Below are 72089 nucleotides of genomic sequence, written 5' to 3'. Positions count from 1 at the left end.
ACACTGGTTTTAACCAAGATGATTCTGTTTCCTTGGTGCAGGGTTCCTTTTTGGTCACATGATCGATGAGAATTTACGCAATTGGATGAGTGTCATGTGTTTTATCTATTTAAATGGGTAACTTTAATATGAAAATGGTCTTGATAAAGGTTTTACAAGGAGAACGAAAAGTTGGCCGGTCTTTAATGCATTAAATAAAAATATGGATTTTTAAATTTTTCAAAAAATCCCGGTTTGCACCAATTTCTTTGAAGACTATATGTATATTTTTTTTATTTATATTTTTTTATATATATATAATTTTTTTTGTGATGTGTACTGAGTCCTTTCCCTTTTCCATCTTTTTTGCCAGCACTTCATCTCAGACATGCACAGAGTGTTTTTCTGTGACTCAGAAAGGGACATATTGTTTACAAAGCTACACTGGAGATTCAAGAAAGATTCAGCTTTTCTTTACCTAAAATTCAAATGTGTTGCAGCAGTTGTGATTAGTTTGATATGATTCATGTTTCATAATAGTTTGGAGGCGAAAATTGGTTTCTTTTCATGTACAGAGGCATTGGTGAAGAATTTGCCTGATGCTTGACACACAAGATTCAGCTTCATTCTTATTGGGAAGACTGGGCATGAACCCTGCTTACTTAACGAGGATAATACAAAATATATTGGTTCACCATTCACGAAACCTAAAATCCAATGGCAATATGATTCTTTTGCATCCAGTGGTTCTCCATCTGAAATCCTCAGTGAGTGGTATGTTGGCCTGATCATTGAGTTCCTCATCTGAAAGCTATTTGACTTTTAAATGGAGTTTTCCAGCTTGCTGACCAAATTCAGGTTCATGCACTCTGCATTGTCATCTTATATTCTGGCACAGTAGTTTTTCACTGTTGTCTTGGTAAAGCTTGTTGCCTAAGAAATGTAAATCTTGTCATTCTTTAGAAAAATAGAGAAGCCTCTTTATTGTGTTTTCAGATTGTTGCCAACAAGCTGGACAAAATTTGAGTGTCATGGTCGTGAATAAATCAATTATGTGTCAATAAAATATATATTCGTATACAGGCATGACACCTGTTATTCAGAATGCTCAGAACGTGGGGTTTTCTGGATAACAGCTCTTTTTGTAATTTGGATCTTCATACCTTAAGTCTATTAGAATCATTTAATCATTTATAAACCAAATAGGCTGCTTTTGCTTCCAGTAAATATTAATTATATTTAGTTTGGATCAAGTACAAGATACTGTTTTATTATTACATTGAAAAAGTAAATAATTTTTAAAACTTTACATTATTTGGAGGTGGCCTGTCCGTAATTTGGATCTTTCTGGATAACGGGTTTCTGAATAATGGATCCCATACCTGCACTTTGAAATTCAGAGTCAAACAATTAATTGTACAAGTGCCATGAATTCATAATTTAGGGTGTTCAGTGATGTGACCTGTGTTTATGAACTGCAGTTGAGTTGCACTTAAACATTGGTGATCCAAATCTCTATTCCATGTCACTGTAATCCAATGAAGATTGCCCTAATTCTGAATTAGGGTAAATGAGGTCTAGAAACACTGTTTAAGTGGGGTATTAAAGGAAATGTAGACCTTTAAATGAACTGATGTAAAATTGTGTGGATTTCACATTGGGATGGGGTTGGTTATGTTAGTCATCAAACACAGGTTCAAGCTACTACTTTTATTTATCTATTTTAAATTAGGTTATTATTAAGATTATTTCTCTTATTCACTGCCTGTATGTGACACTGTGTCCTGCATCCCAATCTCTTTTTAACCTTTTGACTGTCAGCTTGCTATCAAGGCGTAGAATCTGCACAGCAGTATCAAGCCACAGCAAGTAATCCAATACTATTGTGTTTTAGAAAATTGTCAATAAGTAAGACTGAGGGTAATGAATGAATGCTGAATATGCTTCAGTTAGTAAGTTGGGAAATCAGCAATTAAACTACTGTCTAGGACTCAAGAGTAGGAGAAAGTTCACTGAACTTGAACGTGGCAGATTATGTATGATTAAGTATCACTGACAGCAGCAAAAATTAGCATTTTGCACATAAGATACTTTAAGAATTTGTCATAAGTGCGCCCAACAACGAAAGGATGATTGTTACAAATAACAATGTTCTCTCCACTGCAGAGGTTTCTGGTGCAATCAACCACCTCTACATTGTACAGACACCTTGATCATTCAGCTGGGAAAGAACTGATTGCATTGCATTTACTGGTGAGCTGGAATCACACAGTAACCTGAGAGCAGCTGGCCTAATAACAAGCATCAATATGGGACTGTTATATGTACAGTTTATATAAGTTGACAAAATATTAAAGTATGTTGAATGAATGCAAACAATTTCAGTTTATATTGTTTCAAGATGTTTTTTCAATGGAAAACTTGAAAAAAACTACATTTTGTTTTGAAGTTCTTGGAATAAAAACATTATAAATATTGCAACAAAATATCAGTGTAGGATTTGTTATTCAGTACAATGAGAGCCTAAATACATTTGTATTTGTATGTAAAAATATATATAATACACACACATGTGAATTTTTTTTTTCAATCTAAACTTACCACCCACCACCACTATAGAAAAGCAAGTACCATAGCATGAAATAAATTGCTCGTTTCAGGAGAGATACGTGTTACTGCTGGGAGTCTCACCTTTTTATCAATACATTTTTAATGCAACAAAATGCTGTGTTAATTAGCAGCATAAACTCTATTCTGATAATATGCTTGAAAATCAAAGCATTTCTATGAGGACAAATTGCTTTACGTTAGTGCAAGAGCCTTTTAAACTGCGCTGCCAAGAGAGAGCTCTCAGCTGCTACCAGGAGAAAAGTTTACTATATAATTAATTTCACTTCTCATTGTGCCTCCTAGTGACGCACGCAGCTTTTATGAAATGTACCTTGGATCACTGAAGTGATTCTTTGGTTGGAAACTAGAGAATTGGTTAATGTTGGAAGTGCATTCATTATTTTTTTTTCCTTTTGCTTACTTGGTTAATACATGACAGCTTCTGTTGTTTGGCATCTATGAAAGCGCATCTGATGATTGTCCATCTTGCAACTTTCCAAATAATTCAGCATATTATGTATTGACAATGTGGTACAATAGGTAGATAAATAAAGGGGAAATGCTATCCTTTTACATTCATGTATAACAATAGGGTTGGCCCCAGTGGGCCATGGTCCTGCTGCACATGGCTCTGCGGGTTAAGGGCTGGTGTTGGTATTGTGGTGGTGGGTAGGCGGGGAGGTATAGTGGTGGACGGAAGCATCAGTGACGTGTGACAGGAGGTCCTTGGTGATCAAGTTATTCAAAGTGCCTCTGGTAACCCTAGTCCAACACTATGGTGCAGATTTATTAAGGGTCAAATTGAAAATTAGAATTTTCGATTCGTTTTTTATGATCAAAACTCTCAAATTGTGAATTATCCAAACTCGATTCGAGTTTTAATTCAAATTTCGAGATTTATCATACTCTGGCCCTTTAAGAACTTGAATTTGACTATTCTCCACCTAAAACCAGCTGAGTTCATGTATAAGTCAATGGGAGAGGTCCAGGGACCAATTCGGACATGTTAGTAGCCTTCCTGACATTCGAGTTTTTTTTCAGAGAAAGAACTCGAATCGAGTTTGGTCGGATTTGTTTTTGGGTTGGGAAAATTCGTCCAAGTTTTTTTTTTTTTTTTATAAATAACCCCCCGGACAAATTCAAATATAATAGAGTTTTAAAAAAACTCATATGAATTCGAAATTCAACCTTTTATAAATGTGCTTCTATGAGGCTGTCTCAGGTACCCTAGTCCAAAACTATGGGACTAACTTATTAAGCCACAACTTTTCATATAGGCTTTTTTTGACACAAAAAAAACCAAAAATGGTGCAGGAAAAAAGTGTGACTTTTTTCTGGATTTATTATGCGACAAAACAGTGACAATTCTGAATATGAAAATACTTCAGCTGAAACCTGTAGACATCAATGACAAATATCCCTTTTACAACTGGAAGATCTTTCTTTTATTTGTAGTTTTAGGGGTTAATGGGAGTTTTTGAAGCTGACTTTTGTGCAGCAATATGAAAACGTCATAATTATTGCGCAACAACGCAAAAAAGTTGAGGTTTTCTCAACTTTTCCCGTTCCTACTTCTTCAGTTAGGATTTTTTTAAATAAATTTTATGACATTTGTCATTTTAGAGGAAGTTAGTTTAGTTGTGGCTTAAAAAACCTCTAAAACCACGAAAAGGAAAGTGTTGATAAATAGGTCTCCACGTAACAAACAGGGATAATTATAGTAATTTCCTAAACAATTGTGCCCTTGTGCCAATATTTTGTAGAATCAACCAAAATGAATATGCTACCATAGCACTACGAAGAAATGTAAGAATACTGGTGACAAAAAGACAAATTAGCTTAGTCATTATAAATAGCCTTGTGAGCGCTTTAATGTTCATCTGTACATGCTACAATCTGAAGCTCTGCTAGAGTTTTAGCCCCTTTCAGTAATATATAATAAATTGTGGGGTTTCACAAATAAAAAGCAGTAATCAAGTAATTCAAGGTGACTTACTGTGTTTTAAATAAAAGTGATTGGCAGTGATTGACTAGGCTGTTAATGAAGACTTGTAAACAGTGTTTGTTAGGTAGTATGTGCCTGAATTAGAATTTCAGTAAATTAGTTGATTGAAGTAACCATAGCAATGCCAATTAAGTTTGAATCTAAATCAAGTCTTAAGACTCTACATAAAGATAGTTTATTTTAGCTTATATGTCAAGAAATATACAATGGCTCATGCTGAGATGAATAAAAGAATAACGAATATTTAATATGCAACAAATTACAAATTAAAGGGGACATATACCCCCTCCCTTCTGACGTGAGCCAATGCTAAGTTATTTCACTTTTCTGTTAAAATTGTCATATGATGATGTTAGTCATAAATTAGGTTTTATTTTCCATCATCTAACAATTTTTTTTCTTTATTTTCCTAGGCAATTGAAGCTATTTATTGCTGGCTGTCCACGGGATATTGTGTCAATTGAAAACGAACCATAAAACATGTAGCATCCCTGTAGAATAGCTGCTGACGTGCCATTGGGCTTTTTACGTAAAAACAGTGACTATCACATTTCATTTCAGACAAATGTTTATTTATGATTATTTTTTCTTGAGGCTGGTTGCCAGGGAAGCAAGTGATAATTCTGTGCTTGCGAGTTTGTCGACTTTATGCATGACGATTATGTACAGCAGTGCATATAATGCCGTGGTTTCTATATAGTTTCAACTATAAAGCAACACTTAAAAGATGAAAATCTGTTCCGCATATGTTGACATGAAATTGGGAATTTTATTTCTAACGTGTTAATAATATTCTGAGTTTTCATCACTGTAAGATTAACCTTGAAAAAGAGTGAAACACATGTGTGCAGAAGTTGTGTGCATGTTTTTTCAGTGCAAATTCTGGTGAAAAAGTTGACATTTACTACCATGACACTTACGCTATGTTGGTGCAGCAACTTCCAGGTGTTGTTCCAAGCGTGTGCCATTTGCAAGCCCACTTTGTCATAAAATATACTGAGTTTTGTACCTACAAGTATGCAATAGTGGCTATAGGGTTTCACCATACTGTACTGAAGCATTTATTCAGTCATTAGTCAGTGCCTTATACAAATATTGGCATGTCACCACTTGCTGCATGGCTGACCAGTGTGGGGCATATAGTATTTTGCAGAAGAAGTAAGTAGATTGGTCATTTGGTCTGAATTAATATCAGCAGTACATATATAAATGCCCCGAAAGAGTTCCAAAAATTCTTTAAAATTGTGGTGTACAGTGAAAAGCATTTATGATGTTTTAAGGGGAGGGTATTTAACTAGTATTCATCTTATTGGCACAATTTATATCATTGGAGCTGTTGCATCTTTTATAGACTGGCTATGCTGAAATCTCTTCTATATACTGTGCATATATATATATATATATATATATATATATATATATATATATATACATACAGACCAATCAATAAACTTGATTACAGCAGCGATTCAGGGCCTGTTGCCGCCTGAGACAGCCTCTGCCTCTCCCACTCTGCACTTAAAAATTTGCATCAGAGTGCGTCTAAGGGGGGTAGCATCACTAGTGCATTAGGCGCAACAGCTCTGTGGAGCCGAATTTCCAGGTTAAAACCCGGACATTCAGCTCTTAAAGTTACAAGAGGCGGCTTTTTGCCGCCCCTTTGTAACTGGCTGCCGCATGAGGCAAGGTTCTCACCTTACCTCATTGCAGGAGAGGCCCTGCTTGATTATATAGAAAGAAACAAAGTACCACACTCAACAGGCTCAGTTAAGAATAATATCAATTTTAATAAACAAAAATAAGATTTAAATGACAACATTGTGATCTTCCTCTGGGAGAAGCAAATAGAGGGAAATATATATGCATGTATTTAACTAGATTGTGAGATTACTATATTATCCTTCTTCAAGAAATCATCCCAGGCATAAATGGAGACCACCAGGGTATATACCACAGATGGAACTGACATTATGTCATGCGTGGCAAAAAGTACAAGAATTCACACTGAAATTAATTTATCCCAGGAGCCCAATATAGGCAGTAGTAATTAATTTAAGATTAAAGGAGCCTTGCCTTTGCTCATTGACATGCTCGGTAATTATATACCGTAATGGTGGAGGAATATAATGTACTGCCTTTAATAGGGAACTCACAATAGATGATCTTTGGGTGGCATTTGCCAGAGCCAAAATTGACAAAGCTGAAGACTAAAAAGAGTAGATACCCTTCAGTCATTTATTACTGTACAGAATGCAACTCTATAATAAATATAATGTTTAACTGTTTCAACATTTAGGTTACTTTGATGGAATCAACATGTTTTATTTACTTAGTCGTCGTACTCCAGAGATGCTCTTCATGTTTAATAGACAACATTTTGATTAGTTACTCTTTTGAAGTTTGGCTGCCTAAAATCACAGGCAAAAACAACATCAATAAGAATAAAATATCAAATGCATTATCTAAATATTATCTATTGAAAAGTCGTGATGCTCATCCATGTTTATAGAAGTTCTTTTATTTTGCTGCCCACTATAATCACAGAGAGACGGCAAATAAAAGCAACAGGAAATTGGTAAGAATGAACTATATTTTTTGGAAAATAAACATAATAATGTAAAAAGCAGAGCAACATTAGAATGCTTCTCTGTTTTCCTATCTCTTTGACTGTCTTTGCCTGTACATTTTGTTAAAAAAGTTATTATATTGACAGTTAATAAAAACTTGGATTTTTAAAAATTATTTGCTTTTTCTTTGTAGTAATAAAATAGTAGCTTGTACTTGATCCCAACTGAGGTATAATAAATCCTTATTGGAGGCAAAACCAGCCTATTGGATTTATTTAATGTTTATGTGTTTTTCAACAAATATTGTATGTGCGGGAAAAGTCTCTACAAAATCTTGTGACAATTTTAATCATATGAGTTTTACACATTTTTTGGGTTTTTGAATAGTGATGGGCGAATTTATTCGGCAGGCGCGAATTCGCGGCGAATTTGCGCGATTCGCCGCCAGCGAATAAATTCGCGAAACTCCCGCGAAAATTCGCGGAAAAAACGGGCGCCGGCGTCGGAAAAAACGGACGCCGGCGTCAAAAACGAGACGCCGGCGCCGTTTCGCAAAATTTTCGCCGGCGCAAATTCGCCCATCACTATTTTTGAATGAAAATCAGCATCAAACAGAAAATTAAACTTGATGAAGGCAAAAAACATCTTACAATTGTAAAAGCGACATCTGCCAATGACTTTTACTTGACTTCAACAGGTTTTAGTTGGAGTTTTTTCGGATTTGGATTTTTAGCAGCTTTGGAGCATAATAGATCTCAAAAACGCTGAGGTTTTTTTCCTCTAAAAATTCAGATTTATTCCCTTAATAGACCCCTTAATGTTCTGTGCACCCCCAAAAATCTTCAATTTTGTTTTAGCTAAAAGACAAAATATGTGCAGTAAATATTGATATACAGATGTCCTACCTTAGCTAAAGATGCTGAAGACAATATACTGTATACTGTATGGGTGATAAAATACACCAGAGAGAGGATACAAATAATGGGATAGGATATTAGAGTTGAAGGAAGGCCTGTATGTAAAGTCTTCCTTAAACAGGAATTCAGTGCTCTTTTTGTTCTCTTTGCACCTTGACCAGTTTTTATAAATAAGCCCATCAAAATCAAACCATTGTGATATCTAATAACCGAGTTGACATGATACATGCTTGGTCGCAATAACCAAAACATAAAAGTCAAAGCTCACTCTATTGATTATAATTGATACTGATTTTTCATAGGATCCGTTATCTGGAAACCCTTTATCCAAAATTACAAAAGGCCATCTCCCATATACTCCATTTTACCCAAATAATCCACATTTTTAAAAATGATTTCCCTTTTCTTTGTAGTAATAAAACAGTAGTTTGTACTTGATCCCAACTAAGATATAATTAATCCTTATTGAAGGCAAAACCAGCCTATTGGGTCTATTTAATGTTTACATGATTTTCTAGTAGATTTAAGGTATAAAGATCCAAATTATGGAAAGAGCCCGTACACGAAAAACCCCAGGTCCCGAGCATTCTGGATAGCAGGTCCTATACCTGTAATACGGTTGGGCCCTTCCAAAACACACACACTTTTATAGCATTTAAAACCCTAACAGCAAAAAAACCTTCACCGGATTTTGTACCCTTTTCTGTTCTGTGCACCCCCAAATATCTCCATTTAAGAGATGAAAACAAATTTAACCTAAAAGAAAAAACAGGCACAGTCAATATTTATAAAAAGATTTTTTGGCTCAGCTAATCATACTGTTTGAAGACACTGAAACCTGTAAATCACGTGCCACTAATGGGAACACCAGCTAATTAACAAATTATATAATAGCAAATTAAATAATAAATAAAAGTAATTAGGGATAAAGTAACACCACTCTAGAATTGTTGTGTAAGCATGGGATCTTCTAGCTAAATCTGGGCAACCTCTTATCGATCACAATATACGGTACAGCATTATTCAGAATGCTCAGGAGTTTTCTAGATAATTTGTGTTCCCATACCTTTAGTCTACTAAAAAAGTATTTAAACATTAAATAATCCTAATAGAATTTTTTTGCCTTGAATAAGGAATCATTATTTATTATTTGAGATCAAGTACAAGGTACTGTTTTATTATTACATAGATAAAGGAAATCCGTTTTAAACATTTGAATTATTTAATTTAAATGGAGTCTATGGGAGATGGCCTTCCCTTAATTTGGGAGCTTTCTGGAGAAAAGGTTTCTGGATATGGATCCCATATCTGTACTTTTTTCTTGTTCATATGTACCCAAGTAGGCAGAGGTTAGCAATTCTATTCTAAGAAATGTTTGCCAGTTTTTCAACACAAAATTGCCCATTAATGAACAACTAGGCACATGTCTATGAGTTCTGAGAGCTTTAAAATTGCATCTCTCAGAGTCACATTCTCTAATCACTTTGCAATAATCCCTTCCATTGCTGATACAGGGCTCAACTACCCGCTATAAGGTTCAAGGAAGTACGTAAAGTCTGCCATAAACAGACAGCAAGGATTCTTTACTCTTTACACTTTGACCAGTTTTTATAAATGGGCCCTATATATATTATTGTTTCCAAAGATTGCAGGAGGCTATGTGCAAATTTGTTTCATGCGTCAGGAAACAATTCACAATTCTCTCTGATTTTAATCTGCTCAAAAATCTAATAAGTGAATTGTTTACATACAAAATAAAACAGATTTTTCGGTTTGAGGTTTTTGCTCATTTCTGATGGATATGCACAGCTGCCTCATCTCTTAAGTTAGCCTGAATATTGTGCCTCAACACCTGGTCCTCCTGTATTCGAAGAACAGACTGGAGAAGATGGAACCATGAGGCTTCTCCCTCAGGAAGTAGCAGATGTTATTCCAGCCTTTTTTATGGAATTGCAAATCTCAGAAGTTATTTTCAATTATAAATTAAATTTCAGAAATGTTTGAAATGTGTGTAGACTTGCATGCCTTTATTTAGCACATTGCTCGTCCAATTTCGTTTGGTATGTTGTTGTAGAGTTTTAAAAGTAATGTGCATTACTTAACAAAAGCATAATGAAACATATTTTTGGTTGCAGTTAGCAAGGGGAAGTCATTGAACTTTGCATTCATTTACCTATATTGCAATATATTTACAGATATATACAATGAAGGTATTAGCTATCAAATTCACACAGCTGCAATACCCAAGGTATACCTAGCTCTCAAATCCAATCCATGCTCAGGCTGAGGCTAATGGTACACTCAGGCCACAGAGTGAAAATAAAAGAGCCCACTGGGGTCAGCTCCAGTGTATTAAGGGAGAACTGAACCCTAAAAATTAATTTGGTTAAAAAACAAACTTGTCACAGAAAGTGTCTGTGACACTCACATGCTCAGTGGGCTCTGAGCAGCTGTTGAGAAGCTGAACTTAGGGGCCATCACAAATTATCAAGCAGAAAATTAGGTTGGCCTGTTAAATAAGCTGATGCTACAGGGCTGATTAATACATTCTGATGCTAGTTGCACTGGTTTCTGTGCTGCCATGTAGTAATTATCTGTATTATTATACTTAGTAAGTGACAGCAGCACAGAGCATGTGCAGTGAATCAGCAGAAAATAAGATGGGGAGCTACTGGGGCATCTTTGGAGACACATATCTTTACTGCTAAAGGGCTGTGGTTGCCTTGGGCTGGTACAGAAACACAAAACATAATGTACAACATTTCTAGCTACTTCTGTAGTTAAGCTTTAGTTCTCCTTTAAAGCCATGATTATTTCCCAGATCTAATGTGTCTGTTGGCATCCCTTCAAAGCCACATATTTTATTGTATTGTAATGATGCACCACCTTCACTACTCCACCAATGTGTTTTGGAAGATACTGAGACACCTGCTTATGAGTTTGAATTTGCTGTTATACTATATTTTATATTGCACAGATAGAAATCTGTATTTCTGAATTTTAATAGTTTATTGGATCAGTTTATTGTTCATCAATAGCTGGAAACCAAAATTTGCCATTTTGGATGGACATGCCTGGTGATCCTATTGGGCTTATTTATTCAAATTTGAATTTCCTACTTCTAATAAACATGATTTTTAAAATACAATTCAAATGTTTGTATATTTATTTTCAGTGAGTCAAAAATGGATCACTTTTTTTCTGTTGGGTGCACTACACTGTCTAGTATAAAGGGATCATTCAGACAGCCATAGGGAGAGGTTTGTCTGTTTGCCTAACTATAACAACAAAAAGACTAGGATAAGATAGTAGTGCTTTGTCTCTTCCAAATCTCCACTACTACTAACCTATTTTCTTTCAGGAGAGATTTTTTCAAGCTTACTTTATTATCTGCTACTAGTGCCATTATTATCACCTGTAACATTTTCTATTATTTTCTATTATTTTCTATTATTTTCTATGACAAATCCGTCAACTCATATCCAAATGTAATTATAACAAATCTGAATGTTACCATTTTAATATCAAAAGATATATTTCATTAAACCAATATGCCAGAACTGTCTGCAAATACCTTTTGTATAACTTTACTGTTATTTTCAGTCATTTAGTAGCACACTTGAACTGACAGATGATATTTGTTTAATAATATGCAGTTGCAGTCAAGAATTAAGTGCTGTCTGATCCAGGATTCGTGTTTGGAAGAGACTATGGCTCAATAAAATGATCTAAGGGTAATGCTAGTACTTGTTATTACTGCCACTCTTGATAAAGGTCAATTCTGGTCTTGAGACCAGAAGTGTAATACAGAGAAAGAAAACCATTTGCTAGGGGGAGTCAAGGGTACAAAATACTAACTATAAGTCCTAACTGATGTGCAGCTTCAATATATATGTGGAAAAAGCAGTTGATCATTATGTGGCTTCCAATTAGAAATACTATAAAACTATTTGAATCTGAAGGGGCTGTACATGTCCATAAGACGCAATATATTAGATATATATACATATACTGTATAAACTGTAAACAGAGATTGCTCTGATCTGGCCAAGTAGATGTTTTCCCACATATCTATTGTATTGTTTTTGTCTCTTTTTGATCAAATACTGTCACTGACACATCGGGGCCGATGCATCAAGGGTCGAATATCGAGGGTTAATTAACCCTCGATATTTGACTGGGGAATGAAAGTCCTTCGACTTCGAATATCGAAGTCGAAGGATTTTTCGCAAAAAGTTCGATCGAGCGATCGAAGGAATAATCCATCGATCGAACGATTAAATCCTTCAAATCGAACGATTCGAAGGATTTTAATCCAACGATCGAAGGATTATCCTTCGACCAAAAAAACTTAGCCAAGCCTATGGGGACCTTCCCCATAGGCTAACATTGGGTTCGGTAGCTTTTAGGTGGCGAACTAGGGGGTGGAAGTTTTTTCTTAAAGAGACAGTACTTCGACTATCGAACGATTTTTAGTTCGAATCATTCGATTCAAAGTCGTAGTCGAAGGTCGAAGTAGCCCATTCGATGGTCGAAGTAGCCCAAAAAACACTTCGAAATTCGAAGTTTTTTTACTTTGAATCCTTCACTTGAGCTTGTTGAATTGGCCCCATCATGTTTAATGAATGTAATAGATTCATAGACCTTTGTAGTATTTGGCTTTTGTTGCAGTGCCAATTTACTATTACGCTCTGTCCTTACCGGTAAATGAACCTACAGCAAAACAGATTATATTTGTATATAAGATCTAAACATTTTGGGTTGCAATGGATATTATAGAACGTTCCACTGTACAAAGACTAAAAAACTATTCTAATTACTAACTAGGCTAACAAAAAAAAATGTTTTAGATGTAACTTAACTGACCTCAAATTAGCATTACAGTGCTCTTGTACTTGTACAACTGAAAAGGTGAAAGGACAGAAAGCAGTAAGAAAAAAAAAATGCATTACTCTTTTTTGTCAAAAGTCTTTTCAGAATTCAAAAGCAATAGCCGGGCTGTGTGTGGGCTGCAAGTCATTCATTTTCATCTGTGCTTTTACCATTAACCTTAGCCTTGAGAAATTCAAGGAAGCCTGATCTGTATTATCAGTGGTATCACAATGTGCATCAAAACGAGAGAGAACGGCTTAACAAAGGAACATGTACATGCTGAATATTTCAGCAAGAGGTTGCTCTGGAAACATCATTGTAGCTGTAATTATCATCTCTTGTCACGGGTGAGAGAAGAGAGTCAAGAGAATCCCTCAAAAAAGCAGATTATGTTGCTGATATATATTAGAGCATGTCACATGGTTGTAAGTAAACATGCATTACCCTTATGCTAATGCTTCTGCTGTGTTACATAGGCCATATTTATGGCAGTTCACATTTAAATAACTTTTTTCACGGTAGTATTTCATGAAAGTAGAGTTTTTGAAATACGTAAGCTTTGTTCTGCCGTTCTAGTGTTTAAAAGGGTTTAAAATGGTTAAAAAGAGTGCAGCTCTCGATTTACTAAGTTCTCAATCAAAGATGAATGCAAAAGGACTTGGATTGAAAAAATAAGAAATCATAAGTCATTGGCAGATGCCCCTATCCCAATTTGAGGATATTGTGGTCTGCACTGGGTTTAGCCTGACTTTTTCAATTTAATGGTAAATAAGGTAAAATCATGGTTGGGAGTTTGGTCGAACTTTGTTTAATAAATTTGTATTTTAGTAAATAAAGGTGAACTGCCCCTAAATAATGTGCGTGCTGCAGTGAGCTTGAAGACTTTTCCTTCAAGACATCTAAATCAATAATGGTATAAAATGAAAGAATGGAGTTAAAAAAGCTTCATATCTCAATAAGTCAAAAACTGATTAAAAAAATAATCTATGTGACTCAGTAAAACAGAGGCATGATCTGGTGACAAAGGACAACAATAATAATATAAATGAAATGTTACAAATAGTTAAATAGAATCTCATCTAAGTCAGTTAATCAAAATAAATGATATGTTGTATGAAATAAACTAGACACAACCTATTCAATGAGCTGCACTAATTAAAAAAGGATAATATTCACAGTATGGTGTATCAGGGGCGTTACTACCGGGGGAGGGGGATGCAACTGGGCCAGGGCCCGCACCCCCGCAGGGCCCCCCGGCAGACCGCGCGAGCTGCAGCCGGCTGGATTCGGCTGCAGCCGAATTGAAAAATCACATGGATGAGGGTGGGGGCGGGCCCGGCTGCACGGCCCGCACCAGGGCCCGTCCCCACCTAGTTCCGTTACTGTGGTGTATCAAATAGAAATAGTAGGATATGAATCTGATATAATCTGGTGACTGGAAGAAAGTCTGGAAAAAGTAGTACTAGGTACAAATAATTAAACAGAGCCTATGAGAGATAAAAGGGGATAAAGGAGTTCCTAGTCCACTGAGGGAAAAGGAAGCTACGGAGACATAAAAAAACAATGAGACAGAGATACCTTCTGAGATAGTAGTGTTCCATAGAGAGATTACCATCAGTTGAACACATTTTACTTTTGCAAAGTTACACATACACCTAATAGGGTGCAAGTACTATTTTATATATATATATTTATATATATAGTCCACGAGGTAGCCAGCACTCACGAATAAAAGTTAAAGTTGCCTGGGTGCAGTATCAAAAATGTAATACGTAATTAGCACAGAGGATCCGCACTCACAGGTCTTATATAAATTATAAAAAATTTTATTGTTGTATGCGAGACTAACGTTTCGGCCTCCTCCGAGGCCTTTCACTTTGAGAAAGGCCTCGGAGGAGGCCGAAACGTTAGTCTCGCATACAACAATAAAAATTTTTATAATTTATATAAGACCTGTGAGTGCGGATACTCTGTGCTAATTATTTATATATATATATATATATATATATATATATATATATATGAAGAAGTGGAATATACACTAATATTATTGTACTAGTATTTGTATAGACCAAGAGGAAGAGTTGTAGGGAATACAGGAAGGTCTTTACTTAAAAGATATACATTTAATTTAAACTAATATACTACATACAATTTAAGGAAATGCATGTCTTTAATGTGATGACTTTTATAGGCTGAGTAGATTAAAAAAATCAAGATTTGGGATTTTGGGATCTCCTCAGGCCCAGGAAATAAAGATGTAACATATTTATACTGGCACCCAATTATCTAATTTATCAATATGTAGAAAAGTATGTAAGTGTGTAGCTACATATACATTAGAGACTGTTATAAGGAAGTGCAACATTTTGAATGATGCCTTTATATTTTGCATTAAAGGTGACTGGTGTAAGTAGTACAGGTATAGGATCTGTTATCCAAAATGTTTTGGACCTGGGGTTTCCAGATAAGGGGTCTTTCTGTAATTTGGATCTCCATACCTTAAGTCTACTTACAAATCTTTAAAAAACAACATTAAAGGGATACTGTCATGGGAAAAAAAATGTTTTCAAAATGAATCAGTTAATAGTGCTGCTCCAGCAGAATTCTGCCCTGAAATCCATTTCTCAAAAGAGCAAACAGATTTTTTTATATTCAATTTTGAAATCTGATTTCCCAGCTGCCCCTGGTCATGTGACTTGTGCCTGCACTTTAGGAGAGAAATGCTTTCTGGCAGGCTGCTGTTTTTCCTTCTCAATGTAACTGAATGTGTCTCAGTGGGACATGGGTTTTTACTATTGAGTGTTGTTCTTAGATCTACCAGGGAGCTGTTATCTTGTGTTAGGGAGCTGTTATCTGGTTACCTTCCCATTGTTCTGTTGTTTGGCTGCTGGGGGGGAAAAGGGAGGGGGTGATATCACTCTAACTTGTAGTACAGCAGTAAAGAGTGATTGAAGTTTATCAGAGCACAAGTCACATGACTTGGGGCAGCTGGGAAATTGACAAAATGTCTAGCCCCATGTCAGATTTCAAAATTGAATATAAAAAAATCTGTTTGCTCTTTTGAGAAATGGATTTCAGTGCAGAATTCTGCTGGAGCAGCACTATTAAGTGATTCATTTTGAAAAAAAAATTTTTCCCATGACAGTATCCCTTTAACTAAACCCATTGGTATTATTTTGCCTCCCATAAGGATTAATTATATCTTATTTGGGACCAAAGTTCAAGGTACTGTTTTATTATTACAGAGAGAAAGGAATTCATTTTCAGAATTTTGGATTATTTGATTAAAATGGAGTCTATTTGAGATGGCCTTACCGTAATTCGGAGCTTTCTGCATAACGGGTTTCCGGCAATACCTGTGTTGAAGAAACTGACTGAGAGCATTGATGATGCAAGTCAACATATCTGTGGCATTTAACCTTAGAATTTGAAATTAATACCATTGGAATATTACTTAATGTATTAATGTGTTAATGTATTTCCCATGTTGTAGGTCTCTCTAATTAAAGGGATTGCAGGATATAGGACCAATGTGCAAAGACTTTGTGCCCTTAACTTGTGCCGGCATATTGCCATGGACTCAACACATAAAGGATCCAACGACTGCCCATTTAAACCACAATCAGTGAAACATTTATAAAAATATCCAGCACTATACGTAATTATTGAGTAATGCTTATCTACAGTATATTTCTAGTAGATAAAATGATGTTTTACTGCAAAACATTTACACTATTTTATAAAACATAGTGTGAAAGCATTTTAAATGACTTGGGATATAGAAAAAACACAATGCCATCCGTTAAAAACATAAATTATTGTACATCTCCTTGACCAAGGCCATTAAAATGATTTCACAAAGGATTTGCTCAAGGCTATATTCAAAGCCTAGGAAATATGTTTCAGGCATTTCAGTAAAGGGTATGGAGGGTGTTCATGTTTAATATTTATTCCTCATTTAACGGTTTGCCTGAAATAAATGAGATATGAATCACAACTCATACTTTCCCAGATTTTATTAAATGCTAGACCAGAACCAGGAGCTGAAAGGTTTTCATGGAATTTTTACCTTCAGGCATTTTTAATTTTCCAAAAAGGGAGAAATCAATAGATTGACTATAAGTTGCTGCTAACAGATTTAGTGGCATTGTATGTTATAATGCAGCTCTAAACTGAGCAAAACAATATGGAAACATTCTCTGTGTCTAGTAATAATACATTCTGTGTTTCAGATGAATTTTCACACATTTACTAGTGTATAGCATCACAAAGAGTGGTAGTGCAGAAAAAAAGTGTTCCTTCTCATCAAGGTCCATTGAAATTACAAATTAAATAACCTTGGGCAAGTGAACCATGGTTACTTCAGTTTATTATATGTCATTTTTCCTTTCTTGCTCAACTGAAGGCACCTTCCTTTAAATGCCCTGACAGATGGGGACCATAGTCTTTGCATCCCAAGTCTTTATCCAGCTTGCACAGCATTAAACTGCCACATAATCTTTGCTGCTTGTTATACCTGTATCAGTGAATAAGTACACAGTCTTTCTGTCCCTCGGTCTCTTTGAAAAGTGTTATCGCAGTCAAATCCTGCTAAAATTATTATACTACTCAGGTTCAGAGAGTGAGTTTGTCTCTTCTCCTTTTTTGAGACAGTCCGGTACAGATGGAGTCACCGTTTGCTTCCAACGCTGGGGGACTAGAAATTCAGCCGCATTAATCAAATGGGGCTCTGCTCTGCTTAAAAAAGCAGCAGACAGTGGCATATCAACAGGGAACATTATGATACATAAAGGACCTTCTTGGATTAGGTTAGTTAATTTCCTAACGTCCTCCCAGAAAGGTCTAATGAGTGGGCACACCAAAACATGTGCAGAAAAGATCCTAATTCATTCTTGCATCTCCAACAAAGATCAGCAGACATTTAATAAAAATGCGACAGTTTAGAAAGAGTATTATACCATTGAGAAACAAGTTTGAAATGTGTCTCCTCTATTCTGCAGCACATCTATGTCCTGGTAACCCCTAGGGATTTGATTTTTCGAGGTATCTTCACAGCTTCTAATTATTAGGACCATTGTCTTATGATACCTTATGATTAGTATGTTATAAGTATTGTTCTGTTGTAACCCTACTTTAAGGGGGTTATTTACTAATCCGAAAAATTTGTGATTTTTTTTATAAAATCTGACTTTTTAAAAAAATCACAAATTTTTCGGAATTTATTAAACACTGAGGGCTAAAAAGCCTGAATATAAAAACACGGAATCTCAAACCTGTCAAGGTTGCATAAAAGTCAATGGGAACAGTCCCGTTCATTTTTGGTTGTGTCGGGGTTTAAGGCAATTTCACAATGTTTTCGGAGCTTTTGGGTGAAAACTACGAAAAATTCTGAGATTTCGGGGAAAATTCACAAAAATGTTGAAAATCTGAGCTTTTCCCACAAAGCAAATTTTCGGGAAAATGTAATAATAAGCGTTAAAAACCAGAGCGGGTTAGATCGGAGTTTGTAGCAGCCGATATTGAGATAAATTTGGACCTTGATAAATAACCCCATTAGAGTAAAACTTTATAGCTAATTAAATATTTTTATGCTTTTTTTCTTTTTTTTTAAATGCATGTTTAATTGCATATGTGTGCCTCCATGGCACCACAGCAATGCAAACCATTTTGTATGTTGTAGGAGATACCACAAAGTTTCCAAAGATTCTTTTCTGTGACCCGTGTCAGTCAGGGCTGACTAATAGGTGGTGCCTGGCTTTGGAACTATTCCAGTTGTTATCTTTACTGAAACAAGTAACATTACAGTGTAACACTGAAAGTAATGCATTCTTCTTGTAGTCAATGCACTCAAACCTTGAAGTGTTTTAACTGTTAAGTGAAATGCTTTTAGAGAACAGGTCGCATTGTATCAGAGAATAATTGTTTACTCATTGACACAAAACTGTACAGTGATAGTTTTAAGCAGGTTTTCATTTTATATTTGTGTTTATTTTTACTTTTTTCATTTTTATATTTTGTAGAGAATATATGTGGCAAGTTGCCATTATAAGGGACTTTATTTAAACACAGGGATGTATTCAAATCATAAAAATAACTCCTTGGTGCTACCTACAAATATCTGGTTAGTTCCTTCACTACATTGGCCCCCTTGTCAATTACCAGCAGAAACAAATAGATGTTTCTGCTTATGTCTGTACTTATTCCACTTCTTTCATTTCTCTGAGGGAATGATCAACCTCATGGCTTCTCAATTCCATCAATCATTCCCTCTGCTTCTTTCAAAGAGAGCTTCTTCTCTAATCACATTAAATATATTCTGATCATAGTTAAAAAAAAAACCTTTCTACGGGACAGTGTCCTTATGCAATGGCTGATCCAATAAGTACGCTGGACCCGTGGAATGGAGATTCTGGCCCACCTGCTCCTTCCATAACACTCCAGCTTCCAGGATTCAAAATCAAGATTTTCTGAAACATATTCCTTCTTTAGTGACAACTTCCTTGGAGCTTACATCTCCTACTCTGCAGAAATTAAAGTCAAAACAGACATTTTCACCTTTTGCTTTGGTCACTCGCTTACATTGCATATTCTTCTGGGTCCAGTACAAGGTGTAAAGCACAATAATAATTATAACTAATAATAAATGTAGCTATAATCTTTAAAATGTGTTTTACCTTGTGTTCATTCATCATTGCAAGACTATAAATTCTTTAGTGGATGTTTCTGTGAAGACAAAATGGATGAGTTGGGAAATGTATCTGCTGCAAAATCCTCATGGTAGACACGTTTTCCATGTGTAGTTCTTTCTTGACATAAATGGCTCACAGGATTTTTAAGGTGCTTTAAGGAATGTGTGCTCTCCAGTTTAGCAAGTCACCTGGAGACTCAAGCTCAGCAGTGTTTATTCCAGTCCTCCTTTTGATCTGGTGATCTGTTGGCTGAGATATACAATGTAAAATTCATCAAGGGATAGAAAGCTTTTTCAGTTCTTTTTGAACTCTACTTACTATAAATAGCTACGTTTATTATGAGACGATCTTTTGGGCATTGCATTATTGATGGAGTTTGATGTCCTTTTCACATTAATTTCTTGCCAAGCTGGTGAATTAAACATGTACACTGCGCTGGAAATTTAAAGCTTACATTTGCAATGTTTTTTTACCATAAAGCGATACACTCACTAATTAAATGTAACAGATGAGAAATCACATGCTTCGGGGACATTTTTTTCGTGTGAGTGGCATTAAAGAGATAAAGACACAATTCCGTGTATTTTCTGTACATGCACACTGTTTATAGGGTACATATTTCCTTATGTTATTGGCCTCAAAGGGATAAAGACAAAATTCCATGTTTTTCTATGCATACATGCTATGTATAGGGTACATAGTTCCTCAATTAATTAATGAAAGAAAGACTAATATTTGATAATTACAAAATTATAGTTTTTGTGCACAGACATTACAATTATAGTCAATTTCACTGTTACATTGTTAAACAGTAATAGAATTTAATAAAAGGCACATGACCATTTTAAAGGATCCAGAAGACTAATTTGAAATTATTCCATCTCATAACAGTTTTTAAATGCTGAAAATAAACCATAAAAACACTAACAGAAAATATTAATCTTCGTGTTAATGTTATGTGCCCTCCTTTTCACTTTTGTTTTGACACCCTATCACTATCCTATCACAGGCAGGCAGAAATAAAGTGGCCTCTATATAACATTGATAACTATAGAGGCGATTAAGGGTATTTACTCGCTCATCTCCAGGAAGCAAGAAGTAAACTGACTTTGTTGCCTCTCCAGAAGGAGGGGCCTGGAGTTCCAACACCAAAGGATGGCTCTGTTCCCAAGTTGCATGATGCCCCAAAAGGTGACTAATGTTAGTGCCAGCACTGGACTACTGGCTGTAATCTCCTTATGACATTCCAAGGTGTATCCCTTGGAACCAATGAAGTGGAGTCACAGTTCAACTGAATAATAGAGTACAATTCTGTACTATTAATTCCAGAATTACTACTGAATGTTAGCAGGTTGGTGTAATCCTATGCTGCACTCCATTAAATCAGGCTGTGTAACAAAATTTAGTTCTTCTTTGCCTTGGGAAGGATATTTTAGTGGGTCCATTTCTATTAATAGTTGATGCTATAAATCCAGGATTTAATTTGCAATTAGGCCAAATTGGTTGGATTATTTTTGTTGAACATCAGCAGTCATGTGACTTTTAAGTAGTGAACTGGACTTGGTCCATCAACAATATGTGTAAGATATTGTAGTCCTGACCTGCAGATCATGTAGTAAGGTTGGGGGCCACCGAGCATAAAGAGGAGAAGAAGTAGGCCAAGAACAAGAGGAAGCTGTTTTGTTTATACAGGTATGGGATTCGTTATCCAGAAATCGTTATCAAAAAAGATCTGAATTACAGGAAGGCCACCCCATTGACTCCATTTTAAGAAAATAATTCGAAATTTTTGATAAGTATTTCCGTTTTCTATGTAATAATAAAACAGTACCTTGTACTTCATCCAAACTAAGATATAATTAATCCTTACATGGAGCAAAACCAGCCTACTGTGTTTATTTAATATTTTTCAAGTAGACAAGGTATGAAGATCCAAATTATAGAATAATCCATTATCTGGAAAACCCCAGGTCCCGATCATTCTGATTAACAGGTTCTATACCTATACAAGAGCAGGGCCATTTGAGATAATTTAGAGTATCTAGCAGTGCATATTTAGTACCCAGAATTTAGTTACCCTTATACCACATTAAATATTGTGAAAAAATAGTGTATTGCTAGTGGCATCCTTCACATAAAGTTAGATTAATGTTATAAGAAACTTTTATAGAAAAATGATTAAGTTCTTCCTTGTTCTATGGGCGAACATATTATTATCTGTCCGTTTATATACAGCAAATTACATTTACACGTCACATTATCCATTTCATAGTCTTTTTAGTACAATATATCTTTATCTTGTCTTCTTTCATTTACTATAATCCTGTAATGTTATGGCATCATCCTAATTTAACAGCTATTATTAGCAGCTAAACTCTTGTTTACATACCCAGATGAATTGTTTTAATTGAAAAACAAGTTGCATTGTGAAAGAAGAGCATTATTGTAAACTTAATACCCCAAGGACAACATATCCAGTTTAGGAAAATGGAAAATCATACTTTAAACTACTATTCCTCTCTGACTTGCTTATTAACACATTATTTTAGAGATTTTTCAGTCTCCGAATTATGGAAAGGCCGTCTCCCATTGTAATAAAATAATCCAAATTTTAAAAGATGATTTCATTTTTCTCTGTAATAATAAAACAGTACCTTGTACTTGATTCAAACTAATATATAATTAATCCTTACTGGAAGCAAAACCAGCCTATTGGGATTATTTAATGTTTTCATGATTTTTTTTTGTAGACAAGGTATTAAGATCCAAATTAGAGAAAAATCCGTTATCCAGAAAACCCCAGGTCCCGAGCATTCTGGATAACAGGTCCCATACCTGTAATAAAAACATACTGATCCTACTAGTAGAGAGCTTAGCTGTGTTACATTACGATTTTTGGGTTTATTTTTTACAACTATTATTAGAGCAGTGGTGGTGATGATGAATTATATTTGCTTTGTTCCACACATTCTCACAAGCACATAAGCCATAAACGTTTAGATTTAATTATATTTGGCATTAGTCAAGCTTTCTGCATAAAACAATTTCAGATATACATGTAGGAAGAAAGCATGGGCTAGAAATGTTCAGGGTTAAATTAGGATACATTAACTAATCATTATATCCATTTGTAAGGAATCAACCATTATATTATGTGTTTGTAGGTGATGTGAAAGAGTAAACTATCCCTACTGTGAGAAAATATAGCTTATACCTTGTAGGAGAGAGATGTTCCCATTTGGCCCAAGGGCAGAATGGGAAGTTCATTTTTCCTAGTCTATAAAAACTGAGGAAGCACAAGGTTCTATCTTGTGCTATACAGAAGCATTTTGGAAGTAAATTAAGGACTACCTGGTCTAATAGGTGCTGTATCACTGCTATTATTTTGTTTATATGTAGAGGGCCTAAGGCAGGAGGGGCAAGCCAGGTCTCTAAGGTAGGTCAGACATCTTGAAGAAAGTTAGTAAAAGGGACCCTGTGAACAAGGGATACATATAGTGACAAGTAGAACCTGTAATAGCATTTAGGAATTGTAATGTAGACTGTGTCAGCTACTAAGAGCAGCTTTGTCCTCTACCCAGAAGAACCTAGTGTGTAGGGGTAGTTCCCAGGCAACACCCTTGTTTGCTGTTTGCCTATGCAGTGTGGTTTTGGGTGCCAGTCCATACGACAGTATTTGGATTAAAAAATAGTCAATGTCTTCACCTAAAGCTAAGCAAATAATTTGTTTTACCATGAGGGCAGTGAGGTCAGGTCTTACATTCTGCCAGGTGATGTGATGATGGCAGATTCTCTTATTGCCTTAAACATAGACTGGGAAGTCTTCCTGCATAGGGAAAATCAAGGACCCCAGTAAAATTCAGAGCTATAGTCGACTTTTTGTATACATGCACAGATGTAATAGCATCAGTAAATCTGGTATATTTGACTGCATAATACATTAGTTTATGTACTATATATGTGAGTGTGTAGATATATATATATATATCATTATCAACACTGTATATTTATACTTCCTCACCTGCCATTCCACCATGCAACTGCCAACAAGGTACATCAGAAGATTCATTTTCCACTTTAAACAGATGACCTGTGACCTGATAGGATCATAGGATGGTCAGTTGATATTGACCTTGGAGATTTGATACAGACCCAGATATTGAGACAATAGGGTCATTATAGCGCATACTGCCAAACCAAATCCTGGCTTGTATGAATAGCTTCAGAAAGATACAGGAGACAGACTAAACTCCTAATCAGCCAGGGTAGATTTTCTTTTTTTAATATTCAAAGGGGATTTCATCTTTTTAACAACATATTCTTTTAGTTGTCATAGCAACTCTGATTGAAGGTCACGAAAAGCAAACAGGGCAGTAAGATAAGATTCCAAGTAAAATCTGTCTATTAGAAATGTCAGTTCTTATTGTCAGACAGAGATAGTCATTGAATTGTATTATATTCACGTTTCATAAACTCCAAATAAATAAACTTAAATAAACTTAAAGGGGATGTATTGGATCAAGAGCTTGTTTGTATTTGTTCCAATGTGCTGTTTCAGCCTCCTGAATCTTATATATATTGATGAAAAATATTAAGATGGATAATCTCAATACTGGGCTTTAGCAAAGCTATGGGAGGAATATATATATATATATGTATATAGAGAGAGAGAGAGAGAAAGAGAGAGAGAGAGAGAGAGAGAGAGAGAGATTGCCCTGCAAAAACTGAAGGAAACTTCAATATGTAACCCAGCCAATATGTGTCACATGCCACATAGTATTGTAATTTAAAGGGATACTGTCATCGGAAAAACATTTTTTTTCAAAATGAATCAGTTAATAGTGCTGCTCCAGCAGAATTCTGCAATGAAATCCATTTCTCAAAAGAGCAAACAGATTTTTTTATATTCAATTTTGAAATCTGACATGGGGCTAGACATATTGTCAATTTCCCAGCTGCCCCAAGTCATGTGACTTGTGCTCTGATAAACTTCAATCACTCTTTACTGCTGTACTGCAAGTTGGAGTGATATCACCCCCCTCCCTTCCCCCCCCCCAGCAGCCAAACAAAAGAACAATGGGAAGGTAACCAGATAGCAGCTCCCTAACACAAGATAACAGCTGCCTGGTAGATCTAAGAACAGCACTCAATAGTAAAAACCCATGTCTCACTGAGACACATTCAGTTACATTGAGAAGGAAAAACAGCAGCCTGCCAGAAAGCATTTCTCTCCTAAAGTGCAGGCACAAGTCACATGACTTGGGGCAGCTGGGAAATTGACAAAATGTCTAGCCCCATGTCAGATTTCAAACTTGAATATAAAAAAATCTGTTTGCTCTTTTGAGAAATGGATTTCATTGCAGAATTCTGCAATGTTTTGAAAAAAACATGTTTTCCCATGACAGTATCCCTTTAATAAAGTCAAAGTCAAGGAACCCTTGGAGGTTCATCACGTGGTCAGCCCCTTCAGTTCATTACAAGGTTGTAGACATAGGAAAAGTAAAATGTTTCCATATTTTGAAGACTATCTAGGGTACTAAATACATTTTAAGACCAAATTGTGTCCTGGTAAAGTTAGATTTTCAGGTATATCAAGGAAATAAAACTGTCAAATCTCCTTCATATTGAAGCCAGCGGGGTTTGAGAACCACCACCTTAGAATAATTGCATAAGGGATATTGAGCATCTTTGTAGCTCAATGGATGGGGACAACCCCACAAAATCACCAGCCATTCACTTTTCGACAATCACTTGTTGTCATTGAGCAGTGCCAATGGGATTACATGAATATAACCATCCACTTGCATGTATAAGAATCATCAGTCAGCTTGGAGGAAGTGATCAGGTTTCTTTGATGCGCTGAATAAACAGGAGTGCAATGGGACATGGGTGTGGGTATTCTCACATTGACCTGAGTGTGTGTGTGTGCTGCCAATTTAATCAAAAGACACCAGGGCTCTAGTAGCTTAATTGTAGTTCTTTGAAATAGAAATGACACGCAAAGTTGCTTAATGTTTAGCATTTCCTACAATATCACTCATTGCGATATGACTGCCTTTTCCAGCCACTGCCTAGTTCAGTTTGCACTTAGCACTTTATTTTAAGAAAAATTCTGCCGATTCTGGAGTTGTGCATTTAGGAAGTTACTGTGGACAAAAGTTAAAAGAGAAGAACTGGGCCCCATATAAATCTATTCAGCTAGAGGACATTTTATTCAAGTCTTTAGGGCAGAATCATATTAGAATATGCATGCCATGTTATATAAATAATAACTTCATTTTATATGTCCTGTGCATCCCCCCCTCTTGCAACTGCAGATTCTGCTATATAATAATGACCTTGGTAGCTGCACTTTTTGGGAAGGTTACAAATTCTCTTTTAACTTTTTATCTCACCCACTTCCTCCCTATTTCTTTTAAATTCCTTTCTGCCTATCTGTCTCACCATTACCATCTTTGCATAGTCCCTAGGTTATACCAGGAAAACATTACTAGGTTGAGGGGAACATTATACTATGTTAGGTTCAACTATGTTTCATTTTTAAAGGAATTGTACAGTGTAAAAATAAAAACTGGGTAAATAGATAGGCTGTGAAAAATAAAAAAAAATTCTAATATAGTTAGTTAGCCAAAAATGTAATGTATAAAGGCTGGAGTGATTTGATGTATAACATGTCAGTCTGAACACAACTTCCTGCTTTTCAGCTCTCTTGGTTTACACTGACTGGTTACCCTGGTTACCAGGCACTAACCTATCAGAGACTTGAGGGGGGGCCACATGGGTCATATCTGTTGCTTTTGAATCTGAGCTGAATGCTGAGGATCAATTACAAACTCACTGAACAGAAATGTACCATGTGGCCCCCCCTTCAAGTCGCTGACTAACTCAGAGTTATAGAGCTGAAAAGCAGGAAGTTGGATTCTGGCTGTTTTATTAGACATCTGTTCACTCCAGCCTTAATATATTACATTTTTGGCTAACTAACTATATTAGAAACATTTTTTATTTTGCACAGCCTATCTATTTACACAGTTTTATTTTCACACTAATCTGTTCCTTTAAGCCTTATATATTTTATTTTTAGAAAAGTGATCATTAAAGGGATATCTATATTTTTTGTTCTCAATGCACAATCAATACCTCATCTTATGCAAGCTAGTACACGTGAATTTGGAACACTGATGGAATTGGTAAGAATTTTTGTTAATGTTAAATTTAAATGGATATTTTTAATAATGTATTTAGGGCATTGAAATCCTTTTCCAGAATGTTAAAAAGAACAATAAGGGGGTTATTTACTAAACTCTGAAATTGTGATGTTTTTTTTATATAAACTCTGACTTTTATAAAAATCACAAATTTTTCGGACTTTATTAAACCTCAAGGATGGAAAAGTCTGAATCAGAACTTCTCAGACTTGTCGAGGTTGCATATAAGTCAATGGGAGAAGTCCCAATGATTTTTTGATGTGTGCTAGGTTTCGTACAATACCCCAAAGTTTTCTGAGTTTTTGGGCAAAAATCTGAGTTATCAGGTGTAAAATCTGAAAAAAATCGTGAAAATCGGATGAAAAATCCAAAAAAATCTTGAAAATCGAATTTGATTTGACAGTTCAGCCTGCAGTCCTGGATTTCTTACTGAATTGTCCAGACTTTCTCATTGATCTCCTGCACTGATGCCAGAAAAAGAGTTTCTGAAACTTCATTAAAATAAGAGTCTTTTTGGCAGGCAGCCCAGAACAGTCAGCGGCTGCACTTGGATACTTTTGTAACAATTAAAGATAATCAAAGAAACAATTGTAACAATCTGAAATAAGCAAGTCTCTTGGGAGAACTGAGACTAGCAGTTTAAAGGGCAACTTACTTTCATTAGCAAAACATAAAACATTGCAAAACTCCCAGAAATGTGTTCAAACTTTCATAATCTGCCATATTTTGTAAAATGGACATGGTACAGTGGCTGAACTACCGGAGGAGCAGGGGGTGCGAGCGGGCCAGGACCCGCACCCCCTCAGGGCCCCCCCGGCAGCCCGTGCTCCACTGAAAATGCGGCCATACGGAGGGGGTGGGGCCCAGCTGTGCGTCACGCACCAGGGCCTGCCCCCCTCTAGTGACGCTACTGACATGGTAATTAGGGCTGTGCTGTGCCAGGCACAACTTTTTGTCCCTCTTTTCATTTTTCAAATGTTAGGAGGTATGGGGTTTGAAGGTATTATTATCAAAGGAGAACACCAAACAAATTGATGCCCCACACCCAGTTATTGATCTTTTTGTTTTCCTTTAATTTCTATTAAATATTTTCATACCTAGAGTCACCATATGCCAATCTGGCCAGTACGAAATATGTATTATATATGGAGATTCCTTACTTTTATAGATTAAAAACCCACAGCAGTACAACCAAAAAGTGACAAAGATCTGACACTCAGGGATATAGCGGCGGCAATGCTCTCATGGCACCATACCAGACATCATCGACCTACTATGCTGAACATTTCTGCAATTTATATGATTTAAATAGAATTGCCTGGTTTTAACTTTATTTTATATAGCTTCATCTTTATTAAATGAGTCTCTATGCTTGTTTACATTGCTAGATATTCCCAACCAATATCTTATCAGGGTTCATTTACTTGGATCATTCACAATTAGCCTACCAGTCGGACCAATACATATATGCTCATGTCACATCCTTGCCAAAACAGTGGTTTCATTTATGGCCAACAAAATTGGAGGCCTCCACCCACATTAAAAAGAGGGTTTTTAGGCTCAACAGAAGTTTTTAGGCAAAATAGAATATCAAGTTTGGATCCTCATTCTATAATACAACATACTATTTGTAACATGCTACCTAGATTACTATGGAATCTGAATACCTCTAGTTTATATAAGCCAATGGCTAGGTTCCTGGATCAATGCCCTGTTGCAACTCCTTGTGACCCTAACAAAAAAATCCTGTTTTAAGCATGGCTTTACTCCATGATGAACCTTACCACTCCGCTTGCACTGATTTGCCTATTCACCCAAGATAGGAGCTGTACCGACTAAATTCAAATGCTGGGCAGTTGATACACATTGGAATGACATGAATTGTCTTAATGAACCTATATTTTCAGGTTGATCACAAATTAAGGAAACGCCATAAGGAGAAGGTGTTGTGACCCGTTTAGCCTTCTGAGAGCAAAGTCATGATTCTTTGGGATTGCTTTACATGACACCAGTTTTCTATCTTTCAGGTTTATGAATATTCAAATTTTTAGAAAGTAAAGAAATCTATTACCTGTACTGAATGCTCCAACCATAATTTACCACTGGCTTTGTGCATAGTAATCTGGTTTAAAGCTCCAGATGCAGCTACCTGTAGCACTGTTAGGGGCCTATATATCTCATTTTGTGGTTTTAGTATTTTTTTGATATCCATGACTAAACTCACAAACTATGCATGTTGTGAGATTTATTACAAAATCCGAATAAAAAAGTACAAACAGAAAGTTACGCTGAACAATTTGCTAAAAAATTAAAATACCTTGAAAACCTTTTTTTTTGGGCAATTCCTAGTGAAAAAAAAGTTTTGTATTAGTGGTTTTTGTGGCTTTTACACTTCATAAATCTCAAATTTTTAGAGCTTATTTTTTTTTAAAAAAATGAGAAAACCACGAATTTAACCCCCTTTGTGTTAAATTATTCACACACATGATAACTTATAAACTATTCTCAAGGAACTTACTAACAGGGGATATATTAATAATTTTATTATAAAGAGCATGACGTAAAAAAAACAGCTTTTCCGAATGGTAGACTATTTATTGCGGGAAATGGTGAACTCAACTTTTAAAGGTAGTAGCTATATTTATAACTTAAATGAAAATAATATAGTTATGTTGGGAGAAAGCAGCTGCAACATTGCCTAAAATTCAATACTGATGTTCAGCAAGATTTTGTTAGGGCTGGAGGACATTTCCTAAATCTCATTTTTATTTATTTTTTTTCCTAGTAGGGTGGCTTATGTTTCCTGTTCTGTCTATAAAAAGAAATTTTATTTTTCATTATTTGTACTTTGTCAACACAGATTTTAAAATTGTCAGTGGACAGAATTATCAAGAGTCAAATCATGCTGCATTGATTAATTACATGCCTTGAAAGGAACATTAAACATACACACAGTAGTATTAGATACCCACAGCAGCTTCACCTGCAGAGAAATTCTTCTAATCTCGAGTTTACATATGACCCTTACAACAGCACTGCGCTGTAAATATACTGAATATATAATCTGGCTAGAATCTGATATACAGTTGGTCATAAAACTAGAGATTGTCACAATCAGCCCGAGTAAAAAGCCACCACTTTCTGCTTGTTTGGGATGCTTAGGAACATATTTTTCTGAGTGACATGACATGGGCAGGGACAAATACCTGCCTTTTTCCCCCAAACTGGCCTAGGAATAACCAACTCGCTCACCATACATTTTATTTGTTGGAGTCCTCTTGGTTAGTCAGCCCAATACTCACCATTCCACATCAACTTATCTTGTGCCCCACTAACCCAGGCCACAATTGTGACAACTAGCACAAAGGGTAATACAAGGGAGGGAGGGTGGGACTCCTTTTCTTCTTCCAAAATGGATGCCCTCCTTAGCAGTTAGTGCTGCACATCCCTTTACAACTCCACCCCTTAACTACGTCACTAAACCCACTGCTAATCCCCTGCCAGGCAGCTTTGTCCCGCCCCTGTCATGCACCCTTTGCCAGCATGCGCTGTCCTGGGTTTCACTGTTCACTCTTTGATATATATGGCCCTAATAAATAAAGAACATCAGAAGTAACCTTTTTGATAAATATGTCCCATTGCCTTGGGACCGTAATTAATCATCCCAGCAGGTCAAAAGTACTTGATCCCAACTAAGATATGATGAATCCTTATTAGAAGCAACATAAGCTTTTGGGTTTATTTAATGTTTACGTGATTTTCTGTTAACTTAAGGCATGAAGATCCAAATTACAGAAAGATCCATTATCCGGAAAACCCCAGGTCCCGAGCATTCTGGATAACAGGTCCCATACCTGTACTCTTATAACATATACAAATACACTTTTATAATGTTGAATTGAGGATATTATAAGACTTGTATTTGTTTTGTACTCCAATTCAAAGCAGCTATAAGAGATTATTAACTACAAATACATTACCTACTTTATTATTGAGAAAAAATATAACATGAGCTCAGTGCCTAAGTACGGTACAAAACTGCTGAAGTGGCTACATTCTACTGAAATGATGATTATATATGCTTTAATAAACATCTCAGAAGTACAGAAAAGCAATAACTGAATCAGAGAACACTTCTCTGTACTGTTGTGATTATATTTAACTACTCTATACAACAAGGTGATAAATCAGTAAAAAGTAAAAAGGATATCAAGGATTCTGGCTGTCCGCTTCCTCTGCCGGTGTATGTCTGTTCTCCCTCAGACTCAAAGCAAGGATCCAAATTTTCAAAGAAAAACCAGCGCTCACAGCACAAAGTCAGGCTCACGGAGAAGAGAAAACGAGAATAAAAATAAAATAAGTTCCCCACAGTCAAGGCTTCAGCGTTCCCAAGAGTCTCCAAACTGTTGGTATAGGTGCGAAAAGTCGCCGGCGTCTTTTCCCACCGCGTGTAGACCTTAGGCGCTTAGCAATGGCGTATTAGCCTTGATGTGTTTCGTCCTACGACTTTCTCAAAAGGCTTCAAATTGTAATTTGCGCATGCGTTTTTAAATCCTGGCGATAATTCCAATGGCGATAAACCAATTCCAAATTAGCAAAAAAGAACTTATAGGACAAAAAAAAAACCTTACAGTAGTGAGACTGTGGGTTTAATGTACATTTTATTAAAGAATAGATTTCAATGTGAATTCTTAATCTTTATGAAATAAAGTTTATTGAGTGTCTGTATAGACCTTGGACAATTTAGTTTCACTAAATACATAATGACATTACAGAGATGACACTATTGTCTCATTACAACCCATGCTCTTACAATTACTACAACATTTGATCTTGTAACAAGAAAGTTGTGTTCCAAATCAGTGTCACTAGCCTGCATGGTTATGAATAAATTTACAGCACCATAAAACAATGCTAATATTTAGCATGTAGACAAAACTATTTATGGAATGTCTGGCAAGATGACTTCTGTGGGCAGAAAAAGGGCTAGGCAACCTTTCTGCTCCTACCCAGTGTGATATTTATTACAAAGGGACAAGAAATTATTTGTATTCATTTACTTGCAGCTGATCATATTGCATGGGATAACCAAGACATATTCTTATTTACAAAAAGGAATATATATAATATGGATTTCAGCTGATTACATTACTGCAGAAACGTCAAGTCCCAAAGGCAATAAAGGTAATTTTAAGATGTTTAAAGTTAGACTGTGGTCTTGATCACTGGTAATGTATCTTGGACAAGAGTCTAAATCTAAAAACCTGGAAGCTTTTTTTTTTTCAGATCTCAGTATCAACATTAGCTGGAGAGAAGAAACAAGACTTAAAAAAGGTTTATTTTTTTTGTATTTTTGTAAATAAATCCCATTATCACAATATATTTTCTGAGAAACTCAGCACTACTATTTTTTATTGATTTTTATCTATGCTTTATTAATACATTAAAATATACTAATACAGTGAAACCTCGATTTTAAGTCCCCTGATTTTAAGTTTTTTCGCATTTTACATTTTTTATTTGTGGCTCACCAATTTATAATGCATTTCAATTGGTGCATTTCCCTGATTATTAGTTTTCCTGGATTTTCATTAAAATGTTGCCCAGTTTTGACCCAAAAACTGCCCTTTTCCTCTATGAATGTTATTTGTGAAATACCGGTAAGGAGGTTTAAAATACTAACCAGATGTATATTGTGCCATGGTTCTGCCTGTAAAGGGTCAATTCCAATGCTTTAATGAATTTCCCAGATTTTACATTTTCCCAGATTTTAAATCATTTTTCCTGGTCCCCTGAAAAATGTAAAATGGGGGTTCTACTATATTACACATCCAGCAAGTTTGGTGCCAACTTATAATAAACAATGTAGATTAGAATGCCTAACAGCATTCTAACAGTTCAGCAAGAGTGCATTTTAAATGAGAACTATATCCTATAAAAAATATGAGTAAAAATGCCCTTTTTTATATAATAAACTTACTACACCAGCCTAAAGTTTCAGAATCTCTATAACCCTATAATGGTAGTAATTCAGGCCTTCAAAGTTGTGCACAAGGTTTCGCCATCTTAGATTTTGTTAGGAGCTCAGTGTGCATTGGGCAGTTGTTGAAAAGTTGAGCTTAGGGGTTGTCACAAATCATAAAGCAAAAAATGAGGTTCATATGTCACAGATACTGATTATTTAATTCTGATGCAAACTAAACTGGTTTCTAAGTTCTCCATGTAACGAGAATCTGAAATAATTACTAACCAACATTTTATTGTGACATGTATATTAAATATATATTCAGAATATTGTGAGTCAGTCCTAGTGATGGGCGAATTGGGGGCATTTCGCTTCGAAGAAAAATTCCCGAATTTCCAGTGAAATTCACGAAACGGCTGAAAACTCGCAAAACAGCCCCATCAAAAATGGATGCCGGCGTCTGTTTTTTGTTGCTGGCGAATTTTCGTTGCGCCGGTGGCGATTCACGGGAATTCGCCGCGAATTTGCACCTGCCGAATAATTTCGCCCATCACTAGACTCAGTCCCTAAGGTCAGCTAAATGACTGAGCCTAGAAGATGTGTTGGGAGTCTGCCGAAACATAAATTAAGGAGCTTCTGGAGCATCCCAATAGATCTTCAGTGCTAAAGTGCTGTGGTTGGCTTTGGTTGGTACAGAATCCCAAAACTTAATGTGCATGATACTTCTCTGTTAAATTTTCATTCTCCTTTAAAGATCATATAAATTTAAAAAAGGCATGATAGAAGGCCCATGATGATTGAATTAAAGTAGCTGCATTGCGCCCTCCATTTACTTTATGCAGACGGACCTCTCTGTCTCAATTAGGGTTATCAAGGAATAAAGTAATGGTGTGGCTCAACTGATTCCAAATGTCACGAAACGCGCCGAGCTGTTCCCCTGCCCGCTATCTTGCTATTTTTAAGCGTCTTTAATAAAGCAGTACATGTTTTAATTTAATGGTTCGTACCTGCATTACATTTGGAATCGGTTGAGCCACACCATTACTTAATTCCTTGATGATCACTTTACCGCGGCCAGAGTGGATTGTGCTGCTCCACCGACGGACAGATTACCTATGAGGGCTCAATCCCCACCAGGATAACGTCTCCTCTCTTCTCAATTAGGGTTATCACCTTTCCCCACTGCTAACTTCAGGTAGGGGGGCAGGAGCTGACATCACTGGGCGAGACCATGATGTCACAGAGGTGGAACGGTTATATGACAGAGGCTGGGCTCTGACGTGCAATCAGTGAATGGACAATCCCTGTGACAGTCTTGGAGAGTCCTGCCCAGTTTTTCTAATTTGAAAACCAGGCAGGCAGTTTTGACCCAGGCAGGCCATTCCAAAACCGGGCTGTTCAGGTCAAAACTGGATAGATGACAGGTGTCAACCTATTCTCAATCATGTTATGGCCATTGGAGTGGTAGGGAGAAAAATTAAAGCTTGGAATAATCAAGAATACCCAACACTGCCCCTTATTAACTCGGATCCTGACCTTTCCTTATGCTGTGGTGAACTGAAATACTGTAATTAACAGCAAATCACAAGATGATAAATGCTTGTTTGTTTATTTTTGTGTCTTTTTGTATTGTAAATTCATCCGTTTCAGTATTTAAATGTTATATATTTTATATATATATATATATATAATGTATTTTTTATGTAGATGAAATAAAGTAAATTGCAAGTTCAATCCTATTGTATCCTTAAGTTACATTTTTTGTATGTCATTAGTTCTATCTAATGTTTGTGTTGGCAACAGAGTAGGCCAGTCCCCAAAATAGCGCTGAGCAATATGTCAAATCCTAGATGAGTGATAATAAAAATGTCACTTTCTATTTAGTATTTCACTTTGGGCCGCTCATTTGCTCCCACCTGGCACACAGCAATCTGGTTTGTATACAAGGAAATCTGTTGCTTTCTAGCAAGAGCAGTCAATTTTGTGCTCAGTTGGACTGGCTGGTGTCATATTGCTAATTATATAGAAAACAGTAAGATTTTCCAAAGTTTTTGTCAGCAGCACTGGCACAATTATATTTTAGTCTGTGCATCTGCTTGATACTTCTAATGCAGCACATACCATATGGCACAAGCCATGTCTGTAACATTTCCAGTCAAATAAAAGCAGAAAAGATGTTTTCTTTTTTTTACCACCTGATGGAAAGATGAGAACCTAAAGATATTCTTAAATATTAAAGGCAAGTACTGTATTAGGCTAGATTATAATTCATATCTGATGAATCATTTATAAAAGATAACCCTATAACAGGTGCATGCTGACCCCGATCTTGATTTCAGATTGCCAACTAGGTATCTTTTCTCCTTTACAAATTTGCAAGTTGTGCCTTGGCGGGGGGGGGGGGTTGAAGGAACAGTAACACTAGAAAATAAAAGGTGTTTTGAAAGTTATGAAAATATAATGTAGTGTTGCCCTGCACTAATAAAACTGATGTGTGTGCATCAGAAAGACTACTATAGTTTATATAAACAAGCTGCTGTGTAGCCATGGGAGCCACCAGGATTCACAGTAGAAAACAGATAAGTTCTGAAGAATTTTAAACTATATAGCTTCTCTGTTATCTGCTGAGATATATCCAGGCCAATGGCAAAATGAAAAGAGTAGACCCAGGCACTTGCAGGTTGCAATAAGTTTTAATCACACAACATGTTTCGGACAAAGCCCTTTTTCAACACTTGAAAAAGGGCTTTGCCCGAAACATGTTGTGTGATTAAGTTGTATACCCATACATATTTAGTATGCATACATTATTATAGACAATACATGTAATGTTGATGCAATGTACCTATGAAAAGATGTGTTATAACCATACTCAGAAGCTATCCAAGAAGAATCAATCCAATGATTCTGGTTGAGTCAGTTCATATTTTAGGTATTATGTACAAATAAACACATATATATCTTAGTCAGGTTGGATGTGCCCTTCTGCCAACTCCATTATAGTATGTAGCACAGGGAGTTGAGCTAATAAGCACCCCACTCTCAAGCTTGAGTCAATGTGTGCGGTAGGGTGTATCATCTGTGCCCATAAATGTAAATAACTTCTGCTCTCTAAACCTTTTACTAGGAGACACAGGTTACACAGATAAACTGATACTCATAGTCACACACACTTCTAATGAGTGTACATGAAAACCAAAGATGGGAGCTTCACAGCCAATGTAAATGCATAAACTAAAAATGTGGGTTTTAACTACTTGCTTATTATATAACTCACAAATAAATATTTTTGTGTATATATATATATATATATATAGAACAATACTGCACAAAATGACAGCACTCCAAGGAAGTTCACAGCGAGTCGATGTTGCTAAAGTGGAGGTCTTTATTGAAGATCCAACGTTTCGGTTCCTTACTGGATTTTTATCCCTGACGAAGGTTCCAGTAAGGAACCGAAACGTTGGATCTTCAATAAAGACCTCCACTTTAGCAACATCGACTCGCTGTGAACTTCCTTGGAGTGCTGTCATTTTGTGCAGTATTGTTCTATATGTTATGGACTAGCACCCAGGTATCGATTTTTTCTTATGGTTGTGCACTCCATTCCCTCTACTCTATATATATATATATATATATATATATATATATATATATGTATATTCTGATTATTTTATTTTTTATTCCAGTTTTCTAAAAGTAGTCCTGAAGTTGAAAAAAAACAGGCTGAGCAGGACACTGAAATCTAAAGTTACACATGGATATACATCAGTTTAGCACTGCAGAGTCAAAGAAGAAAGCAGGACTAAGTCCACTGGAAAAAGGTCTCATTATTCTATCCATTTTCCTCGGCATCATAAGCATTGCTATGATATCAGCTTATGCAACAGGCAAGGGTACATATAGCTCATTCAACTGTAACACATGTAACATATAATATTCACTTTTTTTAAATAATTTTATTTCAGTGTGTCTCTGGGTGTCTGCAGCTGGACAGTCCATCCTATGTGACCTGTTTCTGATGGATCAGAATGTCCATAGTATGTACATATGCAAATGGAATGCAAAGGGATTTCCTTGTTGTTTTCTCCTCTCTGGCTCTCTAGTTTCTGGGAATAGGCTTGATAGACCCAAAAAGCTATGTCTTACCAACACTGTGTGAAATTTTTCGAATGGGAATTTTGGGTACCTTTCTTGGTCCAATTTAATAATATAACAGTTAAAAACAATGATGGTATAATCCCTGGTTATCAATGTATAATTTAATTTTCATTATTATTTAATACATTTATTTATTATTTTATACATTTATAACTTCTGTAATCACTTAGATATCCATAGCTGCTATTCTCCAGGGTCATAATAACTTGAATTGTTTTTTTTGTTTTTTTCATAGATAGTATTTGCACATCACAAGAGTGTGTCTCAACAGGTAAGAAATGTTTTTAATTAAAAAGTATTCTTGCCAAAAACAGATAAACATTACTGTCATACTGGTAATTTATCTCATTCTCAACTAAAATATTGTATCATATAACCTCTCTGATTTATGGCAAGTGGCAACTAAAGATGAGCAATTTATTTTTTTTTGCCTCATACAAATGACAGAGAAATTCACAGTTTTGCTAGGGACGATTTTCATGAATCTGTGCAAGAATTTCACCATATATTTTTTTTGGAAAAAATCCATGTATTTTTGCTCAAGAAAAAAAACTTCAGAAAGATAACCATTGACTCCAAAGCATTTGGCGCAACATGAGTCTCAGTTACAAGAAATAGGTCCACTGAAACTACTGATGCCACAAATAAGAATGGAAGCCTGGAATGGTAAAACAAGTTAGGGTAATAAGGAATAGCCTGAGAGGCAGATTAACTACTCAGAAAAGTGTTTATTTTTCACAAATGTTTCGTGCCTCCTGGCTCTTTGTCATGTGTACATGATGCAATGGAAACAGGAAGTGACATCAGACATAAACCACTCCCCCTGGTTGTCCAGTATTCAAATACAGTATTCAAAGTCCATATAATGTAATGAAAGTACAATAGGTTCATCATAAAGTCCACCAAAGAGAATCTCATCATACATGTGATAAAGTCCAAATGTTGCAAAATTGCTGTAATAAAATAGCATCAAATCAGATAAAATAAAACACATAAGGGGTGAGCTAATGGTATGGTACGGCCATTATAATCTTAGTCTACCTGCTTGCTCATCCACATAGTTATACAATTCTTAGGGAGAGTTGTTTATGTCTGATGTCACTTCCTGTTTCACCCTTTAAATTCCTGTTGCCATTGTATCATGTACACTTGACAAAAAGCCAGTAGGCTCTAAACATGTTGTGTTAAAAATAAACACTTTTTGAGCAGGTAATCTGCTTCACAAGGCATTCCTTGTTACCCTAAATTCTTTCTTCATTGGCATTTGTACCGGTGGAGGAGGTGCACACAAGAATTTGGCTGAAATAAACTGCTTTGTGTTCAAGGGTACCAGTCATAATATTGTGTTTAGGATTAGAATGGTGTTTTTTGCAGATAGGCTTGCATCCAATATTAGAGAGGAGGACACCCATTTCCATCTAGATATGCCAACCTTTCAATCAATTGGATGTGCTATCTTCCAGCTGAGTACCCTCCTGGGTATATGTATTAAAATCATTCAGTGTATATATATATATATATATATATATATATATATATATATATATATATATATATATATATATATATATATATATATATATATATATACTGTTGTCTCAGAAGGAGAAGTTTCTGATTTTCTTTAGGGTAGATCTGTTCAGAAGTAGGAGTTAAATGTTCTGCCATTTACTGCAATTAAAACTAATGGCAGCAGTCTGATGTCATCAATCGGTGCATCGTGTTACTGGCAATTTAACTGTACATTTATTTAAAGACATGAGCATGTAAAATGAAATTAGAAAGAAATGACATATTCATGGTTTGCGATCATTGTGATAAGATGTTGCTAGAAATAGAATATGTGCTTCTCCTTTATCGATGGAAATTATGATACTAGTGTTGCTAAAACATGGTTGGATGATTCCTATAACCAACCAGTAAATACTAATGGATATGCAGTGTTTAAAGTGGGATGAGGGGATAAATATATAGGGTATATCTTGATTAGAGCATAATAAATGTAGTAATTGTAAGGATAAAAGGTTACAAAGCATTTGCTGCCTTTTAATTTTAAGTCCCTTCTTCAGAGCCTCCAAACTGTTTATGCATTGGTGGTTAGAATAAATGGATTAAGCTCCTCATGCGTGAATGTGTGTGTGTCTCATTATCTGACGTGTGAAAACGCATCTGTTGTCCATTGACCAGGGTAAATAAGCCTCAGCCCCATAACTGATCAATATGAGAGGTGCTGTAATTAACAGAGAATTGGTGACTGCAACTACAAACTACTTACTCCCATCCTCATCTCCCTTATATGATCTGTAAACAGATAACATTCATGCATTGACAACATTTTACAAAACTGATTCATCTGTTTTTGACCCCTTTGAATCATGTTTCCATATATTAAAGCTTAGTTAATGAGTTAGCTTGTCCCCAGGTAAGGACAGTGTAAATGCTGGTAAGGACCTAGTGAATTATTCCATCCTTACACTGTTTGGCCTTTTAAAAATTGACATTACATAAACTCCAATAGTACTTTCAGTATCTATTTCCAGCTACATTTCAGCTTCACAAATGATTGACCAGGGTTACATCTGGTTAGAAACTTAACAAACTAGTGTAGGGACCTATAGGATTTACATTCCCTATAGAGTTAATCCCCTACCTGTGTTATAGTTTCCTATAGCCTTTGCTATTGGGTATAAGTATTTGTAACATTTCTTATGTGACAACTACATCTATTGGACAAAGAGTGTAATGACACTCCCCTGCCACACTGCTATATAGTGCTGTGTAGCGAGTGGCCTCTTCCTCTTTGGCTCTTGATCCTGTGCTTCTAGGTGATTCCGATTGAGCCTGGGATCATCATAGGCCCAGTATAGCCATTTACCCCAAAGGGATCTGTACCTTTGGAGATCTAAGTCGGGACCAGGCAACCCGTGAATGAGGAACAGCTAGCACAGTAAGCTCCTGTAATAGACTCTCTAGGAGAGTGAGACAGAGAGGTTTAGCAGTAAGAGCAGTTGTCGCTCCAACAAGGATTTGTAGAAGGGAGTAGCTTCCCACAAGGCCTGTTTGCCTTTAGAGCAGGGAACTCAGTTGATAGGCATCTAGGTTAGCAAAGGACTGCCTGTACCCTACCTGATTGATCCCGATCCCCTCACTGGCAACGTCGGTTAAAGGAGAAGTCATTACCCCTGTCTGCTGCTACCTTATGCTCTGATCTGACTGTGTGGGACACTCTGTCCAGTTTGGTTCCATCTGCTGTATCCTACAAGTATTTGTGAGTAAACCTGAGGTCATTTGCTTTTGTGCATAATAAATCTGTTCACCTGTTTTACCATCCAAGAACCTCCTGGTGTCCAATTCATCTACTTTTGCACTAATTAGCCTGTGGGTTGTAATTTTACAACATCTTAAAGGGGAAGCTTCCATTTGGCGAAGGCTCTGCCCTGGGTGTAGATTCGCAATGTAACCCATGCTCACTGCCTAGCTGGACACCCTTAACTCTTAATTGGCAGTATAGCCCAATAAAGCGTTACACTAGCTTGTTGGAAAGGGACTTCTTATAATGGTGAGACAAGCTGTTTAGTATGATCCATTTTTACAGGAATGGCTGTGGCTTAAATGGCCAATTCCACTAAGTAGAAGGGTGATACATTTGACCATATAGAATGTTTCTATGGGCATAATCTAAGTTCCCAATTTTCACAAGGTATTGTAACTATTAACTAAGAGAATCCATTCAGATGTTGTTGTCTTTGAAAGTTTCAAATTGAAACAGCAGGCCAGTGAACACTGCCTACTGATTGGTTGCTATGGGTGTCAAGAAGCAATGTTAGGAACAATGTCAAGTATAAATACTTAGGGGCCGATTCACTAACTTCGAGTGAAGGATTCGAAGTTAAAAAACTTCGAATTTCGAAGTTTTTTTTGGGCTTCTTCGACCATCGAATGGGCTACTTCGACCTTCGACTACGACTAACGAAGGATTCGAAGTAAAAATCGTTCGACTATTCGACCATACGATAGTCGAAGTACTGTCTCTTTAAAAAAAACTTCGACCCCCTAGTTCGCCATCTAAAAGCTACCGAAGTCAATGTTAGCCTATGGGGAAGGTCCCCATAGGCTTGGCTAACTTTTTTTGATGGAAGGATATTCCTTCGATCATTGGATTTAAATCCTTCGAATCGTTCGTATCAAAGGATTTAATCGTTCGATCTAAGGAATTATCCTTCGATCGTTCGATCGAACTATCTGCGCTAAATCCTTCGACTTCGATATTCGAAGTCGAAGGATTTTAGTTCCTAGTCGAATATCGAGGGATATTCGACCCTTAGTGAATCGGCCCCTTAGTATATGATTAATATTAACAACTGTCAACATCTTCAGCAGTAACATATAGCAGATTTCAGTAACCCTGCAGCAATAAATTTCTGCCCTGCAGATACTAATATTGCTATTAGAACACATTAAAGATACAGTATATTACAGAACATACTGTAAAGGGCCGATTCACTAAGGGTTGAATATCGAGGGTTAATTAACCCTCGATATTCGACTAGGAATTAAAATCCTACGACTTCGAATATCGAAGTCGAAGGGTTTAGCGCAGATAGTTCAATCGAACGATCGAAGGATAATTCCTTCGATCAAATAATAAAATCCTTTGAATCGAACGATTCGAAGGATTTTAATCCAACGATCGAAGGAATATCCTTCGATCAAAAAAAGTTAGCCAAGCCTATGGGGACCTTCCCCATAGGCTAACATTGACTTCGGTAGCTTTTAGTTGGCGAACTAGGGGGTCGAAGTTTTTTTTAAACAGACAGTACTTCGACTATCGAATGGTCGAATAGTCGAACGATTTTTAGTTCGAATCCTTCGATTCGAAGTGGAAGTCGTAGTCGAAGGTTGAAGTAGCCCATTTGATGGTTGAAGTAGCCCAAAAAAAACTTCGAAATTCGAAGTTTTTTACCTTCAAATCCTTCACTCGAAGTTAGCGAATCAGTCCCTTAACGTCTTTCCCATGAAACCCAATTAACTTACAGGTTGTCTCTGGTGAATTTTCTTCTATTGCAGAGTTGTAAGAGTTTATTATTAATGTCACACTGAAATTTAATTTTCTTACATTGTTTGCAGCAGCTCGAATCATAGCCAACATGGACACTGCTACAGATCCGTGCAATGATTTCTATCAATATGCTTGTGGAGGATGGCTAAAGAAAAACAGAATTCCAGACAACAATATTATTTATAATACATTTGAGATTCTCAGAACAGATATAGAAGTTGTTATAAAAGGTCAGTAAATAAAAGGTCAGTAAGACCAAGTAGACGTAATGTATTAATATTTGTTGTTTTTGATACCTCATGCACAGATATAGCAAAATGATGTATGACTGCATTATCTTTCTGAATCTTCCATCTGCCATTGCACAACTCAGGAATGATGTGTTTGTGGTCTTGTGTGAATACATGAGAGAGATTATATATTGTAAATGAAAAGTTCAGATCCCACCAAGCAGTTCAGATTCGCCCAGGTTGTATAGATGAGTGTCTATTTGGTTATTAAAGGAATTGTTCAGGGTAAAAATAAAAACTGAGTAAATAGAAGGGATGCATCAAATCGAGGATTCGGTTCGGGATTCAGTCAGGATTCGCCCTTTTTCAGCAGGATTCGGATTCAGACGAATCCTTCTGCCTGGCTGAACTGAATCCAAATCAATTAGGGGCTGGGAGGGAAATCGCGTGACTTTTTGTCAAAAAACAAGGAAATAAAAAAGGTTTTCCCCTTCCCACCACTAATTTGTATATGCAAATTAGGATTTGGATTCGGTTTGGTATTCAACCGAATCTTTTGCAAATGATTCGGAGGTTCGTCAGAATCCAAAATAGTGGATCCCTTGTAAATACAGTAGATAGTATGCGCAAAATAAAAACTGTTCCTTTAAGACCGCACACTGTTAACTGTGCTTTATCAAACTTTTTTTTTTAAATTTAGATTAAGGTAAGTTAAATAGAAATAGTAGGCAACTATATTGTGAATAATAAACCCCTTGTTGTAAAATATATGGATGCTATGTTACAGAGGAGTTCCATTAATATAAAAAAGCAGGAGCCTGAAGGCCAAGAAATCTCTTGAATTTCCTTCTATAGAGATACATAAGCGGGTAAACCATAATAAAATTTATGAGCGTATGAGTGCACACACCACAAACACAACTACACAATTTTTTGGAGGCTGGGTCCCTGTGGGAGCTGATACCAAGCACTTAATTGATTATTGGAGTTCTGGGATGGCAGTGGATGTGATCTATTTAGACATTGCTAAATCATTAATACAGTACCAAAAAAAAGGTTACTTATTAAATTAAGGAATATTGGTCTGGAACATCATATTTTTACTTGGATAGAGAACTGTCTGAAGGATAGATTACAAAGAGTAGTTGTTAGTGGAGTATCGCAGGGGTCTGTCCTTGACCCTTTGCTTTTTATCTTATTTATTTGTGACGTTGAGGTGGGCATTAAGTACTATTTTGTTTTTGCTGATGATACTAAAATGTGCAAACTGGCAGAAAAATAGCAAATGAGATTCAATTTAGATAAGTGCAAGGTTATACACTTTGGAACATTCTGATTTGCAATAAAGTAATGCTTTTTACAAGCCTATCAGACGTTGTACATGTTATTACACTGGATATAATCAATCTGCTACATAATATTGCTTTGAGAGGCCTTAAAATAAGTAGCCAATATTCGAATGAATATAATTTCCTGCATTTTGGCATCGCAACATCTTGAAGAACATCAACAGAGAAAGGATGTTTAATTGTGAAATATGATGCCCAGTGATGCATGGAGAAGCCTAATCATGGAAAGAACAGCAATCAATTGGGGCATTGCTTTGTTGCAATATGTAAATAAATTGTACCAATAATGCTAGCTTTTCTCAATGAATATTTTAGAATCACAGAATGAACATGGGAAATACTGTAAGTATGAATACCTGTTCCCGTTTAAGGTATGCTAATACAGATGAAGCAGCTTTAAATCAAACACTGCGTTTGATGTTCCGTCCAGTACTGGGGTCATATGTGAGCTGTTTGCAGAATGCAGTGAATGATTTTTCTAGGCACAAAGCAAAAATATCTTTCACTGCAATCCCTTTTAACATTTGTCTCAATTTTTTAGATGCCCTGGAGGAGGAGAGTGCAGATGACATTCCTGCAATAAAAAAAGTGAAAACTTTCTACAAATCCTGTACAGATGAAAGTAGGTCATATGTTTGTATCCCTGTTAATAAAAGAAGTACCAATACAATGTCATAATAGCTGCTATTCTTTCAGCTACAAAAAATCTCAGAAAAGGAGAACCCTTAATTAAGTCTTTGACTGATCTCTATGATTGGCCAGTAGCAGTGGACAACTGGGAGACCAGATATGGTAAGAACGTTGCTGTTTGTTCCATTCAGTAAAGTTATATAACTTGGATGTCAAAATGTTATGAATATAAACCAAAGTAAAGAAAATTTCAATGAGGGTAGAAGAAAAGGAAATGTTTGAAAAAGAATAAAAAAATACACATATTAAATCTTAAAGAAGATTTTTTTTTTTTAACTTTGTATTTATTAAAGCTTGACCGAAAAAAGACATACAATGGAATGTATTTCTTACATGTAAACATATAGTTACGAATAAAGAACTTCTTGACATACATTCACATCCTGAATATTCTCGTTTCTTATTGTTAAGCAGTGAAATACCGTATAGTCATATTCAAACATGAGAAAAACTATATTGTGGGGGGGGGAGAAAACTGGGGGGGGGGAGGATAGGAAGTTTGGTGGTTGAAACGCTATACCTGTCTATGCAGTAATCTTAAAGAAGATTTAAACTTTCTGTAAGGCTCCATACACAATATAGATGCTTCAGCAATGAATATTGACATTCAGCACTGATACTGAGGTTCTGCAAGGGGAAAGCTTTTGCTTGGAAGTTTACAACCTTGCCTTAATAGAGTATATTACTGCTACTAAGAATAGTGTTCTTAAGCATATAAATATTACTGAAGAATCATTCATAGTAGGTGCAATAAATTAAAATGCATTATTGTCAGTTAATCAGACAGTACATTTAGGGGGTTATTTGTTAAACTTTGGTCAGGCTTTTTGGGGCAAAACACCAATTTTAATTTTTTTTTTTTTTTTTTAAAAACTCGAATTTTTCAAGATTTATTAAAACCCGATGCTGCAAAAAGCCCGATTCCGAAAATCCACCATCTCAGACCTGTGGATGTTGTGTATAAGTCAATGGCAGAGGTCCCTATCCTAACTGGAAGTTATTGTGGTCTGCACTGGGTTTAGCCCAAAAATCCAACCATTTTAGGATTTTCAGGCAAAAACCTGAAAAAAATCATACCATTCGGGGAAAAGGCCCCAAAAAATTGTACAATACAATTTTTTCCGGGTTTTTTTTTTCCGGATTTTCCCCCCGAACCGATTAATTGAGCTTTTTAAATAATAAATAAGGTAAAATCGTTTATGGGAGTTTGGTCACGTTTTTTTTTAATTAAATAATGAGATAAATTTGTATTTAATAAATAACCCCCTTAGTCTACTGTAAATCATTTAACTAAATACAGGATTTTAATACACAAAGATAACTCATTTGTATCCATACAAACTTCATATGATGCCCCATAAGCCTTTTGAGCTTTTGGATGTAAGCGATGTTCTGACCAGGGTTTAATGCTGATACTTTCAATGACATTTTATATTGTGTTCCCCGTTAGACTAAAAGTGGATTTGAACTACTTAATCCCATTTGTACATAAGGGGAAGACTTAATAACAAACGCATCAGTTCAGTTATTTATTGAATTTATTCAACAAAGGTTCTAGAGCAATAAAAGACACACAACTGATTTACATGGGGGCCAGTATATTAAAATGCATTTGTCTTTATTCAGGCTTGACTTGGTTTGCTGAAGATTCTATAGCAGGTTTCATAGCAAAATATGGACGATCTGGATTAATGAATGTTTATGTAGCTGAAGATCTGACAAATTCCAGTACCTACATCCTCCATGTAAGCTTTCATTTTTATTTCACTAAGCAGATATTTATTAAATGTATCCTGGTACATTGATGACCAAATAATAACAATACTGTAAATAAAAATATAATCATTCAGTTGTTACACCACTTTTCTTGGGCTGAAATGTGTATCTCTTAACCATCATAAAATGATATGCATGGATTTTTAATATGGTGGATGCCCTAACAATTTCCTAAACTGCTGATGTTTTATTAACTACATTTTATTGCAAGGAGACAGATGTTGAACTCTGCATGTTCCACAGACATGGAGGAATGAATAAACTTGATCTATTGCTTCCTACCATAAATGAAAAATCATATTTAAGCAACATGTATTTTGTTATGGCTTTCACCATGATGCTCAAAGCAAGTCTTCCAGTCTTTCCAAAGCTGTAGGTTTAAGCAGCAAAATCATGAATTGCTAAGTACTTTGGTAGTGCAAAGAAGACTAATAGATGAATTGCATGTTCTTTTAGAGACAAATACCAGTAATTATGTAGAGGTCACTGTGTAGTATATGGGATCTGGGTGCTCAAGCCCATTAAACACAGGGGAGTAAACACAATCACATATCGGCAGGCATTCATGGGTCCCACTCAGGTCAACTACAAAAAGTAGAAAAACATTACTACTTATCAAACAAAGCCTTACACATTTTAGACTTAATGTACTTTTAAATTAAATAGTCTTTCTTACAACTTGTACTTTTTTAATTACCTGAGTGAATTCTGAGACTGTGTTTCATGTAACTGGGAGGCAATAGTGCTAACAAACCCTTTTCAGAAAAAATTTCTCCATTCTGGGCTATATTAGACCAAAAGGGTTAATGTCCAGCTAAAGCTATAGATCATAGGTTACAATTTTGATTTTGATCCAATCAGATTTCTCTTTCATTATAGTGTCCCTTGCAAAAGCTTCTCTGTTGTTGAGTGTTTGACCTTGGGAAGAAATGTTCTATATCCTTTCAAATAAAACAATATAACATTTTGCTTTTTCCCACAAAGATTGATCAGCCAGGACTGGGTCTCCCCTCACAAGAGTATTATGATTGCAAAGATACCTCTGAAAACGTAAGCTCTTTAATTTATCAACAAAATGGCCTGTTTACAACCATTGGGTATATTTTACTATATAGCAATGATGATTACCACCAGGTAAACAAATACGGATTATATCACATTTGGCCAAATTTAATTTCTGTTGTGAAAATAATAATTTTATCGATAAAATATTCACCAAAATGTATAAATCCCTTACAATATGTATAAGGGATTATATTTATGGAGGAATATTATAGATCAGTGCTGCTGATGAGTTCTAACTTCCCATTGAATGGAACAAGGCTCAACATCTTAAAACAGTCAAACACATTAGATTATCTTAATTGTACTCAATATTAATACTTTTATCATATCCAATGTTAAAGTTGAAATTTTACTTAATAAAATTTATGAAGTTGTCAAAAATAGGAGCTGTATGTTAATAATCGTGAATATAAAAATTAATGAATATAATGGACAACTTGCATTACTATATCTCAGCTTTATTAACGTCTGATCTATTTTCATGTTTTCTTCCAGGCATGTTTGGCCTACATGGAACAAATGATTTTGGTGGCAATGCTTGTCCGCAAAGAAAGGAATCTTACCATTAACAAGGGCAAAATTAGATCAGAAATGGAAAAGGTTTTTGAACTGGAAAGGGAAATTGCAATGGTAAACTAATGTATGATAATGCTTTTGAAGGACTGCATTACAAATTCAATGCTTAGCTAAAAGGTTGTATAGTTTACCAGTAAAGTTATTGGGGCTTAAAATCAAGACATTCAGCCCTTTATATATACAATTCCTATTGAAGGCTTATTTATTAAAGGTCGAATTTTAGTGGGTTTTGAAACCATGACTAAACGACTGTCATGACATTTATTAAAAAATTCAAACTGAAAAAGCAAACAGGAAAAAACTGCTACTTTTTTGTATTGTTGCACAAAATATCTGAAAATCTTTAAAACCACTAAAACCAAATCAAAAAAAGAACTTCCAGTTGTTGGCACATCTGCCATTGACTCCTACATATTCTCGACAGGTTTTAGCTGGAGTATTTTCATATTAAGAACTTTTGCTGTTTTGTTGCATAAGAGATCCTGAAAAAAACACACTTTTTTTCCCACAACTTTTTTGAATTTCTAGTGTCAAATTAAATTGTCATAGCTAAATCAAGAGGTCCCCTAGTGTCTCGTGTTTGTACATAATACAACACTATGGGGCCGATTCATCAAGCTCGAGTGAAGGATTCGAAGTAAAAAAACTGTTTTTTGGGCTACTTCGACCATCGAATGGGCTACTTTGACCTTCGACTACGACTACGACTTCGAATCGAAGGATTCGAACTAAAAATCATTCGACTATTCGACCATTCGATAGTCGAAGTACTGCCTCTTTAAAAAAAACTTCGACCCCCTACTTCGGCAGCTAAAAGCTACCGAAGTCAATGTTAGCCTATGGGGAAGGTCCCCATAGGCTTGCCTAAGTTTTTTTGATCGAAGGATATTCCTTTGATCGTTGGATTAAAATCCTTTGAATCGTTCGATTCGAAGGATTTAATCGTTCGATCGAAGGAATAATCCTTCGATCGTTCGATCGCAGCATTTGCGCTAAATCCTTTGACTTCGATATTCGAAGTCGAAGGATTTTAGTTCCTAGTCGAATATCGAGGGTTAATTAACCCTCGATATTCGACCCTTAATACATCTGCCCCTATGTAATACTGATACTAATACAAAAGGCAGGATACATACTGTACTGTATATGAAACAACAAACATGGTACAAATATGCATGTGGCTTTATTCACAGAATATGATGGGTCTACTGTACAGGGATCTTATAGATTAGAATATTGCCAATGGTGTTTTTCTTTGATTTCTGTTTTATTTCTTAATTTTCTTTTTTTTGTTACAAGTGATCTTTAAGGCTAATGTCATACTTATAATGGGAATTGTTGTGCCAAAAGTTAAGTGTTGTCACCTCCTGCAAGTTCATGTTCTCTGAGCAGAAACTCCATTTATCAGAAATCCTGACATGACATTGAAGTTAATGGCATGGTGATCAGCACCAGCGCTAGGAAAGGAAAGCACTGGAGCTATAAGCTTGTGGACTGAATTACACTGGTTTATGCTTAATGATTGGCAGAATCATCAGAAGCAGTTGTGATTGGTTGAGAAGCAATGAGTTAAGGCAAGAAAAAGCCAGGCTGGGGGGAGAAATAAAGGGATGTGGTGTCAAGGGAAGAAGCAGTTCACTCTCCTGCTTTGTTATATATTTTGCAAAAACATCAGCAGTTTTCTTCATGTTCTCACATTATTTATTAATAACTGAATGTGGATGTTTTCCTGAATGCACTATTATGCATATTATTAATTGTTATATTGTGGTTTCTGTACCTTTATACAGTATAAACGTGAGAATCAGCATTGTATTAATTCATGTTAATTCTGAATGCTTGACCCAGGAAATGTTTCCGATCAGCAATGGAGTCACAAAGGAATTTTTTCCATCTTGAGCCATAATTGGAAGTAGCTTCAGGCTGGGTTTTTTTGCCTTCCTCTGGATCAAAACAGTGGATATAGGATAATGTATTTTAAGTTTTATTTGACACAGCAGTGGTTTGACCTTGCCAGAGTACTGCAGGGGAAATTTTAGAAGAGGGAGAAAGGAGGTTCTCTCCTGTGACTGCACAGTGGTTTAATTGATACAGACGCAACTACTGCTTGTGCTAGATGACAGCCTTCTTGGATTTCCTATCATCGAGACACTGCAGATTCTGGACCGACAGCAGGGCTGCGGAACGTCTCTTATACAGACTTGTAGTTTCTTAAATATTTATTCTTGGCTTTAAATTGGCCAAACATGGTTAATTACACAATAATCCAGTTATATGACAAAAAATTAATTTTATCACAGCAAACAATTACAATGTCTTTTTAATATGAAACAGGATTTTCTGATGTATTATTTTCTTGCCCGTCTCGTTCATAGGCAGAAGCCTCTGAAGAAATGAGAGAAAATCTCAATAATATTTATGAAAAAATGGCACTTTCAGACATTGCAAAGACATATCCTCTGAAAATAAATGGACAGGTGAATATATGTATAGTAATTAAATTTAAGTACTTGTACAGAAAGTTTTAATGGCTCATTTGATTGAACAAGGAACAAGTTGCAGTGAGGTGTGCACCCATGCATCACCTTGAGTGAAATTAGATTTTTAAAGTTCTAAGTTCCTTAAACAATTTAAAATAATTTTACAATTATGTCGACAATTACTGCAACTTGAAATGACTGAAACTAGAAATACTGGTGCTGCAAGACTAGAAAAAGTCAATATTAACAATTAGGGAGTTATATACGGTACTTAAACTCAGATTTATCTCAAATAATTATTAAACCCAATTTATTAAACTCGACCAAATTCCCATCTACAATTTTATCTTATTTATTTGAAGCTTACTTTTTGCAGCTTCGGGGTATAATAAATCTCGAAAAGTTTTTTCCCCACAAAAAATTCTAGTTTTTGCCCAAAAACCCAGACCAGAAAAAAATCATGGTTTAGTAAATAACCCCCTAAGTGTACTGTTTCTAAGATAGTGGCTTTGTGAGGGCATAACCTTTTTTAAAGGACACTATACCTGACCATCTGACATGAATTAATGCAGCTCTAACTGTAATAGAAAGAGAGTAAAAGAAACATTTCTGTGAATAAAGCAGAAGTAATTAATCTAAAGCCTCTGTTTTGAAGTTACTTGAGTTGCATTGCAGCCCAATACATTTTTGCCTTATTCCAGCATAAACTTTGTATGGAGGGCACAAGCCGATTTAACAGCCATCACAGCTACTTAATATCAAAAACCTAAAGTATAATTGATTCTATGTGACATAGCATTGTAACATTTTATATTTATTTACACATGCCTTGCCTTTGCTTAACCAGCAAAGATTTTCCATGTTCTGCTTTATTTCTTTAAAATGGAAGGGAGTTCATCCCTATGATCTCTGTGTATAATGCCCTGCTGCGTTTTACAAGTCATTACACAGGGCCAATACCTTACTCTGTAAAACTCAGGGGCGTAACTATAGAGGAAGCAGACCCTGCGGCTGCAGGGGGGCCCAGGAGGTATAGGGGCCCCATGAGGCCCTAATTCATATACAATTTCAATAAATATTGGAGAAACAAGTCAACCTCTAAACATTTTGGGGGCATGAAAAATAATTTGCTGTGGGGCCCAGTAATATCTAGTTACGCCAGTGGTAAAACTGGAAGTGATTTGAGAGCACGGGAACATAAAGCCAAGTTTATATTTAATTTACAATAAAGTGCTACGTAGTGCTATGTAAATAAGAACATATTCACATACATCCAGTCCATGTAGGTGCACTTGATATTTTGCTATGCCATTTATTTCCACTACTATTTATTTTCTGCTACTAACATGTTTATTAATTGCAGAACATTAACTGGTTGAAATTAATAAATACCATTATTTCACCTGGTGGGGTTTCTGTTGAAGAGAATGAGCAAGTCGTCCTTATTTGCTCTGATTATTTAAAGAAATTAAGGTTTTTAAAGAAATATAAAGCCAGGTGAGTGTATCTGTTAGGTTTACATGCTTATTTATTTGCTATAATTTAGGATTAGTATTTGACTTTATTTCTTTAACTCTAACATTTCAGGGAACTCCAGAACTACCTTGCCTGGAGGTATATCCTTTCGGTTTTAAATGATCTGAGTCTTGAATACAAGAATACTGGAATTCGAATGAAAAAGGTGAATTACGTTTTCATGTTGCTACAGTGTTAAAATAAGCGTAAAGTGTACATTTTGAAATATGTTGACGAGAAAAGACTCACCTTCACTGCTTACTTTATTCATGCTTCTTCTCTATATCTTTTCTGCTCTTTCATGTAGTCTCTTGCTTCTTTAATCTCATTTTTCACACCTCTATGTGTTCTTTGACATATTCATATTTTTTATATTGTACCCATGTTGATCTTTATCATATGTTATTTATAATGACACTTACAGGCACCCATACACAACTGTCTGAACCTTATGATGCTTGAAACTTGAATTTTTCGAGATTTATTATACCCCGAAGCTGGTAAATTACCAAATACGAAAAAACTCCATCTCAAACCTGTTGAGGTCATGTAGATGTCAATGGCAGATGTTCCTTTTCCAATTTGAAGATATTGTGGTCTGCGTTGGGTTTTGTACAGGGTTTTTGGGCAATAATGCAAATACAAAAAATTCGTATAACTCAAGTTTTTCCCACAATTTTATCGAGACTTTTGCTGAACCAAATTTTTCAAGTTATTTATTAATAGATAAGGTAAAATCATGAATGGGAGTTTGGTTAAGTTTGTTTTATTGAAATTATGAGAAAAAATTTAGTTTTAGTAAGTAACCCCCCCCCCAAATGTGTACTGGGTGTATATAAAGCTTTTGGACAATTGTATATGGTTTGTTTGTCTTGAGAAAGGTTCTCTTGTTCTAAACAGGACCATTTTCTAACAGGCATTATATGGAACTGCTGTGGATGAGTCTGTTTGGCAGTCGTGTATCACATTCCTCAATGACAACATGGAGGATGCAGTCGGAAGGTTATATTTAAAAGAAACGTTATCTGCAGACATAAAACATGTGGTAATACAGCAATACACATACAGTAGAATAATGACAAAAGAAAATACCAAGTAATTTATAATAAAAAAATATTTATCAAATATTCTATGTACTTGCTATGAGAAGGTCAAAGTCAAGGAAATAATTGCAGATATTCGTAGAGCATTTTTGGAAATGATGGAGGAGCTGGAGTGGATGGATGAAGAAACTAAAACACGAGCAGCAAGAAAGGTTACATTTTATATACAATTTATATATAATCTGAAATTACCTACATGCTCCACCCTTATGTTATGCTCCCCTTCTGATGGTGCAGGCAGTGTGGCTGACAGAGGCAGGCTCAACTCCTTAGGGTGGAACATGCATTTTGCGCAAAAAAGCATGGTGCTTGCCCCATTATATATGAGCTGTCTCATTAAATATTGTTATTTCTAATGTTTCTCCCTTTCATTTCTAGGCTGCAAACATTGATGCAAGGATTTCTTTTTCTGAGGATATCATGGATGATTTGAAGTTAAATGAGAGTTATTCAGAGGTAAGATAAACAACATTTTCAAAGACTAACTAAACCAATGCAAAGTTTAACTGTTTGTTAACAGTTTATACTATATTATTATCATATATCAAATATGGCCTAAATTGTAACCATTCTAAACATTTTTGGCAAAACTAAACGGGTCAAATTCGCCTCAGCCTGAGTGTAAGTCATTGTTCTGTATTTCACACAGTAACACTTGGCACATACATATTGCCTGTACACATGTACCATGAATATGTCAAATAGACTGTACATATGTTCTTGCATGGCAAAGAAAACAATACCTGTTATCTGAAGATTACTCTTTAGGTCAAAAGTATAGCCTTCACCATTTTGAAAAAAAAAAGAATTATATTTGCAGCCAGTTACAAATTACTCATATTAAAGGCATGTTTTGAGCACTGTGTTCTTTGTCCCTATTAAATTTACATGTAGGGTCCAGGGGTGGAAGGTGGCTGACATGTGTGTGACATGGAGCCCTGTACTTAACACCTGTTATGTCATGTAACCAGTAACATAAAAAAAAAATGTTTTTAATTCGTTAGCATACATAGAAAAAAACACCAAGAATAACTTATTGAAACTCCGCTTGTGCTCATCTTCAGTAAGCGATCAGGCGAGAAATCGTGTGGCGCCTGATTTTTCCCCCCTCCCTTCCTTATAGGAGGTAGCCAGAGAGGGAAAATCCAGGGGCGCACAATGGATTGTCGCCGTGTCGCCTTTTCTGAAGAAGAGCGGAAGCAAAGTTTCGGTAAGTTATTTCTTAATAAAGGCTTTGCAATTTTAAAGTTTAATTTCTCTTGGTGGTTTTTTTTTTCTATCCATACCAACAATTTTTTTATGATGTTACTGTTGTCCTTTAAATACAGAGCTACATTGCACCAAAAATAAACAAATATTTTTATGATGCAATTAAATCAATGAAATATTTTGGTTTGTTTAAGCTGGAGTTCAAAGAGGATGAATTATTTGAAAATAAACAGAAATATATAGAATTTGTTCAAAAGAAAATGGCAAGTAGACTGAGGGAACAGGTTAACAAACATGAGTAAGTACTACAGAGTTGCTTTTTGTTATCTGTGCTGAAATCTGTTTCTCTTCCATTTTAAAATGCCAACACAACTCTATCAAGGCCAAAAATTCTGAAAGCTACGTACTGCATGTATGTATATACATTTCTACTGTACATATAAATATATATATATATTAATATATTTATATAGTGCTATTGTATATACTGCACTGTACCTTGGTACAGTAAATTGGTGTCATAGATTTTACCAACACTAAAATATTCAGAGCTGAAATGTCAAATAATGACTGCATTCATGACACTGTGTAAAAGACATTAATAAGATATTAATACTTATCATGCTCTGCGATGCATTTGTGGGACAATGAAGTATTGTGACATTATGAAGCATAAGATACCAAAACAGTGTCAGAACTGGAGTATAAAGAAATGATTATACTTATAAATCTGTTGCAATACTACCAACATAGAGCTATCTGTTCTTTTAAAATTCAATTTAAGGACTAAATATAAAAGTGGGCCAAAAGCAAACACATATTTTAAACTTGGGTAACTATGCAATCAGGTAAAATGTAAAGAACACATGGCGAAAGAAAGTCTCAAAAGTTTTACACTATGGGGCTGATTAATCCACTTTAAATTTGTACTGTGATTCAAGGTTTTTTTGCACTGTAACTCAAATATTTGAATTCAAGATTCCAAACCTTGAATTTAAAAGAAAAGTAGTTTGCAAATTCACTGCATTCAAGTTTTTTTTTTTTGTTTTTATTTGAATACATTTTTTAGTTTTGAGTTTTTAATAAATAAGCACACGTCCAAATTTGGTGAGTTTTCAGGTTTTTTCAATTAACAAAAATGTAAAATTCACAAATGAAAATTATGGAAAACAGACCTCTGTGTTTGTTCATACGTGAATGTGTGCGCATGAAAATGATAAATACAGACAAAATAAACAGACATTTCTAAATAACTGTAGGGTGCTAACAACATCTTTGTGATTTTTCTACAGGTGGATGCCTGGACCAGCTCATGTAAATGCATTTTACTCACTTATGTTTAATGAAATAGGTAAACATTTACTAACATTCGTGTTTCATTCATTTTCATGAATCATATTTGTTTGCGTTAACAATCGTTGATTACACTTTTTACTATAAACAACAAAAAATTTTCATTTATTAAACTAAAAAAACACGAAAACACAAAATTGTTGGTTTATAAAAAAAAAAGCCTCTAAACCAAGGACTAAAATCAGAATGTTCATAAATACACAAATACATTACTTTTCAGCCAACTGCAGCCTGTAATTCACTAGAATATTCAGATTCAGTTTTTTTTGCAATCTTTGTAACTGACTGACTTAATATGCTATTCAAACGTTATTACTGTATTGGGATGCATTGGTTTTAGTGGCATAGGAAGTAATATATGCTTAGCTAAGTAGAGAATAGTATAGCAGACTCAATTTGGTTCTGTACATTACCACAATGAATTTTTAATTAAACAACCCAGATGCAGTTGAACTGCAGACTTTCAGCTTTAATTCAGTGAGTTGAACAAAAAGATTGCATAAAAATGTGAGGAACTAAAGCCTTTTCTTAACACAATCACTTCATTTCAGGGGCTCAAAAGAAATTGGACAAATTAAAAACTGAAAATAAAATGTTCATTTCTAATACTTGGTTGAAACCGTTTGCTGGCAATAACAGCCTGAAGTGTTGAACTCATGGACATCACTGGATTCTGGGTTTCCTCCTTTTTAATTCCCTGCCAGGCCTTTACTGCAGCGGCTTTCAGTTGCTGTTTGTTTGTGTCCAAAATTTAGTCGTCAACAAGTGAAATGCAGCTCAATTGGGTTCAGATCAGGTGACTGACTTGGCCATTCAAGAATATTCCATTTCTTTGCTTTAATAAACTCCTGGGATGCTTTGGCTGTATGTTTTGGGTCATTGTTAGTGATGGGTGAATTTGCGCAGTTTCGCTTCACCGAAAAATTTGCGAATTTCGCAAAACAGCGACAAATTCGCGAAACGGCGCAGGTGTCTAGTTTTTGATGCCGGCGCCCGTTTTTTTGACGCCGGCGCCCGTTTTTGACGCCGTCCGTTTTGGCAAAAAAAAAATTTTTACGCCAGTGAATTTTTGCCGCGAATTTTCGCGGGTGTTTTGCAGATTTATTTGCTGGCTGCGAATCCCGCAAATTCGGCGCGAATTTGCGCCTGGCGAATAAATTCGCCCATCACTAGTCATTGTCCATCAGTATTATGAAACGCCTCCCAATCAATTTGACTGCATTTGGCTGGATTTGAGCAGACAGTGTCTCTGAACACCTCAGAATTAATTCAACTGCTTCTGTCCTGTGTCACATCAGGGATAAACACCAGTGTCCAAGTGCCACTGGCAGCCATGCACTCCCAATCCATCAAACTGCCACTGCCATGTTTTACAGATGATGTGGTATGCTTTGGACCATGAGCTGTTTCACGCCTTCTCCATACTTTTTTTTGCCATCACTCTGGTAGAGGTTGATCTTGGTTTCATCTGTCTAAAGAATGTTTTTCCAGAACTTTTAATTTTATATATATATAATGAATAAGAATTAATGAAATATGGTCATAGCTTGTAATTTGCCAAAGTATTTTACACTGTAACCAAATGTTTGAAACTTTTGTAACAAGGAATTAGGTTACATCATGGTCCATGGTCCAAAGCAGCCATTTTATTTTATCAGTATCATAGATATAGGTTAAATTGTGAAAGATGAAAGGAACAGTCTCAGTATATGGCACATGTACAAAAAAATAAATTGAAAATTATAACAGACTATTGTTGCCTTTAGTGTTTCCTGCAGGGATTTTGCAGCCTCCATTTTTCAGTTTGTCACAGCCAAGCGCTATAAACTACGGCGGAATTGGCTTTATCATTGGACATGAAATAACACATGGTTTTGATAACAGGGGTAAGGAATTGATTCATTTTATAATTCCAGTTTAGCTTTTAATACCTACAAAGGTATTACAAAGGGTTCATTTGCCAATTCCATGTCTTTTACACTGTGGATACATTCCCATTTACAACTGTGACTTTTGTAACTGGCACCCTAAAATGCAGCTTTTTGGGTGAAGCACTATACATTTTAGTCTCTCCTTCTCCTATGAAGCATAACCAATAAAGGAAATATAATTTATATAATTATATAAATATATGCAATATAATTTATTTGGCCTGTATGTACAAAAAATGTTGGGTTCTTGAAACAAGGATCAAGAACCCAATCATGTTGTGCATGTCTGTGTAGAGCATATGAGTATTACATCTCATTAACATGGATTTCTAGCAAGAAGTTAAAATTAGAAAAAAAACTTCTACCACTGCTACTGCTACTGTCAAATTACTTTAATTGCAGGGTGCAACTTTGATGAGCATGGTCATCTAGTGAACTGGTGGACCAATGGATCTATGATGAACTTCAGTAATTTGTCCCAGTGCTTTGTGAACCAGTATGGCAACTACTCATGGGATGAGGCAGGAGGTCAATATGTAAGCTATATTTAAACTGGGCTCTTGCTTCTTCTTAAACAAAGAAAGAAAAAAAAATTCATGTTAAAAATTGTAAAAACATTGTGTTCAGCTGTGCTACTTGGTTTCTCTGTATGTTGTCTGAAATAGGTCAGTACAGAAGCTTAACAAGTGGTTTAATGAATACTTCGAAAAAAGATGTAGGGTAGAGCAGAGTTATGAATTGCATTGAATCTCAGGGTAATTTGTTTATATTTTAGCTAAAAAGGACATCAGTGCAGGGACTGTTTGGAGCAGTCAATATTTGTTGCCATCTTGGGTGATAAATGATCATATTTTGGAAATATTCCTCTGAAAGTTACATGATTTAATTATAGATTGGAGTGAAGGACAAAGCAGCCCCATAACCCCTGAGGAAGGAGATTTAATTCAATATGGCTTTTACCATTTAATCTTTTGAAGATTTCATAACAAGCTTTGTATGTGTTATCACACTTGGAGCTCGCCAATGTTTTTCTTTTTGTTTCATAAAGGGGAGGGGACAGGGGCGACGAATGGCAGTGGGCCTAGGGGCGTCCACTATGTAAATCCGGCCCTTACAGGGCATCTTTTGTGGAGCCTGTTTGGTGTTTTACTTGTTTTTTTAGAGAGTGACCTCTAAAGAGTACTGCAGGTGTGTTTGGCTAGACACAGGCTGGTATTATAGGAAAGTACAGATAAATATAACTACAAATATGATCTGTATCTGACCAGGATTTGTGCCCAAGTGTACATGGCCAACTTTGAAGAACTTTGGCATGAGCTGTGTGCCAAGATTGGTGTTGTTTGGGTCTAATGCATTTTGACTTGGCAGGAGTAAGTTAAATAAAGGAATTGTTCAGTATAAAAATAAAAACTGGGTAAAAAGAAAGGCTGTGAAAAATAAAGAATGTTTTAAATATAATTAGTTAGGAAAAAATGTAATGTATAAAGGCTGGAGTGACTGAATGTCTAACACAAAAGCCAGAACACTACTTCCTGCTTTGCAGCTCTCTTGGTTTCCACTGATTGGTTACTGCCTGGTAGGAGGCTCCACATGGGTCATAACTGTTTGCTTTTGAATCTGAGCTGAATGCTGAGGATCAATTACAAACTCACTGAACAGTTATGTCCCATGTTACCCACCTTCAAGTCACTGACTAACTCAGAGTTAGAGAGCTGAAAAGTAGGAAGGTGTTATGTTAGACATCTGCTCACTCCAACCTTTATAGATTATATTTTTTATTTTGCACAGCCAATCTATTTACCCAGTTTTTATTATTACATGGAACTGTTACTTTAAGGGCAGTGGTCAGTTTGTTATAATAGATGAGTCAAAAGAAGCAGAGAGAGATGTTGCATATAGATTTTGCAGGCCATTGTGTGTGGCTGGGGAACTGCAACATTAGAAATGTGATGAGATGATAATCAGAGATGGAGAAAAGGGTTAAGAATAACTTGGAAATTGAGCAGAATCTAGAATTTAGAGAATATAAGATCAGGAGAGATACCATTGGAGTGAAAGGGGGCAAAACAGAACACAGAGGTAAGAAAGGAGGATGTTGACTTAAATTATGAGGGTAGACTGTCAAGGTTGGGGTTGTTTTCTCTGGAAAAAAGGTGCTTGCGAGGGGACATGATTACACTTTACAAGTACATTAGAGGACATTATAGACAAATAGCAGGGAACCTTTTTACCCATAAAGTGGATCACCGTACCAGAGGCCACCCCTTTAGACTGGAAGAAAAGAACTTTCATTTGAAGCAACGTAGGGGGTTCTTCACAGTCAGGATAGTGAGGTTGTGGAATGCACTGCCGGGTGATGTTGTGATGGCTGATTCAGTTAATGCCTTTAAGAATGGCTTGGATGATTTCTTGGACAGACATAATATCAAAGGCTATTGTGATACTAAACTCTATAGTTAGTATAGATATGGGTATATATAATTTATGTGAAAGTAGGGTGGGATGTGTGTATGGATGCTGGGTTTTCATTTGGAGGGGTTGAACTTTGTCTTTTTTCAACCTGATTTAACTATGTAACTATGTCTCTATGTAACTATGTTTGCTAAAGAAGTTTAAAGATAGCACAGAGTTTAGGGTTGTTAATGGGTATGTTAAAGTCACAAGCCTCATGAATGGGGTGTCAAAGAAAAATTGTAAGGCTGGTTCAGGCAGACAGTATATGACAACAATACAGGAGAAAAGAGCCTAATAGACTAAGAAGTAAACGTAACAATTACAGTACAGCCATTTTAACAATATCTTGCCTTTTTGCTTAACACCAATTGATAAGTAAAATTACAAAATATGTAGCATATTTTTAAATACCAAATTATATTGATGCTTTTGTTGTTGCAGCTAAATGGCATCTCTACATTAGATGAAAATATTTCAGATAACGGTGGAATAAGAGGAGCTTACAGGGTACAGTTTGTTACTTCTATGCAAAAAGAATCTTTTACTGCAATTCTGGATCTCTGTGTTTAAAATTAAAAAATTCCATATATTCCATAATTTAATTTTTATTAATGTTGTTATTGATTAGTATAATGTTGTATTATTTTACAGTAAATTAGAATAACAACCTAATAAAATATCCCTGTTTGCAGATTTGTTTGCACTCCTTCCTGTGCTGAATAAAAATAAAATCTCATCTATTGGCTCAATGGAATAGACCCCCATTGACCACTTTGTCATAAAAAGTGATATGATTACTAGGTTTACCAAGCTATAATTAAACAAAGTATCACTCAGATATAGGAGTAAACATGTTTCATTTAGAAAAAAGGGTATAAAAAATAATAACCCTTTTAAGTACATAATTACCAGTGCTAAAGACTCCATAAATAGAATATTTTGTTTTTTCTCAGACAACTAATACTCCCAGTAACATTGTTGTTCCTGAGATATATTAGGACCATAGGTCAGTGTTTCTCTAAAATTGATTTACCCCATAATCAAACCTTGCAGAATATGGGTCACATATGTCATGGGCAAGATATAGTACAGATTTTGTGAAACCCTAACTTTAAGCCCCTACATGGAAGCTCTGCTGCTTTGCAGCGCTGGTTTCCTGAGTTCAATTCCAGGGACTATCTGAAGTTTGTATGTTCTCCTGGTGTCTGAGTGTGTTCCCTTCCACACTCGAAAAACATAAGAGTCAGGTTAAAATTGGCACTGTAGTGTGTGAATGTGTTAGAAATCTTGCACTATAATCTCCACTTTGGCAGGGACTGATCTGAAGGGTGTATAATCTCTGTACAGCACTGCAGGAATGTGCCAGGGTGATATAAATGCCAGGAAATAAATACAGGAGTGGGCCCATCCTCCATAAGCAGTTGGAATATAAAAACCACAAAGCCAAGCAATACTATATGATACATTCACTGCATTATTAATTAAAACTGAGTTTTTTTAATTAAGCAACTGTGTATAATAATTTTCTTCTAGGCATATCTCCAGCTGTTTACTGATATTTGTTATTTTAATTTTCATTCTGTATGTAATGGTAAGCAGATATTTTCTCATCTGTTTGTGCAGCATTCAGTTACATTAATTGGATATTTATATAAACTGGATACTGCATATGTGCATTTATTATGTTTGTGCTAAACATACATTTTAAATATGAAAATCATTTCTGAAGGCCTTCAAGAACTATGTGAAAAGTCACAGGGAAGAAGATCTCCTCCCTGGAATTGGCCTGGATAGGGACCAACTATTCTTTTTAAGCTTTGGACAGGTATGTAATGGGGCACTTTTAGATTTAATTTTATCACTTATACATACTAATGTCTTGACATAACAAAATATTTTAACATATTTAATATTTTTTAAATATTGATACAATGTGAGGATGTGCATGTCTTCTGTCTCCTACAGATGGCTATACTTGCTAAGAGGGGCAAGGGTTGATAGTCCAAATTAGCAGATCTGAGAATGAGAGGAAAAGCAGCTTCTCTATTTTTCTCATCTGCTCATGCACCATCAACCCACTGAGAAGGTACAAAAGAACAATGGGAAGGTAACCAGATAGCAGCTCCCTAACACAAGATAACAGCTGCCTGGTAGATCTAAGAACAACACTCAATAGTAAAAACTCATGTCCCACTGAGACACATTCAGTTACATTGAGAAGGAAAAACAGCAGCCTGCCAGAAAGCATTTCTCTCCTAAAGTGCAGGCACAAGTCACATGACCAGGGGCAGCTGGGAAATTGACAAAATGTCTAGCCCCATGTCAGATTTCAAAATTGAATATAAAAAAATCTGTTTGCTCTTTTGAGAAATGGATTTCAGTGCATAATACTGCTGGAGTAGCACTATTAACTGATGCGTTTTGAAAAAAACATGTTTTCTGATGACAGTATCCCTTTAATAATATGCTCTGAATTTGTTGCATTACTGACATTACTGACATTGGAGACCTGGTTGGAAAACATTAATTTGCTAACTGATGTGTTTTGAAAAAAACATGTTTTCTGATGACAGGATCCCTTTAAGCTTTCCAGAAAAGGGTAAAGTAAAAAATCCACAAAGCTACTTGAGTCTGGTTTAAAAACCTAAACTGCATTTTCTCTAGTCGGCCCTCCTGTCAGTGCAGATGTATGGGTTATGTCCAGGTTCACCTCTGGAGGCAGGACAGAAGAATTGGTCTCTTGGCCCCTCCCTCAGGATATATAGGCTGGCTCCACCTCTGTTCCTCAGTTCTTTTGTCCTGCCTTGGAGGTGAAGGATAGAAATCTCACTACTAATTTTTTATTTTATTTTCCTTTACAGATGGAGGCATGCAGTGCTGTCTCCCAACGTTTTGTCTGTTCCCTCCTTGCTGGCATGTGCAGCAAGTGGAATATTGACCACACATCCTATGGATATATCCAGTGCTATATACTAGCACTATGCCTGTTCCCTCCTTGCTGGCAGATTGCAGCAAGTGGAATCTGAAGGCCACAAACCATGGGGCTTTGTTTGGCTATCTCCTCCCTGCTGGGCCTTCTCCCTTTGCTGGCAGTTTGCAGCAAGTGGAATCAGGAGGTTAAATACCACGGGGCTCTGTTTGGCTACTCCTTAGTCTGCCTATCCCTCCTTGCTGTCAATTGCAGCAAGTGGACTGGCGCTGCCTCAATCAGCACTCTACCCAGCTTGCACTATACCTCTCATTCCCTGCATACCTTTCCTGTAAGGGCGCGCCCTCCACAACAGCAGCATCCTGACTACAGGCCATTCTGCGATCAGGCTGCGTGGTGAGCGCGCCATTCAACGGTGACGCGATCACAGTGTGTCTTGCATTGGCGCGCCTAGGTCGCGCACATGCGGCTTCCTTATATGGCGCAGCGCGATGACGTCATCGCCGCCATTTTGGTTTTACCACGAGCGCATACCTGCAGGGCGCGCAGTCTGTTCTACCCCTTCTGGCGTTTTCCAGTATCACAGTTAAGTTGAAGGAGCAGCATCTCAGCAGCCACCAGCTTCTACAGCCACCAGTATCTGGTAAAGCCATCATATTTCTATAATATGGAGAGGTCAGACTCTTTAAGAGAACTCAGGGAGGATATACAGGCTGCCAAATCTGTTAAGAAACCAGCTAAAAAGCCTGTCAAAGGGGCCAAATGCAAGAAATGTAAGCATACACTTCGTAAGTCAGAATCCACATACTGTACTGACTGCAGCCCCATGGAGCCACCCATCCTGTCTCCTCAACAGCTCACAACTAACAATTCACCCTTGTTGGAATTACACAGTAATGATAATTCTTTGCCTCATACACCAATCACAGGCAGCGCAGCACCACAAGTTCCTCCACAACTAGGGGACTTCTTAGAATGGGTAAAGACGGCACTTCAGCCACCCACTTTCCAACAACACACCACTAAGCGCAAGGCGCTGGACTCCACACCTGATGCTTCAGATTCTGAGGCAGGCCCTTCCTCCCGCATAGATGCCATGTCTTGTTTGGACTCAGTTGCACCAGAGTCAGGGGAGTTGAGCTCAGATTCACAGAGTGATTCAGACACTGAACAGCCTACTTTTGCTAAACCTGATATTTCAAAGAAACTCCTGAGGGAGATGATGGCAACTTTAGAAATAAAAGATGAAACAGTGACAGTCTCAAAAGCAGATAAGGTGCTGGGGGTCCATCAAAAGAAATCCCGTGCTTTTCCTATTTTTACATCCATCACTAAAACTATTGATACTGAATGGTCACAACCTGACCGCCGTTTTACCTTGTCAAAACGTTTTTATGACACCTACCCTGTTCCTGAAGAACAGCGCAAAGTTTGGGATAAACCTCCTAGGGTAGATTCGGCCATTTCTAGACTCTCCAAACAAACTACATTACCAACTGAAGAGTCCGCATTTAAGGACCCCATGGATAGAAAATTAGAGTCTTCCCTCAAACGAGCATACTCTCAAACGGCAGCAATCCTCAGACCAGCCACAGCGGCAGCAGGCCTTGCTCGCACAGCTCGCCATTGGGCACAACAAATTGCCCAGAACCCTCCTACTTCAGCCCAGGAGTTAACAGGGGACATGAGTAGACTGAACACGGCCCTTTCCTTTTTAGCCGATGCTGCGTTAGAAATTATTCGGTTAGCAGCAAGATCTTCCGCAAATTCGGTGATGGCCAGACGAGCTCTCTGGCTTCGTCACTGGTCAGGGGATACCGCCTCTAAGAATAAGCTATTGAAACTGTGCTATACTGGTGAGTCCTTGTTCGGCCCTTACCTCAAGCAAATCATTACGGAAGTTACCGGTGGGAAGAGTACTTTCCTTCCACCAGGAAAAAGAGGGCGCATGGATCAACCCAACAGATCCACCAATAGGCGGACATGGTCCACTCCTACCCGCAATTTTCGTTCCTTTCGCTCACCTAACTTTCGTAACACCAGCTCAGACCAAGGTGCAAGACGTAATAAGACGCAGTGGCAACAACCGGGTAGGCACCGAAAGCCTACCACCACTAAACCCACCTCTACTTGACTGCCCCCACCTCGACCCAGCATCCAAAGTAGGAGGTCGATTGTCAAACTTCCTGTCATGCTGGGAAACTCACGTCCTAGACAATTGGGTTCTGCAAATTATCCAAAATGGCTACAGAATTCATTTCACCAAATTGCCCCCAAGAAAATTTGTTCCATCCGTAGTACCTCCACACAGACGACAAGCCTTACAACAAGCCGTCCTGGACCTACAACAATCACAAGTTATCGTTCCTGTGCCTCACCCTTCAAAATTCAAGGGATTCTATTCCAATCTCTTCCTGGTCTCCAAAAAAGAAGGATCCTTCCGGCCAGTACTGAACCTCAAGAGGTTAAATCAATTCATTCACAACCACAAATTCAAAATGGAGTCGATCAGGTCGGCCATAGCTTTCATGGAACCCGACTGTTTCCTGACGTCGATCGACCTCCAGGACGCGTACCTCCATGTTCCCATCCACCCCAGTTCTCAACCCTTTCTCCGTTTTGCAGTCAACGACCAACACTTCCAATTTGTGGCTCTCCCGTTCGGACTTTGCACAGCTCCAAGAGTGTTTACCAAGGTGCTTGCACCATTGATCGCTCACTTGAGAACTATGGGGATTCATGTGTTACCATATCTGGACGATCTCCTACTCAAAGCTCCGACTCAGGAGCAATCTGTCAGGGACACAGAGATCACTCTGCAAACTCTTTCGCAACACGGTTGGCTGATAAATCACCGAAAAAGCTCCCTCCTTCCTTCCCAGAGCATAATTTTTTTGGGCCTTCGATTCGACTCCCAACACCAGACGGTTCAACTTCCCGAGGACAAGATCAACAATCTTGTCAACAATACCACCAAACTTCTACGACAAACCACAGTCACAGCCAGCGATTGCCTTCAGCTCTTAGGGTTCATGGTGTCCGCTCTCGAAGCAGTTCCGTTTGCAAGATTTCATCTGCGTCCTCTACAACGCAATTTTTTACAATGCTGGAACAAAAATCATCAGGACCTTCAGCAACCCATTCCCATCTCTCCTCACACCAGGAGCAGCCTTTCTTGGTGGACCAACCGATTGCACCTACAATCGGGCAAAAGTTGGGCTCCAGTCAAGTGGGAAGTGGTGACGACCGATGCCAGCCTGTTCGGCTGGGGAGCTGTTTACCGCGAACACACTCTGCAAGGTCGCTGGGACCCCCAAGAATCCCAACTACAAATCAATGTGCTGGAACTTCGAGCAATTGTGTTGGCCCTTCAGGGCTGGTCCAGCCTTCTCCGGGCGCACCCAGTCAGGATTCAATCAGACAATGCCACGGCAGTAGCCTACATCAACAAGCAAGGGGGAACTCGCAGCAGACAAGCGATGCTGGAGGCTACCAAGATTCTGACATGGGCCGAACTCCATGTTCCGGCCATCTCAGCGGTGTTTATTCCAGGAGTCCTCAATTGGGAAGCCGACTTCCTCAGCAGACAAACACTGGACCAGGGGGAATGGAGTTTGCATCCTGAGGTCTTCTCCCAAATCACCAACATGTGGGGGGTACCAGACATCGACATTCTGGCATCCCGACACAATTTCAAAGTTCCATGTTATTGCTCCAGAACCAAAGATCCCGGAGCAGCGTTCACGGATGCGTTAGTGATTCCCTGGAACTTTCACAAGGTCTATGCTTTCCCACCGCTTCCGATTCTACCCAGAATCATTGCCAAAATCAAACAGGAAGGGTCGACCACTATCCTCATTGCTCCGGACTGGGCCAACAGACTGTGGTACTCAGATCTGATCAGCATGTCCATTTCCAGGCCCTGGAGACTGCCCATGCGGTCCGACCTTCTCCTGCAGGGACCAGCACGTCACCCCAACCTGCCTCTGTTGCGTTTGACGGCCTGGCACTTGAAACCAAGTTGTGGTCCGAGCGGGGGTTTTCCCCGGCGGCTGTAGATATTCTGCTGCAAGCCCGAAAAAAGAATACAGCCATAGCTTACTACAAAGTTTGGAAGACGTTCATTGACTGGTGCTACAACCATCAGCAGTCATGGGAAAGTAGCACGTCACAGATTATTACTGACTTCCTGGCTGCAGGGTTTGCAAAGGGTTTGGCACCTAGCACTCTTAAGGCTCACATATCTGCCCTCTCTGTTCTATTCCAAGTGAAATGGGCGGATCATCCGGATATTCAGCAGTTTTTCCAAGGGGCATTGAGGGCCCGGCCTCCCTTTAGGAACCCCACACCTCCTTGGGATCTGACGTTAGTTTTATCTGTCTTACAAAAGGAGCCGTTTGAATCTCTTCACAGCTGTGACCTCAGATGGTTGACTCTTAAGGTTGCCTTTCTCATTGCGATCACTTCCGCCAAGAGGGTGTCTGAGATAGCGGCATTGTCGCATAAAGAGCCTTGGCTGGTTATTCACAACGACAAGGTTGTACTTCGCACTGTTCCTGGTTTCCTCCCTAAAGTCGTCTCGGCTTTTCATATTAATCAGGACATTGTTCTTCCCTCATTCTGCCCGAATCCACATAATGACAAAGAAGGTCAACTTTACAAGTTGGACGTTGTGAGGGCAATTCGGATTTACAAACAGCGAACGGCTGGTTTTCGACGATCGGATTCTCTTTTGGTTTCCTACTCACCTGCGCACAAAGGCCTAGCGGTGTCCAAACGCACTATTGCTAGGTGGCTCGTAGAGACTATCAACCAAGCCTACCTGCTCAGCCACAAACCGAAACCGTTCAGAGTGGTGGCCCACTCTACTAGAGCACAGAGCACCTCATGGGCTCTCCAGAATTCAGCTACACCAGAACAAATCTGCAAGGCTGCTACATGGGCTTCGCCCAACACTTTTATCAAGTTTTACCAGTTACACGTTTTTGCTTCTACATCGGCCGTGTTTGGCCGTAAAGTTCTACACGCTGCAGTTGCTGAGAGACATGTCTGAAATTCATTTGGCTTAAATCAGCTATACCCACCCAAATTATTGAGGGACAGCTTTGGAACGTCCCATACGTCTGCACTGACAGGAGGGCCGACTAGAGAAAAAGGGATTTATACTTACGATAAATGTTTTTCTAGTAGGCCCGAACTGTCAGTGCAGTAAGTCCCACCCAGGCTGATTTTAGTATGGGTCTGTGGACTCTGTTTTCTTGCCTCTCTCTCTCTATGTTCCTACTGTTGTCTCTTGACCTTCCTTCATTCTGCTGTCTCTTCAACCACCTCACTGAGCTTTATAACAGAACTGAGGAACAGAGGTGGAGCCAGCCTATATATCCTGAGGGAGGGGCCAAGAGACCAATTCTTCTGTCCTGCCTCCAGAGGTGAACCTGGACATAACCCATACGTCTGCACTGACAGTTCGGGCCTACTAGAAAAACATTTATCGTAAGTATAAATCCCTTTATCTCAAACTGAAACTAATATGTTGATATTTCTACTTTTTCAAATGATTGCATGCAATTTGAAAGGAATATTTTTGTTTAACTTTTCTGTAGATTTGGTGTGGAATGCACAGACCTGAATATGCTGCTACTTTAATAAAAACTGGTTCTCACACCCCAGGAATATTTAGGTCAGTTCAATTGTTTTTCATGATAAAAATCCTGTAAGAGTTTTTTGGGCAATGCATTCAGATAGGAAGCCCTGGAGAGTGGAATATATTAAGCTAGACTTTAGAGAGATGATGTTCTTCTATCAATAACTTCTGGTGCAGTAGAGTTTAATGGGTGAAAATTAACAAACCAGGAATGTTTAATATTTACTAGACTGAAATAATCTAACAGAGGTGTAACTTTTTTTATTTGCCTTTTTATTTTGCCCGAGGTTAACACTAACTTGCCATGGTCAGGTGTAACATGACAAGAGTAAAAATAGTTCCCTTTTCACCCTGTACCACATCCTTTTTTAATAGGAATAGTGGGTATTTGCCCAATTCTTTTAGCTATCCAGTGTTCCCCCATATATAAAGAGGGCTGCCACAGTTTTGCTGCAGTAGAAATTCTGACCTGTTGAGATGTGACAGTCGGGTTAGAAATCCTGCAGGCGGGAACTTCAAGTAACAAAGACTAGTGATGGGCGAATTTGGGAAAAATTAGCGAAACTGCGCCGGCGTCTCGTTTTTTACGCTGGCGTCTGTTCTTGATGCCAGCGTAGTTTTTTTTACACCAGCGTACATTTTTTTTTGCCCCGGCACATTTTCGCTGCAGTTTCACGAATTTATTCGCCGGCAGCGAATCACGGGTATTTGCGCCTGGCGAATAAATTCGTCCATCACTAACAATGACTTACAAAAGCAGACCTGTCAGCAAAAAATTATTAACATGACTTTTAAAGGTTACTTTAAATATACATAAATATTTCAAAGAGTAGTTCAACTGACTACCTGAAGAACAAAGAAAATACTAAAGAACACTACTACTGCTTTTCAGCTCTCTTGGTTTCCACAGAAAACTAGGCAGTAACCAATCAGAGACTTGAGGGGAGGTCACATGGGTCATAACTGTTGCTTTTGAATCTGAGCTGAATGCTGAGGATCAATTGCAAACTCACTGAACAGAAATGTACCATGTGGCCCCCCTAGTCGATGACTAACTCAGAGTTAGAGAGCTGAAAAGCAGGAAGTAGTGCTCTGGCTATTATGTTAGACATTCAGTCACTCCAGCCTTTATACATTACATTTTTCGTTAACTAACTATATTAGAAACATTTTTTATTTTGCACAGCCTATCTATTTACCCAGTTTTTATTTTTACTCTGAACTGTTCCTTTAAGTAAACCTTCTTGAAACATTGACCAGCAATAAATGGTCTCTGTTAAAGCTGTAGCGTACCATACAATTACGTATTCATATACAGTAGGTGGAACTGGTTATCTCTTTTTGGCACAGTATTTGCTTGTATTGTTTTACAGTACAACACAGAGCAACGCTAAAGGCTGTTTGGTTGCTTTAGATTTTCTACATCTTTTTAAAATCTCGGTCATTATTTGTAGTGATCTTCAGTTCATATCAATTTCACTTTGGTAAGATAGTCCTTTTAACAGAATATAGGTTTTAATTAGGTAATAACATATTTTTTATTGTATAAATAAATGTCATACTTCTGAATATGATACTACTTCAAATAAAAATAACAATTGAGAATTTTCTTTTCCAGGGTAATTGGAACATTACAGAATTCACCAGAGTTTTCCAAGGCTTTCTCATGTCGCAACAATGCCTATATGAACCCAGCAGTAAAATGTAAATTATGGTGATGGTGGCACTATACAAAGTAGTATTTTGCTTGACACTGAATAGGGAGGTAATGGTACAGTGTTTTCTACAAAAGATTTGAAAACAAACAGAATCTGAATAAAAAAAAATAAGGTTAAGAACGTGTATGGCAGTTACTGTTCATTAGACATGTTATACATCTCCTGTTACAACTTACATACAGTATTCATACAATCGCTGGCTTTTAAAAGACATAAAAGTCATCCAGGCTAGACTCTAAACATTTTTTCATCCCCTAGCACAGTGCTGTCCAAATTCTGTGGTACCAAGGACCAGAAGTTTTGGGCCTACTTGGTGGAGGGATAATAATCGAAGTCAGTGTTGACCACTCCCTGCTTTTTAAACCACACCCACTTGAAAACACACCGATGTTACCAAAAGAACTTTTAAGATCATGTCTATTTTGCCCAACTGTCCCATTTTTCGCTAGACAGTTGTAATTTTCACAGCTCAATCCGCAGTCTCGGATTGATAGTAAAATATCTTGACTTTCTCTTTGATCTCCTGCACTAAACAGCCAGAAAAAGATACAGTACAAACAGCACCTGGTTTGCCGGGTGGGTAAAAAGAGCCAGAGCACTGGGGAGCTGCGCATCTCCAGTGCTCCCCATAGAGTGGCATGCTGCCCCTAATAATCTGACCTATGTGGCCTCGCAATAAATTCGTGCCTGAGTTTTTGAAATCTAATTAAATAAGAGGCTCTTGGCAAAGAGCCCAGAATGGTCAGCACCTGCACTTTAATACATTTGTAACAAATTAATATAAGATAAAATTGTAACTATTTAAAATAAGTAAGTGTCTGTTAACACATAAAAAATGTACCTAAAACACCAGCCGCGTTTCAGGGGCTGCCGCCACCTGAGGCAGCAGCCCCGATGCCGCCCCCCTCCCGCTCCGTGCTTTCAACTTTTAGCAAATTAATTGTGGGAAGGGGAAAACATTTTTTATTTCCTTGTTTTGTGACAAAAAGTCACTCTATTTTCCTCCTTTCCTAATTTGCATATGCCGAATCTGCTGAGAAAGGCCAAATCCTGGCCGAATCCCGAACCGATTCCTGGATTCGGTGCATCCCTAGTTCTCACCTTGCATCATGGCAGGAGTTGCCCTGTAAAACCCCCAGAAATGTGTTCAAACTTTCCATAATTTGCCAAATTTTGTTTGGCATGGTATGATATTTAGGGAGTGTGGCCATAAAATGAGCATGGTCAAAAAAATTTCACATCACTGCATGCGGCAGATCTTGAAATAATGGGAGGTATGCATGTCCACATTAAAGGGGTTGTTCACCTTTCAGTTAACTTTTTAGTTATTTATCTTTTTCATCAGCAGGTCTTCAGTTTGCAATCTCAGCAATCTGGTTGCTAGGGTCCAATGCATTGATTTGAATGGAAGACTGGAATATGAATAGGAGAGGGTCTGAATAAAAAAGATTAGTAATAAAAAGTAGCAATAATAATACATTTTAGCTTTACAGAGCATTTGTTTTTTAGCTGGGGTCAGTGACCTCCATTCCAAAGCTGGAAAGAGTCAGAAGAAAAAAAGCAAACAATGAAAAAACTATAAAAAAGAAATAACAAAGACCAATAGAAAAGTTGCTTAGAACTGACCATTCTATAACATACTAGAAGTTAACCTTTAATGGTGGTAGCACACCAAAAAAAACACGTGGCTGGTACTCACTAGTGATGGGCGAATTTGCGCCGTCACTCATCACTCATATGTGAAAAAGCTTATGTAATATTAGGACAGATCCTTAAATCCACATGCCTCCTTCTCCCCTGTGGATAGCATAGCACCCTTCCAGTACATGATTAAATACCTAAGGGGCCCCTAACAACAAAACTCAAATGCTAACAAACCCCCAGAACAGACCCTACCAGACTCAGGTCCCATGGGTAGTTTTATGCAGGCAGAGTATGGCACACACAGGGAGCAAAGAACAAGCAGAGTATGGTACACACCGAACATAGGCAGTCAGAGTATGGCACACACAGGCAGCATAGGGCAGGCAAA

General features: G+C 37.0%; 1 protein-coding gene across 1 annotated transcript; it reads left to right on the top strand.

The window, feature by feature from the left end:
- The first annotated feature begins 36514 nt into the window (after window positions 1-36514).
- mme.L (membranemetalloendopeptidase L homeolog) lies at window positions 36515-70381 on the top strand. The gene is made up of 22 exons (XM_041563365.1): window positions 36515-36711; window positions 37212-37247; window positions 42104-42265; window positions 44156-44236; window positions 44311-44406; window positions 45931-46049; window positions 47065-47130; window positions 47641-47775; window positions 50097-50198; window positions 51565-51698; window positions 51789-51882; window positions 52633-52761; window positions 52867-52971; window positions 53198-53275; window positions 54223-54326; window positions 55321-55379; window positions 57148-57267; window positions 57715-57848; window positions 60208-60273; window positions 61496-61591; window positions 68299-68375; window positions 69958-70381. The coding sequence occupies exons 1-22, from the start codon at window positions 36573-36575 to the stop codon at window positions 70055-70057; spliced, it is 2232 nt and encodes a 743-aa protein (XP_041419299.1). The 5' UTR covers window positions 36515-36572; the 3' UTR covers window positions 70058-70381.
- The last annotated feature ends 1708 nt before the right edge of the window (window positions 70382-72089 follow it).

The sequence above is a fragment of the Xenopus laevis genome, chromosome 5L, assembly GCF_017654675.1.
Source record: "Xenopus laevis strain J_2021 chromosome 5L, Xenopus_laevis_v10.1, whole genome shotgun sequence".
Taxonomy (NCBI): Eukaryota; Metazoa; Chordata; class Amphibia; order Anura; family Pipidae; genus Xenopus; species Xenopus laevis.
Note: the sequence above shows the minus strand (reverse complement) of the source record. Positions and strands in the feature narration are given on the sequence as shown.

Excerpts from the sequence above, each read along its gene's own strand:
- mme.L (XM_041563365.1), top strand. The coding sequence starts at position 36,573 with ATGGATATACATCAGTTTAGCACTGCAGAGTCAAAGAAGAAAGCAGGA. Across the intron at positions 51,699-51,788 it reads TTAAAGAAATATAAAGCCAG|GGAACTCCAGAACTACCTTG; the intron begins GTGAGTGTATCT and ends CTAACATTTCAG. Across the intron at positions 55,380-57,147 it reads ACTTATGTTTAATGAAATAG|TGTTTCCTGCAGGGATTTTG; the intron begins GTAAACATTTAC and ends TGTTGCCTTTAG.